Below are 62,801 nucleotides of genomic sequence, written 5' to 3' on the forward strand. Positions count from 1 at the left end.
TTGCCAAATATGAAGATTTTATCAAGAGATCATCTTCGCATGCAATACATCATATTACTGGACATTATTGGGAGGATGGTAACTAAAATCGAGTTCCATCAAAACACTCCTTTCGTGCTTTACATATTTGAATGAATTACACCCATCTCTCATGTTTTATCCTTAGGGCTCAAAAGCCCTTGATCAAATCACATCTTCATGTGTATTACTAACTTATATAGTTTATACTCTAGCACAAAGAGACACTAAAATATAAGGTATTAAAAAATAGGATCTTTCAAATTTATTAGCATCTATCACTTAATGTCCATACACTCCATACATATTCATAAAACAATTAGCCAAAATAATATAACCAAAGCATATTAAACATAAAATTAAAAGTTATTGAATCCTCTTTCCCTATATGACATTACCATGTAATGTGAGATAGATTTCATACCTCAAACCATGTATGGTTGTACCTAAGCTTTTCTAGATTCATTGTTTTTACTTGTTTGATAAGCTTTTGTGATCTTGGAAGAGCACGCAACTGATGGAGAATATATTGGTCATCGATTTCACATGTCACGAAGTGTCTATCTCTTCGGCACTTGGATTCTCCCTATCTCACACTGTGAAGAAATACTCTCCTTCATCCCATCATTTCAAATATCACAAATTTGATTCTCCCACTGATCTTAAGTGTTTCTTTGCTACCACCAAGTTTCTCTATGTATCCATTCATTTCGAAGAAACCAATATGCTTTTATAGGTATTGTGTTTCTTCTTCTTTCTGCTATTATCAGATCGAATACTCTTCATTTAGAGTATCATATCTCGCCAACTCTGTATTACAATCTCTCTGAAGTTTTACTATAATAAACCATACTCATGGCACACTATAATTTTTTTTTAAAATGAGCCCTAAAAAGGTCTCCATAATTAGGAATCTAAAGATGTGTCTTAGCATGCCATATCTTTTAATATACTGCAGAATAAAACGTGAGCATCCCATGAAAAAAAATATGATATCTCTCAACTCATAAAGAATTTATGAGCATCCCATGAAAAAAAATATGATATCTCTCAACTCATAAAGAATTTATCTTTTAATCCTTTTGAGTATCGAAATAAACTAAAAAATATAAAATAATGCTAAGTTCCATCCTTAAATCACACCATTTAGTGAATCTACGTTTTAGTGACATTTACGTCACAATACAATTTTTTCAGTAGAAAATTAGGTTGAGCGCATCTCAATAAAAAAATTGCTTCTCTCAATCCTTAAAGATTATCTTCTGAAAATATTTTTTGTTGAAAACTAGACTCAAAACCAAATCCTAACATCGTGGTGTGAATCCAAACTAGTATTTTTCCTTAGAGAAATGAATAAATGACATTCATAGCACAAAATAAATCATACTACAGAATTTCAGAATGAGTACTATCTAGTAAAATTATCTTTTCTCTCTACCGTCATGGAGTTTCCATTTTAAACTAATTTTGTTTGAAAGTAGACACAGAATTGTAACACATATATTTTCACAAGCTTCATATCAATTTGTTAAGTAGTCTTTGATAAATATAACTATTCATGTCTCAATAAAAAACACACCAAATTGCAGAAAATTCAAAGTGACCTCTCTTGAATTTAAAATTTTTATTCCTCTCTTCTCATGGATATTTCTTTCTCAAATAAATTTTATTAGAAACTAAACTCATAATGGAAGTCTAAAAACTTAGTGTGGGCTAAAAACTTTCTGTTAATAATGAAAATAAAATCATACTTCTAAGTCATTAAAATAGTTTTCGTTGTATAAAACAGCACTTGCATACCCTTTAATAAATAGAACATATCTTTCAAACCACGAGGAGTTTTTTGATAAATCTATTTTTGTTTTAAAGTAGACTAAATTTGATGAATTATAGTCAAATATCAGCTAAAAATAAAATCAGATGGTTCGTGGGAAAAATCATGGAACTTAATAAACAGATCTTGGATTTTACAGGGTCAAAACTGACACCCTTCATTTATGAGTCCATAACTCTGAATTCCCTTAGGATCTCTTATTGAAACATTGCAGGTAGATCCTACTCTAAAAAATACATAATATTACTAAAAAAATACATAATATTATAAAATACAAAAAATTCATTATCTTTTTCATATCACCGCTCCAAAATAACACATAATACCCCTTTTACAGAGTGTCTTTTTTGGTATTTGAATATTTCAATAATTTTTTAATCGGGGTGTATTTTTTGACTATCTCATTCTCAAGCTTGATCTAAATTCAATAAAGAGATGAGACAACTAATGACATCAAGTCTCAATAGCTTTGATACCAATGAAAGAATGACTAATATGATCTTGTCGGGAGATTTTTTTTTTTTTTTTCTTCTTTTCACATATTTTTCTTTTATTTTGGCAAATATCACTTACAAGTAGTCTTATTACAATAACTCTTGCTTCAAAGAAAATAAAACTAGCAAATTTAATATCATAAAAACCTTGATGTCACTACACCAATTTTTTATAAACAAGGAATATATATATAATCCTTATGCTTGAAAATATAAAGACAATATAATGAAATATTATAAGAAACAAAAAGAGAGTGTCGGAGATTACCTCAACCAGACTTGTTATACCCCACACTATGTCACCAACATCCAATGGCGTGGTATCAACAATCAACCTTCCATCTCAATCGGGAAAGCAAGTTTAGGCCAAACCCTCTAATGGAATTATGAACTCCTTTATCACAAATCTCAAACCCTTAAGTGAATCCCCTTACTAACCTAGTTTAAAAGAGATGTTTCTCTTTTCTACCACAACCTTATTACTTAAAACCCCAATAAGAGATAAGAGATCATGAGAGAGTCGAGAGAACTACCACGAGAGAGATATCAAAGATGAGAAAGTGGGACGTGCGCTTTTGGGTCTCTTGAGAGATAGAGAGAAACTTTTTTAAGAGAAAGAGAGAAAAAAACTCTCTTAAGAGAGAGAAAGAGATATTCTAAGTGGACGTGTCCCTTTGTGGGATATGAGAGGGAGAAGTGAGAGTTAGGTGTAATAGATAAGGTGTAGAGATTTGGATAGTGATAAATCTATTTTTTATAGTGCTTGAACAATATTAGGATTTCTTAGGGTTTTCTTTGGCTTGCATCTTCTTGTGAAATTGAATATGAATCATTGATCTTGGGTGACTTGTGGGGTGAGAGGTTTGAGCAATCTATTCCATAGATGGGCCATCAACATTATGGAAGGTGATAGAATATTTATCCCCCATACCTAAACCATTTTCTCATCAATAGAAATTAAATAAAATAATTCCATTCATAATATTGTGCTTATCAAAATTATATACAAGCCTTCTCATGCTTTCTAAAAAATCCATTCAAAGCTTCCTCAAGGCAAAGACTTTCCAAAACATCACAAACCTTTTTCTTCAAGCCAAAGCTGATCCAACAAAATTGGAAAACTCCTTAGAGTGGGGCGGGCCACCCTAGGTGACACTCATAGGCCCCACCTAGGGTGCGCCTATATGCTTATTGGGCCTCCCATGTAAAAATAAATTAATTAAAAATTATATGATTTTTAGAAATTCATAAAATCCAATATGAATAATTAAATCAATCTAAAATCAATATCATTGTTTTTATAAATATAAATTTGATAAATAAAATATACAGATATCTAGAAAAATTCAAATAATAATCATATATCATTAAAAACAAACATAATTAAATTTATTAGATATGAAAATGATCTAGGAATTAAATAAATAAACACTAGAGCACTCCACCTTCAACTGTGGACTAAGGTCTACATTAGCTTTATCAAACCGACCCAATGTTTTTCATCAGCCACAGTCAATGTAGGGGCTCATTTGTGGGTCACCAAAGAGCCAAGGGGTCGTAATCCCAGTGTTTGGATTTCAGGTTTTCTCTTAGGGACATACCAAGGCCATTTAGACCTGATGCGGCCACAACTCCTATGACGTGTAGTGGTATCTCTCGTACACGCAAAAACATTACCCTAAAAGGTGGTTCGCTTTCCCGAAACAACTATCATATATGCATGTCGTGTGATGGCTTGCAGGTGAGGCTTTGGCCCTCGTTTCTGAAGGCCACCATCACATACAAGGGTCACATCGTCCATTGACTCACTCATCCGGGCATACGCCGATATCATCAAGGGATGACCTAGTAGAACCCTTATTGAATAGGTTTTTATGCTCAGGTAACATAGGTTTTTCTCAACCAACTGGCCTAGCTCGTCCGATATTAGCAAACATCGTTTGCTTAGTATAATTCATAAGGAACCGCACTCCCACTGAGTTCATGTTCCATTATATCAAAATATTTTATTACAAGCACTCATAAAGCCTTTAATGACCACACTTACCCAACAATATAGCCCAAAAATTGGACCTAAGGCTTTCCCTATCCATATATAAATTTGTCAAGAATGTTAAGTATAGCATACTAAAACAACATTCTTGTCATCCATAAAATTCGCTCTAAATCATTATTTATCTCCCCATCACACCATTTTACAAGAGTAAGATCATATGTGCAATGAAGGGCACAAGGTTAGCTTGTAGCAGATATCTTTGAAGGCAGCAATCCTCTCATCAAGTACGACAGATTTCTACTTGTTGGAACTGGCCTTAACCACTGTTTGCCTTACAAAGAGAATGAACGGACCATCATTGACCCCACATAATGTTTGCCATAGAAGGATATGAATGGATTATCATTGACCCCACTTGTACCCTTGATTCCCATGGACCCATATGTTGGCAATGCCAGTCTCAAAGTTGAGTTGGGGTTCCCAAAGCTAGTCAAATCTCTTTCTTTAACAAAACCTCAATAAACAGCATTTTATGCTCTAATAAATTATGGTGAAATTTTTGATTTGTGTTATCACATGTATGAAGTGGGGAAGGGGACCTACATGCAACAAACATGGGTGACAATGGGTTTATGTAATGAGCAAAGACATAAATGGAGCGTGTATCTAATGTGGCTCCTAAAGGCTTTTAAGCCAACTTGGTTGTTTGGGTTGAATGATTTCCCATCCCTTTCCATGAGTGTGGAAATTTTTTAAAACCCTAACACCATGTCTTAGTTATGGATTTTTTTTAAAAAAATCCTTACACCATGTCTTAGTTATTTTTGAAGACATCATTGCCTTCGACAAACTGTAGGCAAAGTTCCCCTCAATAGTTAATGTCCTTGGTCGTTTATTGATAATTTTGACACAAGCCCTTTACATTTCAAATTGTAAGGGTATGATGAGATTGATGAAAAGTTCCGTGTTGAAACTAAGAAGGTAATATCCTCTGATTCCTTATCTATAGAGCTGTTTCCGCAACATGGGAAAGAGAGGTGGGCAAGGGCATCTGATTTTTATGCCAATCCAACAGAATGCCATACACCTTATACGACATTTCCAACAAATGGGCGAAAGTGACCCTCTCGAATGCACACATGTTGAGATGGCGTATTTGATAAGTGAGAGTTTTTGGAAATAGGAATTAAATATCTCACTTCCATATTTGATATTATTGTGTGGAAGCTACAAAATAGAAAAGCCGCCTTCCACACCTTCTATCAAAAGTGATGGAAGAGTAGTCTTCCATAATTTGTGAGAAAGTCCCTCCCAATACAAAAGACTCCAGGTATCAAACACTCCCTTAAGGAATTTGGCTTTGCAGGAAGAGAGAGAGAACATGTCTCTTAAGCAGTGATATAAAAAACGTCGGGTCAAAATGGAATCGCTAGGTCTGACTCAAGAATTGGTCACCCCGTTATGGTTTTACATATATATAGGAAAATTGTTGGTCTAACTCAAGAATTGGTTACCCCGTTCTGGACCGGTTTTTGCAATGCCTAATCAGAGTGACCAATCTATTTTTTAAATCATTGGTAAAACGGCGATCTGGACCCCCCGATTCACCAATTCGGACTGGTTTTTTGCCAGTTCACTGTTTTTTTGTCGGTTCACTGTTTTTTCCATACAATAAAATGGACATTCGGACTGCCGATTCATCAATCTGAATCGAATTTTGGGGTGCCCAATTCAGGTCACAGATCCGTTTTTTAAATCCTTGCTTAAAGAAGTTGGCCTTGGTAGAGAGAGAGAGCGAGGGAGAGAGAGAGAAAGAGAGAGAACGTCACTTATTAAGGAAGTTGCCTTTGCAACTTTAGTAAAAGGTTGATTCTTTCTCCAAGTAGTAATACGTTAGATTTATCGATTTCACCAAAATGAGAGCCATGCTTCGAAAGTTGCTCGATCTATATTTGTTGATTCGATGTTCCCCACATTGTTATCCTTTCTCATAAATTTGGAAACAAAACCGTTCATTATAAAAAACAGAAGAAAAAGTGGCAAGATTTCTTGCACAAGTTTGAGGAATGCGCCTGTAGAGCATGCTCTTGCAGGAGCATAATGTGCATGTATTCCCTATTATGAATATTTTTGAATATTTTTCCATTCGAAAGATTCGCTTTAGAAACTCCAATGGCTAATTTATAAATAAATAAATAAAATAGAAGTTCCTAAATGCTTAAATGTTAGATCTGATTATAAAAAAGAAGGTCCTCATATCTTATGTTATTTTAATTTCAGCTACATACAAACTGCCTCTGAAAATTTTCTTTTTCCAGGTCGGATGCAATATTGGAGAGGTTACATACCCAGAATGGGGGGCGGGGGTCTCTAATTATATAATAATTTTATACAAGGGAGTGAATAGATAATATGCTCCCGCAGGAGCATAATCTTTTCACCGGCCGCTTTTACATACGCCATTGGCATTTAGGGGTGGCAATGGGCCCCCCTTATTCCCATAAAGCCGCCGGCCCAATCTGTGGCCGAGCCAAGCAAGAAATAAACGAAGAAAACATATAATAAAAAGGGGGAGGGCCGGCACTAGCCCTAGACGAACCTTTGGATCACAATTTACGGCCCGTGGCCGTACTTCTAAGCAACGGGCCACCCGGCCCATTGCCTCACAAATGGCATTTTCGCATATGCAGGTGAAAACGTTGCGTTGTTACAGAGCACAAGATTAGAAGCTGAGTTGGCACGGGTGGAAGGCATCATCGCCATCCCCACGCACAAAAAGCAGTGGTCCCATCCAACGGTCACTCTACGTCCACATCGATCCAAAACATCTCAGGTTCCTGTCACAATCAGCGGCTAGGATGCCCCGCCCATACATCTCTCCACCTATAAAGGTGTACACGTGTCATCAATAGCATTGTTAATATCCCTCCCCACTTCCAGCCTTCACCGAATGTTTAACACCTTCACCACTCTCTCTCTACTAAATATATATCTCTCTCTCTCTCTAAAAAATCTCTCTTTCTCTCTCTAAAAAAAAAATCTCTCTCTCTAGGTCTCCTCCTCCTATCCAATGGTTTTTCTATACGAAAGCAGCCCTCCTGCAGTCCTATATATACAGCCCCTCGTCCGTGATATCCGGACCTTAAAGAAATTCAAATATTTCGTATAACTGCACAATTGTGTGTCGGACCGACTTTTATGTAGTTTTTACCTTTTGCTTTTCAGGCAGTTTCTCGGCCATGGAGAAGGGTCGCAATTCAAATTGCAGAGAGGATTGCGATGAGACACTGTCGTTTTCTTGCATGATGATCGGTTATCGGGAGAAATCCGGAAACTGCTCCCCGACTAACACTCTTGACTTCGAATTCAGCCCCTCGAATTCTATCGGCCACAATCAAAATTTCCCGGCAGATTTCCTTTTCAGCAATGGTCAGCTTTTGCCACATGTCTTTCCGGTGGGTGCCGACCCTCCGGGATCAAACTACTTGCCCACGACCAGTCGCAGCAGCAGCAGTAAGACCTCATCTTCAGGGAGCTCTGCGGTGTCTCTCAGCAACAGCAGCAGCAACAGCAGTAGCAGCGGCATAAATAGCAATAGCAATGTCATCAGCAATTCTCGACGACATAGCAGCATGAAGATTGCACAAGACTCCGAGAGATCACTAGCAAAAACTAGAGGAAGAAATGGAGGAGCATCTGGCCATGCACGATTTCATAGCTACCCTCCGGCGCCATGGCAGTTTATGGCACCGGTGCCGGGAAGAACCTCGTCTGCGAAGTCTGAGGATGCTTATGGTAAGTCCGAGATTCAGAAGATTTTGGTGGGTGTGAGAACTGGCGGGAAGGATAGTGGGAGGAGTCAGGAGTCAGGAGGGTCGTGGCTTGGCCGGAAAATTTTCCGACCGTTTGTTACTGCGTGTAAAGAATGCCATGCCCTCCAGCCGGTTGTAGTGCCAGAGGGTGGGTTTGTTGAGAAATAGCATTTTGTCTTTTTGTTTGTGCAAATTCATAGGGTTTGAAGTACGGGGAACCCTGTTCCAAATTTTTATTATTTTATTATTTTTTATTTGGAGATGGATAGCAGGTTTTTATTTATTTATGAATTATTGATTTTTTTTTTAAGAAAATTATAGTTACCCTCTAAAATGCTTGTATTCCACCCGTCAAAGCATCACATTTATAGCTTAGTTTTTCTTGCTTTTACCCCATAAAAAAAATTTTAATGTTTTAAAAACTAAACTACCATTCTCCTCTTTTAATCTACCAATTAAAAATCTCACTTCTCTCTCTACTCGCCCAATATCAGTCTCTTTATGCCTAAAATCAATCTCTCTCTCTCTCTCTTTGGCATTGAAAAATACATTTTTTGTGCTAGACCGGCTTCTGAAAATCTAGAAGCTTCGTGATCGGCCCGGTACACTTTTGTGACCTATCGAAAAAAAAAAAAAAAAAGCGGTTAGGCACAAAAGTGTGTTAGACCGGCTTCTAGCTTATGGAATTTCAGAAGCCGCGTGGCCTATCCGGCATACTTTTGTGTTGGACCTGTGCCGAACCGAAGCAAAAAAGTTAGGTTTGTCACAAAAGTGTGCCGGACCGGCAGCGAGCCTTCTATAATTTCAAAAGCCAGAAGCCGGTCTAGCACAAGAGTGTGCCTGACGAGTCATGAGGCTTATGGATTTCCAAAAGCTGTAAGCCGTTCAGGCACACTTTTGTGCTGGATCACATTTTTCAATGCGAGAGAGAGAGAGATTGATATTAGGCAGAGAGAGAGATTAATATTGAACAGAGAGAGAGTGAGAGAGAGGGCGGGTAGAGAGAGAAAGAGAGTCTTAACGGATAGGGTAAGGGAAGAGAATTGTAGTTTAATATTTAAAACATTAACCTTTTTTCCATTTATTGGCATGGTTAACATGAATATAGTGTTTTTGGTGTTAGAGAACTCTCCAATTGATCATCTCGACTTCAAAATATATGGATATTAAGAGAAAACAAAATTTTAAATCCAAAAAATAATACATCTTATAACACATTATTGGGATCATCTATTCTCAAGATTTTCAAGTGTTTGATGTGCTTGGTTTCTACTATTTTAGAGATTTTGATTTTTATAACTTGAGATTAAACTAGACTATTGAGTAATCATAAGGTTTATAACATTGAAACGATATCTCTAGGAAAATTTTAGAGGTGCATCTTACATGCAACCTTATACAAACATCGCCCAAACTTAAAAGAATAACTAGATTTCAATAGCTAAGAAATAAGCACAAGAGAAATGTGTATACTAGGATCCGGGGGAGCATATTGTATATTTACTACCTCAGGTAGAAGATCTACTTGGGAAGATTTGCTCGATATGAAATTTTGTGAAAGAATCACTACATGATTATTTTTAAAAGGAGATTTTTTTTTTTTTGAAATTTTGAAGTTTTATAAAACTTATATCTCATCCTCCAAAAATTTGACGGTCTCTATTCATTATTTATTTCAAGTTCATAGAGAGTGCAATTTCTAATTTTTTATTGATGTTGATGTCTATGTGTTAAAGAGATCATATCTCTAAAAATTGTTGTCCTAAAATTTATTTTAGTTTACCCAAGGGAATAAATAGGCATATATTCCTACAGAAGTATGAAATCTTTTGGCTATAGAGAAAGAAGTATGAAATCTTTTGGCTATAGAGAAAGAACAGCACGGGTAGAGATGGCTTGAAACTGGGCTGCAACCACTTTAACAACGCGTTCATTCGGATGGTGGTGATTTTGCACAGGGTCTAAAAATCATTCGGATGGTGGTGATTTTGCATAGGGTCTAAAAATAGAAACTGGGGCATCCTGGTTGCCCATCGCTTTTTAAAAAACAAAAAAATAAAATAAAATTTATTCCACTTGTCTCTCTCTCTCTTCCCTCAGTCTTCTCGCTCTATCCTCTCTTTAAACTTTTGGGATCATTTCTCACGCTAGCTCTAATGCTCTCCCTCAATCTTCTCTCTTTCAACCTTCTCTCTATAAACTTTTGTGTTCTTACCACCCTAGCTCTAATGCTCTCTATCAAACTTCTTTTTTCATTCAACTAACCATATAATTTATTATGATTTAAAGCTATTAAGATGGATGAAAAGACCTTCGCCCACCTCTAATGGAGCGCGTAGTCATAATAATGCACAATCGAGAGGAGGAGAATGAGCTCCTTCCTCCTCCTCTGTCGTTGTGGAGAAGTCTGCCTCTATTTTTCCTAGGAGAGAGTCGACTTTTAGAGAGGTGCCTAAACTGACAAATGAGCAGCAAAAGCTTGCCCTGGTATGATTTATCTTGTTGATGCACTCCTGAACCCGCCCCTAAAGTTTCTCTCTTCTTTTCCTTTTTCTTTGTTATTCTCTCTTTTTTGGTACCCTTTTCTTGCATATGGACTAATGTGAGGTGTTTTTACATATCTAGGATACTTGTAATGGGATTTATGGTCGGCCATCTGTTTTCATCATTATAGGAGTTGGATAAAACGAGTTGGGCATTGTTATATTCTTGAGTTTGTTGTTCTTGTATTGGGGTTAATGACGTGATAATTTATTGGGGGTTAATGACGTGTTGTTGTTTTTTTGATTTATTTAATAATTTGTTGCAACTGAATCAAATTGAGTTTTTACTTGTTCGTCGGATAGGATCTTTTTGTGTAGGGCTTAATAGAATTGATTTGATTCATGAGTGCATTCATGAATTTGAGGTGTCATGTTCCTTATTTGCCTAATGTCACTCCATTTTTTATTTGCATATGAATTAATTTGAACCGTTTATTCCTTGTGAGATAGGATCGTTTTATGTTGGATCGTATGAATATTCTGATTTATAATTGGATGAGATTATTCATTGGGGGATGGATGAATTAGAGTTTTTATTTTGTTTTCTTGATTCTTTTTTTTTTTTAATGATTTGTTGCTGCTGAGGCAAATGGAGTTTAATTGTTTATCGGATAGGATCTTTTTGTGTTGGGATTTATAGAATTGATGTGATTCATGAGTGCATTCATGAATTTGAGGTATCATGTTCCTTATTTGTCTGATGTCTCTCCATTTTTTTGTTGCATACAAATTAATTGGAACTTTTTATTCCTTGTGAGATAGGATCTTTTTATGTTGGATTGTATGAATTGTTTTGATTTATAAGTGGATGAATAAGTTGGGATGGGGTAAATATGTTGATGCCATGATTAATAGTTGTTTATTTTTTTGGCTTTGTTGATTTAAGTTGTTAGAATCCCCTTTATTCCCTTGTCTTTCCACTATTACTGCAGTTGAATCGAGTTGAGTTTCTCTTAGAGGTTGGACCTTCTTGTATTAGGCTGCAATTTTCCTGTAACTGTTGTAGCTAAACCAATGCAAGTTTTACTATAATTGATAGTATATAACGATTTAGATTTGGGTGACGGCATGGACATCATTAAAATTTATTCTTCTTTGGATTTGTTCCTAAAAAATATGTGGGTCATATAGTTTTTAAATGTCGGAATACTCGATGGTCTAGCAAATCTGGTTGTAATGAGTGAATCTACGTGTGCATGCGATAGTATGCCTTAACAGACGCTCGATCCTACCTGGTATATATGATTGATATCATTTTTGATATATACATACAAACCTCTCTTTATATATATTTGTCTTTGATATTCTAGTATGATGCGTGCTTATCTCCCTTATCACATTTTCATCATATGGTTAAGAAGTTGCAAAAAAGAAGGATCATTGAAACTTGCCACCCTTTTGGATTGTTACCTCGAACTCCTGGTTAGAAATTCCCATTCATGAGAAGTAATGGGTGGAGGAATGCACTTCTGATGTATTCCCTTTCAAAGCGACACACTCAGAATGGCTACTCTTCTTCAAGTTCCAATTTTAATTCATATGTTCTAAGCACAATACTTTTGGTTGAGACCTCCCATTCCCTTAACGAGCGGCTAAAGAGATCTTTTGGAGTGCACTATGCAATTGGAAAGGCTTTTTATATAATAAATGTGCTAGAAAGCCTTTGCAGTTAGTACTAATGACTAAATTTTTAGGAAAAGAGCTTCGACTTAATTGGTTAGTACTTGATGATTTGCAATGCTACGTCTTAGACTGGTAGGGGTCCTCTCCCCACTGACTCACCAAGAAAAAATGAGCCGTTTATGCAAGAAATTTAACAATGACTTGATAGTAATTTTGTATGAAAAATTATGAAATATAAATATCTCCATTTCTATCTTTGTTATTGCTATTGGGGGTATGTTGATTGAGTTATGAGTGGATTTTTCTTCTTGTTATTGCAAATTCAAATGGTTTTTATCGATGGATAGATGGATTGAATTTTAAGTGGATTTTTCTCCTTGTTATTGCTAATTCAAATGGTTTTTTGTCGATGTTACCTATACTGTGGGCAGGTTGATTGTCTCCTTGTTACTCTATGTTCTTGGAATCATAAGACAGTCAAATATACTATAAAACCATTTTGGTTTAATTTCTCCAAGGATGCATTTTATTTAATTTTGGAATCAAATAAAAATAACACACTTTTGTTCTTCTCAATTAACCAGATATTATGTGCATTGATATTGGAGATCCCCCTCTCTCTCTCTCTCTCTCTCTCTCTCTCTCTCTCTCTACTTGCTAATTACCATCGCAATTGGAAAAAAATCAAATCCCCAACATCTAACTAACTGAAGACCAACAAGATGGTTGAGATTTTGCTGGCGTAACTTGCCTTATTATATTTACACTGTCATTTTAAGCCATTTTCTCAAATCAAACATTAAACCCCTGCTGAAACATATGCATGACCAGAAAAAATGAGCAATTACAAACAACTGTTCAAGCATCTCAAAACCACAGCAATGAGCTCAACTCAAATTCAATGAACATAAAAATCCTACAACTAATACATGTATAAATCAAAATGACAACACATTCTTTAACAAAATGAAATCGTCTTTAAATTTACATAACTATCAATTGATAGCATAGTCTTTAACACGCACTTGTCATCACAAAAACAGTATTACATTCCCTTATCAATAATGTGGAGACCTTCAAATTAGTTGTCAAAGTTATTGACACAAAGAATATCAAACGATTGTGTTGCCACAACATTTTAGGCCAATCTATGCTGCTCCACAGTTATGTTGACATAGATGCTATACTTTCTAAAGGTCAATCTATACCGCTCCACATTTTAGCTCAATCTCTGTCTCCAAATGCAAGCAATAGCTCTCGAACACTCTAGAGCTCACTGTGACGCCAAAACCTAGCAACACTAATAGATGTAATAACCAAGCATAATATGTATGTCCGGCAACTCTTCCAAAACTTGTATCAATCAACATGTATTCGAGTTAACTACACAAACTCTAAATAGAGCCTGCGAGTCAAATTATTAATCAAACTAAGAAACATTACATATAGCTCATATGACTTGCAACACATGTTAGTAAGATCCTATATATGCTCATGTAAAAGTATGCAAACACTGAGAACAACATATGCACATTATGAGCAACATACAAGCATTGTAATCAATACACATTGTTAAAAGTGTGTACATGATGTTAGCAGTATATACACACTACTACTCATTGAACTCCATCTCGTTCCAACCAATCTTGTCTCAGGCGTTGAGTTTAGAATATTTTTGGCTCGTTCTGGTACCACAGTAGGAATATAGTTTGTTTTTGCCTATCCTTCGATGATGCATATAGCTCATATGCCTTACAATACATGTTAGTAACATCCTATGTATGCTCATATGAAAGTATGCAAATACTGGGATCAACATATACACATTATGAACAATATACAAGCTTTGAAATCAACACATACACAATGTTAAAAGTGTGTACAAGTTGTCAGTAGTATATACACATTGTTAGCAATGTGTTCACATTGTTAACATCGTTTACACCTGTGTCATAGCATGTGGACCTCAATAACAACATATACATGCTACGCAACAGTGCACATACATTGAAATCAACCTATACACACTACTACATAGTGTATGTACATCGGCCTAAGTTTTGTTCAAACAAAAGTAACACCTACTGAAACAGATACTCATCGCAATTGATTTGTTTCTACTAGTAGCGGCATTTAGTCCAAATTACACATGAAACACCTGTTGAAACTGATGGATAACTAGGAAAATAATTCTTCAAACATCTTAACATCACAACAATGAGTTCATCTCAAATTCAATGAACATAAAAATCCTACAACCAATACTTGCATGAATCAAAATGATAGCATATTCTTTAAAAAATTCAAATCATCTTTAAATTTACATAAATAAAAGCTGATAGCATAGCCCTTAACAAGCACTTCTGATCACAAAAGAAAAAATATTACATTTCTATATAAATAAAATGGGGACCCTCAAATTAGTTGCCAAATTTGTTGACACAAAGAAACTATGTATTTATATGCACCCAAGTGATCTTACAACATTCCAATTAGCATCCAAAACTCTCTTTACAAAAAAGACATATAATTTTTTGTTTTAAAATTGTTAACCTATGTGTAACCAGAAAGTACATAGAGTACAAAAAAATAGGCAGCCCCAAGCCAGAAGTGCTCAATACAAAACCCCCCAGCCAAAAAGATAAGGTAACTCAAAAAATACTATACATCTAAAAAACAAACTACATAATAGATACAAAAAGGATACAAGGAACCATAAGCTCAAAAAGGTGTAAAAGAGGTTTCTTGGTGTCAATTATGCTCCCTTGAAGATTACTTGTGCTGCCTTGAAGGTTACTTGTGCTCTAAATACTGCCCCCTATATATAAATATACAAGAAATAATAACTTTGTAATAGTAGAGCATTTGAGTAAGAAATTTTCATGACATTATTTTCCATAAACTATATTCCAAAAAGAACCATCTAGTAAACAACATTCCATAAGTTCTTTAAATATAAGCACGTATGCTTCCATTTAAAGCAAAGAACGGTGAGCCCAGATAATGGCATCTAAATAGTAAAGTAAGATCACAAGTAAGAAAGATGTCTAATCATACTATTTGCAATGCATAGATGAACAATTATGTTTGTCTGACCTATGACTCCACATTTAGTGCACTTTCTCTTACTCGTTCTTTGCTTATTCCTACGTTTGATTATCACATGAATTGGTTGTCCTTTTGGCTTTGCACAAATTGAAGCCTCAATAATTAGTCACAGTGAGGATGAGAACCCCACATAGGGTGGGGATTCCTGTGGATGTGGGGCTACCATAGGTTGAAGAAGCATGCTTTTAAGAAGCTTTCTCCATGTCAACCCTAGAAACAATCTTTACATGTACCTCATCTATAAGCATCTTTGCGTACTCATATACACTCAAATTCACTGCCCATTAGTTGATAGAATGTTGCACCTTTGCAATAGATCATTGTAGCATGTGGAATAAGTATGGGCTTGTATTTGAACTCTATAACCAACACGAGCAACCCCTTTGTCCATCACTTCATTATATAGTGTTGGGGTAACTCAAAGTATATTTTTAAATACAAATACCCTAAGCATATGGCTACATGGGATACCCATGCACTCATATATATGGTCGCTACATGTTGCTTTCTCCTCAATGATAGTGAATTCTACCACGTAGAATGGGCGACATGTCCCATATTCTTTCAAACTTAAAGTGCATAGAGCCCCCATCATCGTCTTGCACATCACAAATAAGATTAACGGCTCTCATTAACTCTGGCTGAAAGAAGTTTTAAAAGACAGTTGATATATAAATTTGAGCCATTTGCTTCTCTATGTGAGTGGCATTCTTCATAATTGGTGTCTCATTGTGAGATTTGAAGTCTGCAGAGTTTTCTTCATCAAATTTATTGTTAATTAATTCTTGTAATTAGCCAACAAATGTAGTCAAATTAGTATGAAAATTCACATAGGCCTTGATATGCTTATTCATGGCTTCAATTCTTATACTAGTCCTATTGCCAACAAAGAAGTAATCTTGCAGCTATACATCCACCTATTGATGCCAGATTTCTTTTAAAGACTTTCAATCATTCATTATTCATTCAATCATATATTTCTAATATTCTTGGCCATTCATCTTCAAATTGTGCAATGGTAGTACAATGGTCAATATATTTTTGTGTCCCTATGGAGTGATGGATGTTTGTGCACAACTTGTGCCATTTTTTGCTCAATCTTTTGTGTAATATGTCATCTACATAACCTGCATTGGGACTCTGGGAACACCTTTTTTTATTGCAGGTGCCATTGCCTTGTCTTGATCTTTGATGATTGACTTGGGTTTTGCACCCATTCATCACTTCATGCCACTTTGTGAACGATCATGTAAAAGACTCCTCGCTCTATGGAACAAAGCACATCCTAAAAAAAAACTCATTGTGTAGTGATATACTCCCAAATTGGGGCACATATTGCAAATGTTCTCGTCACTATCCTTATACATAATGCAAATGTTGGATATAATTCTTCCTCTACTCATCAATTTGTCAACAGTCAATGATTTCCCTTGAAATAAGACCTACAAGAATACCTTGGCTTTTTGTGGTATCTTCCATGTCCATATTCTCTTTAATGAGCATCTATTCCACCTTTCCTATCATAGAACAACAATTTATACACAGATTTTACTGAAATAAATTCCATCATTCTCAGCCTCCCATACCACCTCATCCTTAAAATCAGGAAAGAAGTTTACCTTCTCCAAGACATGTAACAACCCTGCCATCTGCACAATAAATTCATCAGAAGCTCTATTGTAAATATACCCAATGTCCCAAACTCCTCTTTCCCTTGAGAACATCTCCGTCACTTTTGCCATTGGATTAGAAGAAGCATTAAAAACAAGAGGAAAGGAATACCTTTGAGGAGCATCACCAACCTACTTACCATACCAAAAAGGAACCTTGGATCCATTACCCACCTCCCATCTAGAATAAATTGTCATGAATATTTTAGTTTGTAAAACCTTTCCAAACTATAGATTGCTTTCTCTGATTACCGTTACCACCCAACTATAGACTGTATCTGTCGTCACCGTATTTTACTTTCAAAATGTCGTTCTACAATGCAATCTCATCATCCATAGATCTCCACCACTATTTTCTTCTGATTTTTATATGTTTCATTCTTACATTTTAGCTCTACAAAAGGGAGACTCCTTGGACCTTCACCCTGTGTACTCAACACTTTCATTATCTTTGGGGTAGTTAACCCACATTAGTTATGCATACGAATCATCTCTCGTGTGTACTTCAGAATTTTACGATGTAACATAAGGAGATGGATTTTGGATTGTGAAGTTAAGTCATGAGTGTGATCTTTATTGCGATTTGCAATAAACCATATACCATATTCATCTTTCTTGATTCTTAACATGGCTCTGCACCCTATCCTTGTATAAGGCCGAGACTAATTTGCCTCATATATCTTGTGCCGCTTGCCTTGTTTTGAGCATACAAATTTACGAGTGATGAATGATCCATCTTTCCTTGTTCTACGAGTCGAAGAAAACATTGAATACTAAAACCAAATTTCTTAACATATTTATTATAAAAATCTAATCCAGCTTCATGGGACTCAAATCACATACCCTCTTGTGGGACCTCTATACTAAATTATATGGTTAGAGGCTCCACCATACGAGTCTCACTTGTATCTTGTCTTACATTAGAGTCATTGCTATCATCACCATCTATGTCAATAGCATTCTCTAATCCATGGTGACTATAAAAATCATCAACATCCAAAAGAATAATATCCTCCATTTTGTACTCCCAAGGAAGAGAACTTCATGCCTTCTTATTTATCTACGTCCCATTACCAATCGAATTACTCCCCATCTCCATGTCAACTGCAATCATCTCCAAGTTTGCATTCATCCTATTTTGCGTACCCATAAAGATGAAAAGATAATTTAGTTAGAACATTCAACAACTGAAAATTTAATCATCTAATAATTCAAGATACTCTAGAGCTAGCATTAAATGCTTTTCCTTATTATGACCATCAATATTGCCAATATTTTTACTCTATAGCAACATCATTTATCTTGAACAATACTAATACTGTTGAGGTAGCCATCTTCATAGGAAAAAAATTTAATCAAACCTATAAAGATAGATATTATAGAATATCATAAGTATGTTACATGACAATTCTAGCAACTTTAACTCCAATAGCTATACAGTTTTTCATAAACTAGCTATACAGTTTTTCATAAACTAGCTATAATAAAAATCAATGTTTATATGGGATTACTCAAAATTCATAAGCATCTCATGCCCATGCTAAACTAACTCTATGTTCATGAAACCAGAAGGACGTTACTTTATATTCTTAACTAGGAACTACTTCATATATTAGAAGCAAGCCACTAAAAAAATCAAAATCTTAATTTAAACTCCACTAAATTATCTAAAGACAGACAAATAAGTCAAGGTAATATCAAAGAAAACATCTTCGAGAGATATTTTCATTATACAAAAATGACAAAAAATAAAAACTGGTTTTGTTTAGATGCCATGGAATGCAAGAATTTAATAAAAAAAAGTGACCGAATCTTCTAAGAGAAGTGAGCAAGAGAAAGATGAGGATAGATAGAATCTAGAGGAAAGGCAAAACTAGGGCTTCTAGTTTAAATGAAATAAACAATTCTTACAGAGTTTGTAATTAGAGTTCAAGAAAATGAAGATTTTATGACTGATTTTTTTTTCGGATATGAGAATAATATATATGATTTTTCATCATTTTGGAAAAAATTAAGGCACCATAATTTACTTGAACATTAGTCAGTTGGTCATTAAATAGATTTTAAAATCACATTTCCATCATTCGAGAGAGTTTTGTAGTGGCACCAGTAGGCGATACAATGAGAGAGAGTAGACTTAAGTGGGCTGGGCATGTGTGGCATCGCCAAGTACAATACATGTTGAGAAATCATAGTTAGTTCGAGTAGAAGGCTTAAAAGAGCAAGGGGTAGGCTCAAAAGAACATCGTTGGAAATAGTCCAAAAAAACATGGTTGGAAGTAGTCCAAAAAGACACGGGACTTATGGTCTTACGGAGCGTATGACAATTAATAGAGCACAATAGAGGACTAGGATTTGTGCTGCTGGCCCTAATAAATTGGGAAAAGGTTAATGATGTTGATGATGATCAAATTCCTGTAGATAAATATAAATCTTTCCCGTAACCTCCAAAGTAGAGCTTGCTAATTATTCAATCAAGAAACGTACCAAAACTAAAGGGAGAGTTATGGAGAGAGGAGGAACAACAGCAACATAGACTAACTCAATTCATGGGAGAGTATACTTATATTTCTGTATAAAGTTTAACATATAACTTTGCAGCAATGATATCCCATACCTCTCATATTTCCATTTCATAAACGTTGATCAATCCTCACTTATGAAGGGGTGAGCAAGATTGGCAAGGGTTTAGATCATGCAACAAATGGTCGTATTTCAAAATCCAGCATAAATAAGCTACTTCAAAGAGGATACCCATTGAATATTTGCCAACAAAGCTGATGGCTGGAGCTTAAGGATCACAGAGAACTCGAGGCATGTGGATCTTGGGCCTCAAGAGATTGGCGCGTAACAAAGTGAGGGAGAAATGAAGACCTTCGTAAATCTTGATGCAGAGGGTGGAAATTGAGGGATTTTGAGAGAAGCTTCTGATGAGGATTGTGATTGTTGTGCTCATTGGCAAGAGAGAGAGAGGGAGAGAAAGAGAGGGAGAGAGAGAGAGAGAGAGAGAGAGGTAGATAGAGAGAGAATTTCGAGGGAAATGAAATGAAAGGGCCAAGAAAGGGGGAACGAGTTCTTTAGGTTTCCCAGTTTCACTTTCAAAATCCACTCTAATATCTTTATTGACAATTTTGTTAGATAGTGGATTAGTATGCAACCTTTACTGTAAGGTTTGGACTTCGGTCCTATATAAACTTTTTCTTTTTTTTATTCTCTCACATTTTGAAATAAATAAAAAATATAATGGGAAAAAGATGTTTATAATTTTAATTTCAAATAAGCCCCCAGGTTCATATGAAGCCCATAGACCTCCTTGAGGTTTTTTTCATTGTTTAAACTAAAATATTTTATCATTTTATTTTTTTAATGAACCATTATTCTAGTGGAATTTGGGGGACCACATTTAAGCTACTTGTGAGGTATTTGTAGAAGAGAGAAAGAAGGGGGTTCAATGGATGTTGAGAGAGAGAGTGAGAGGAGGGGCTCCACATGTGATGAAGAGAAATATAGCTATGGCCTGATTTCTCGTCGTCTTGGGTCGGCCCGATATGAGTGACCCAATTGGAGGAATCCTCTCTCGAACAACCATGGGGCCCACACGCATGTATGTACGTGTGTGTGACATGTGGATATGAACCAACAAATAGAGATATTTTAACTGGCAAAGAAGGGCTCGAGCATCTACCTTATTGTTTTGGGTTCGGGGGACACGTTTGGGTCATTTGCCCTCTTAGATCATTTCAAAAACCCTTCAGCTATCCTTGCATCGCGGTTTGAATTTAGTTCCCTCACTTCATTGCACAATACTCGGATCCACACACTAAAAATAGCTTTCAAGGTATACCTTTTGGGATCTCCTCCTATTGGTAGTTATATAGCAGATTGGGGGTCTTGTCTAAGAGTTGGAGGGGTTGGGAGTGGATAGAGAAGAAGTAGAGAAGAGAAAGGAGGTCACTTAAAAATTGGGCAGCCTTACGACGTCACCTCTCTAAAGAGGTATTACCGAAGACAAGAAAGATATTGGGCTTGGAGGCCACAGGTATCTCGGGGGATTCAAGAGAGTGTTGTCTGTAGTTCTAGTCTATCAAGGGCTCACTTTCGCAAAGGAAGTGCGGTCTGTAGATCTAGACTCTCGCGAGCTCACTTTTGTATAGGCCCCCTGATGAGTAACTAAGAAGAAGACGAATAGAGAAATAAGAGAAGCTGTGAGAAAGGAGTGAGAATATAAAAAAGAGGAGGCATCTCAAAAGTTAGATATCTTTCTGGCATCCCCTCTCTAAGAAGGTAATATGAAACAATGGAAAGGTCCCTAAACTTCGAGACCAAAGTCAAGAGCACTCCGGAGGAATCTAGAGAGTGAGATCTGTAGTTCTAGACTGTCGAGAAATCACTTCCAAAGCTGGAAAGTGAGGTCTGCAGTTCTCGACTATCGCGAAATCACTTTCGGAGAGCCCCGCGAGAGCTGTCCGAGTTTAAAAAGTTAGATAGAGTATTAAAAGTAGATTTATAAGAGATGAGAGAGAAATGGAATGGGAGAAAAGAAAGTAGAGAGTTACGAGAGAAGGAATAAGAAGATAAGAAGAAAGTATATAAGAAAGAAGAGAGTGAGAGAGTAAATGAGAAAGAACGACATAGATCCCTCACAACCCAAACATTATGTAAACCATTGGTTAGAGTAGTCCAAGGGTCAAAACTCTTAGGAAACTGTCTCAGGAGGACCCCAGTATGAGTGATCGAGCGTAGGAGAATTTGTATCTCTTACGATCCGAAACACTATATGAACTGATGGTTAGAGAAGTAACCCAAGAGTTAAGACCCTAAGAAACTATTTCAAGAGGACCTCAGCTCGAGTGCTCAAGGGTGAGAGAAAGGATGAGTGAAGAAAGAGAATGAAGAAATAATGAAAATAGGGTAGGTGAATGAGAGGTGAGAGAGAGTGAATGAAGATAGATAAATGAGGGATGAGAGTTAGAGAGAGCTGAGTTAGGGAGTGGGAGAGGAGAATTAGAGAGATGATGAGAGAGGATGGATCTGCCTATGACATGGGTATGTGTGTCTGGGAGGGAAGAGTCGAGAAATGATGAGAGAGAGATGAAAGGAGTGGACGGATCCACTTATGACATGGATCTATGAGGGAGAGGGTGAGAGAGGGTTGGAGAGGGCAAGAGAGGGGGTAGATGGACCTGCCCTATGGCGCAAGTCCATAGCTTTAGAAGAGAGAGAGAGAGAGAGAGAGAGAGAGAGAGAGGGAAAAAAGATGTGCCCACCCTAGGTGTGGGTCTATGACAATAGGAGAAAGAGAGTGAGCAAAGAGAGAGAAAGAGAGAAATAGAGGGGGAAGCTCGAACCTACCCTGGGTACAAGTGGAGTGTGAGAAAGAGAGAGCAAGAGAAGAGAAGAGGAAAGAGAGAGGGAGAAGAAAGGAAAATAAGAGAGAAGAAAGAGAAAAAGAAAAGAAAAGAAAGAAGAGAGAGAGAAATAAGAGGCCCAAGAATTCCACAGCCTTCCGGCGTAACCTCTCCTAAGAGGTATTACTGGAGACAAAGGAAGGTACTATGCTCGAAACCTTGATATCTAGAGGATTCGGGAAGCGAAGTCGTGGGCTTAGCCCATCGAAAAGTCACTAACCCAAAGAGCCTCCTTAAAATAACCCAAAGAGAGAGAAAGAAGAGAGAGAATAAAAGAAGAAAGAGAAGAAAGAAAAAGAAGAGAGAGAGTGGACCTAATCTAGCTTACGTGTATGTGCACCTTTGAGGGTTCCTTTTGAGCACTCCTTAGAGAGGTGTCTTGACCTTTGGGGTTAAGGTTGGGGTCTAGGTCTAAGATGAAAGGACCTAGGTGGGTTAGGGTAGTGTATGAGATAAGGTGTATGATGATTTAAGGTGAGGAGTATGGTGTAGCGTATAGGAAGTTGGGAAGGCTAGGGAGTAGGAAGTTTGAGGTTCTAAGTATTAGGGAGTTTGAGGTTCTAGGGAGTTGGGAGTTGGGGGGGTTTGGAAGTTGAAAATTGGGAGTAGGATGTTTGGAAGTTGGGAGTTAGAAGTGGGAGGTTTGGAAGTTGGGAGTTAGAAGTGGAGGGTTTTGAAGTTGGAAGTGGAGGGTTTAAGGGCAATTACCTAAAGTGGTAAAATATTCTCTCTCCTTTCTCATGAAGTTAGAAGCTATGGACAAGAAAATGCTTGAAGGGATAAAAACCCAAATTGTTTTATTATACTTTCAAACTTAGGTTTACAAACATTTTGTGAATTAGAATATTAATCCTATTGACTAAATGACCAAAATACCCCTAAGCACTTTTCAACTAATGACAAAACCATCCCTCCATGAGGGATCTACTGTCATTGCTAGACCTCGGGTGCTTTTTAGGATGCTTACGATGGTATTTCGGATGATCAATCATCATAGAATCGATGCTTGAACAATTGTGGATGTTTTGATATCCTTTGATGGTCTTGAAATGGATTTTTAAGGAAAAACAAAAAATCTGGCCAAGTCCATAAACTTTGGGATTTTCGACCGTCAATCAAGCATGATCTATGATGTTTCAAGTCTTCATTTTGATCACAAATTGAATAGGATACTACCGTGATCATTTTGTAATAAATTTCGTCCATTTTGGTCTCCATTTGAGCATGCTCCAATTTTAAGAAGTCGTCGAAAAATAGGATTTTGGCGACCGAAAAAATATGTCATCTTCGACCGCAAAATTCATGTCATCCGGCCTCCAATCATTCATAAAATTATATCAAACTGGAGCTCTTCGGAGCATGGTCGCAACGGACCCGTACTTGTGACGATTTGACATCGGGATCTTAAGGTTTGACCTCTCAAAGATTGGATGTTCTTCTTTTCAAAAATCTGAATTTTCATGTTTCGAGCCCATCTTCTCTCTATAAATTTTCTTATTTTGGGTCACGCAATGACGTGTGCCATATATCAAAATGATCGGGTACTGCATCACAATAGTGTAAAACCCACCCATTTATAGTAAGTTAGGCTCAAACTGATCCCAGAGGATTTGATTTAGCCGAAATTTGGTACCTGAGGGATTTTCGATATTCTGGATCTAATGGCGGTAGCCTGATACTATTTTGAGATCCAAAAAATGGGGCTATAATTATAGGATCTATTTTCAGCATGATAAGAACTGGATTTGAAAACTAAATTTTGTCTTGATCATATCAAAACTCGTCATAACGCGATAAAAATTTCCGGGTATCCTTAAGGTATAAAAAACAATGCTCTCATGGAATTTGAGGCCATTCTGACACTTCTTGAAAAGTTGCCCAATTTTAGGCTTATTGCAACAGTGTTCCCGTGGTCTGGCGGCATCTTGGACACCGACAGGACCAGGTTACTACCGGCTCTCTCCATATTCGCCTCAGGGATATAAGTACTTCAAAATTGACGTATAATACTATTCTAAGATTTGGATGACCGGGCTATTAGAAAATAGAAAAAAGACAAATATTGTAACTTAGAAAATAAAATATGCAAGGAAAGAGCTAACATCATGTTTTTTTAACTTTGAGGGGGTTTTATGGGCTTTCCATGGACCAAAAGGTTTTTCTAGAGTTAAATTCATAGAGAGGGGAGTATGCATCTTTTTTCCAAAAATAATATCTAGAACTAGCCAAATATGCTAAATTTACATGTTTCTCTCATTAAAATATTCAGCACCCTCAAAGTTTGAATGCAAAAATTTACACGTTTTCTCTCATTAAAATATTCAACACTTTCAAAGTTTGTGCGCAACACATGATTCTGAGATTAATTATTGAACGGATAGGAAAGAAAATAAAAAACATGGATTACAAATGACGTAAATGCATCTTAAAAATTCACCTTCATATATTTAAATACCTTGTATTTCATTATTTTTACTTTCACATTTACATTTCTATGAAGTTGATGCAGAACAAAATATTCTTAGTTTGAATTTTTATTCAATTTTAAATGATGTATAGTTTGATCTTAGTTTTGAGTTTTATTTTTAGAGGTTTTAAGCTTTTTAGGGATTCTCACTAGTTACTATTTCATAGGTATTCATGTGTACTATTCATGGGTTACTGTTCACGGGGGTAAAGTTATCATTGCAAATTTTATAAGCTAAGACTTTTTGGGTCATTGTATAGATATTTAATATCTTTGATTATTAAATTATAATATATAAGAGGTGGTAGGGCATTGAGTGGGTCATTCCCAAGCTTAGGCTTTTGGAACCCTAGCTTTGGATGAGGAGGAAACCTTAAGTTTTTTCTAGTTATTGCTTGTGTTTGACATATATTCCTACCGATTTTGTAGCTTTATCAAATTTCACTACATCAAAGTGGTATCAAAACTCCTATCTTTTTAATAACAAAGCCAGAAAACTATAGTCAAGCTAAGGGTTTGCTAATTTTGGGCCAATTTTTGCCAAATAGCCTAGATCTTGCTATTTTCAGGGAAATTTTGTTGCTTATCTGTCTAGGGTTTATAATTTTGGCGTGCCAAAAAGAAGTGATTATGGAAGGGTTTTTTTTACAGATCCACATTGTGATACCAGAGATGAAGAAATTGATGAGCTTAAACAACAAGTTCAACAACTGGAACAACAGTTTGCGAGCATCATTCATGGGCTTGACAGTGATGAGTACCACCATTTTCATCTTTGTGCTCCGTATGAAGAGTTGAGTAAAGAGGAAAGTGATAGAAGACCTAGATGTGGAGAACATCACTCTAGGGTTTTCGATTTGAAGGAAATTGTTGATTTGACACGGTTTGCATCGAAAATCAGCAGGGTACATTGGGATCCACCACCAATGTTTCATACATACATAGATAAAGAACAAGACCTCATAGGAGATCCAATATACTATGATGATCAAGATTTCGTGGTAACTTGCGCCTTGACAAAGAAAAATATGAAGATTTGAAGGATATCAAAGAAGTGGAGCATTCACGAGATTTATAGTATGGGAATCCAAATAGCGCAACAAAAGTGTGGTTGACTCATAAACAACAAATTGTAGCCCTGGATTCAAAGTTTAATTAAATAGATATCGGGAATGCCTATAAAGGTCAAAAAATTGACTTCTAAGTTTCCTACACAATTTTCAATGCGAGTTTAGGGATATCCAAATTTGATAAGTTTTTATCAAATCCTTACTACACGTGTCAAGATATATTTCTTCTTTACATGATAATATTTGAGTCAACAAAGAAGCAGGTCGAAGAAGGTGGGTTTGATGCTAAATTCATTTTAGCACTTTAAAAAATCAAGGACGAGTCTTCTCCAACCAAGGGATAATGATGCCGAACAAAGTTATTCTTATTTTTAATTTTATTTAATTTCAAAGTATGTATATTTTGTTATTAATTTTTGGTTTTTAAGGTTTCTAAGATTTTTAGGGATTATGGGATTACTGCTCATTGGGGTAAAATTGTCAATTACAAATTTTATGTTTAAGATTGGATATTTTTAATCATTTTATATATTGTATGGACATATAAATATCTTTGAATATTAAATTATAATATATAAGAGATGGTCGGGCTTTGAGGGGGTCATTCCATGTGATTTTGAAAATAGAAATAAAAAGAAAAACTTAAGCTTTTGGAACCTAGCTTGGGGTGAAGAAAAAACTGTAGGTTTATCCAAATTATTGCTTGTATTAGACGTATTATTTCATTGCTTGCTCAAATTTCCTTACATCAAAAGTACACGACAGTTGAAATTTTCCAATTGAGGGATGAAAATATGGACGTGGCCGTATGAAATTACTTCACTTGAATGTCTGTCATATCTATTTCTCTTTTTTCTTTATCTCTCTTTTTTCTCAAAAGCTCTCTACAACACACATTTGCTCTTGACCAAGTCAACTGTCCCTTTTTATATTTCTCATCGTTAATGAGCTCCATTTTTTTTATAAGGAGAAATTACGTATGGACCGAAATATATATTTGGTGCCATATTTTGAGGTAACTTATACTCAAGTGCACCCCTCGTGCTAACTTTTGTTTTCCAACTTTGCCTCGCGATATCATGTTTCTAAGACTGGTTTTTTCACTTTTATTATTTTTTTATTTTTTCTTAAATGCATGCTACAACATTGTATCGACATAATGGTCTGATTTATGGAGCATCAGAGCCTTGTTTGTGGCACTTAGGGGCATGCCAGGAGGTATGATGATGCAGACATCGGATAACCACTTGACTTAAGCGGTCTAATGTCTGATGTCTACAACATCAGACTGCTTAGTTGTGGCGATGCCACTAAGAAAATCTTAGTCTGCTGACCTAAACATCGGACTGCATTTTGATAGTATGTCCTCTGCAATATTGGACCGGCCTCTAAGTTATCCGACACAATGCCATAGCCTTCCATTTGAAAAAAAAAACAAAAAAGAAAGAAAAATAAATAAGAATAAAAATAAAAATGGCTCAATGTTAGAAACATCACAATGGTTCAAGCTAGTAAGAAAAAACAGGGGGGGTGGGGGGGGGGGGGTGTGTGGGTTGATTTGGACCTTTGAGCGTCACGGTTGATTTGGACCTTTGAGCGTCACGTACCGCAAAATAGCGTCACGTACCTCTAAATATGGATCTTTATGTAGTACAGGAAATACTTTCCGGTCCATATGTAAATTTTCCTTCTTATAATATCAACCTCTCTTATATTTCTTTAATCGTTTTCTCATAATATACATTTTTTTTTCTCTCTCATCTCTCCTTTTTCTCACAACTCTTTGAAACATGCATTCGCCATTAACCAGGCAAGCTCTCCCCATACATATTTATCATGGTTTCTCAGCTTCACGTTTCTCATGATTTCCAGATATTGTTTTCTCATCTTTTTGCTGGATATCTATTTTTGAGAACCATTGAAGCATATGGTATTATGCTAAAACCTCTCTTAAAGATACATGAGGATAGTAAGGCGATAGAGAGATTTCAATTCCACCTAAAGCCCAATGGCGACAGTGAGTCACTAAGGTGTTTCAGAGCCCGCGACGCCCTGCATTCTAAAGAACAATTCCAAACCAACCTCGATTTGAGGTATAAGCTCAAGTCAAATTCTATTTGGAGCCTGTTTGATGGGTTTGGTTCCAGGGTCGACACACATCTCTTGATACATCCAGGCAACGACGTCCCCATTTTCTTTTAAGAAGTGCATATATTCTTCTTTTTCGTCAGGAGAGAGGTTTACGCTAACAAACACGGGTTTGGGGTCGGGGTTTGGGGTCGAGGTTTGGCTCTCTGCTTGAAGGGTCATCCTATTCTGAGAAGGAGTCACCATTTTGCTCAAGCAAGGTTTTGTAATTTTATTTTTGGGATGTAATCCTATGGTTAACTTGAACCCACCCACCTTGAGTTGTCCTTAACCTTTTAGCTACATGACCCCATAGGTTGTTGGGGATAGCTAAGATTTAGCTCAGTATTCTAAACTTGGTTTAGGTACTTTCTTCATCTCAGGCCATAAGTAGAACTCCCAATCACCCATAGGAACCCTCTAGTGCACCCACATAATGCCGGCACAACCATTACTAACATCCTAAAACTTTCCATAGGATTCACCCTCAGAATATTCACTAGTTTACATCCCAACTATCCCATGACTTTGGGGGGAATTGAGAGAGCTCTCTGATAGTTTAAGAATCACTCAATTTCAATATACAGTTTGAGAGTTATTGAAAAAAATACTAAACAATATTCAACACGACCGTATGTTTCTCTGAGAAAAACAACTTAACCCAATTCAAGATCACTCCATTACAAGTTTTTTTATTATAATTCTATACGGGTTTAGAATCTTAATCCCAGATCTTTTAATTCCTAAGATGCTTAGTCTCCAAACTCTATAAATAGGATTCCCTCTACCATTAGAGCATCTAGAAGCTCTCATAAATTCAGAGAACTTTGAGTGATCACTAAGAAAACATTTGGGGGCTCTATATAGAGAGCACCGAGAACTCTAAGAGGTCCCCAGAATCTTTGAGAAGAAGAGAAAAATCCTAGATAGCTTAGCCTTAAGAGAAAAACCCTAGACACCCTAGCCTTAGGACCAAAAACCGTAGATATCATCGCCTTAGGTGAAACCCTAGATCAGCCTTAAGTCCAAAATCAACCTTGAGTCAGCCCTAAGCCCTACATCAATCCTTGGTCAGTCCTAATCCCTATATTAATATCCAAACACAGATATAACCCGAGGAAGATCTAGAAAACCTAGATATTGCATTCAATAGCCCTAGATCGGTCAATTCTCATATCTATTAGTCTGAATCCTCTCTAACAACTTCGATTTCAAAGATATTCCCACCACACTATTGATGATAGACATTTATTTAGATCTAATTCATCAATCTTCACCCTGGGTGTTTTCTTTCATTTTTTACTTTTCTTTTATTTTTCTTAATTCTCTCCTTTTATTGAATTCCTATGATTTTCTCACTTTGCTTCTTATTTGAGACCCCTTTTAGTTAAGTATTTTAGAAAATATCACCTCTTAGGTGGTGTTAAGGGTACCAGTATGCTAGCTACGATTTTTTCCCTTTGCTTCTTAAAAAATATCACCTCCTAGGTGGTATTAGGGTACCAGTACCCTAACCTACTTTTGGTAGGACTGTTTTCTTTACCTTTTGAGTCCTTGTATTCTCATTTTTCTTCTTCCTCAATTTCTCTTTTCTTTCTTCAAAAGAGGTAACCCTTCTCTCCCACGATTCCTACGGTTGAGAACTGGTGGGGCAAAATGCCCAGGTTATACAATTTGGTGCCAACAGTGGGCCCATTTTTCAAAAACTTTAATCAGTACTCGGTGATGAGACGTGCATGCTACATGCGTGCATGCAGGTCCGATTGACTGACTGTGCCTAGTTTTCGTAAAAATGACAGGCTGCAATTTCGCCATGTCTCATTTGATTCCGATGTAGGACTATTCCATACAGGGTCAAGACCTATGCAATGAGGTCAGAAGTGGGCCACAGCTAGGTCAAGCGCACACGCAATCTAACCACGGCCACACACATCAAATGCTGGGTTTTTATGGCAACTAAAAGGCGCCTTATGAGAGCATATAACCAATTTTATTATAGTGGAACAAATGAACACTAGTGGGAGTATGGTCTAGAGGTACCAAAGTTGGCAATATTGATGTCGAGACTCAAACTAGGTTTGACGAGCTATGCTAATGGAGTTCTAAAAAGTTAAGATACTTGGGTCTATAGCATAATCCAGAAAGATTCGCAAGGTTATCCCTTGATGAGGTCGAAAATGCCCAGGGTAGTTTGCCAAGGGACTGTGTGACCGTTGTGTATGATTGGTATGTTTAAAAGGACAAGGGCCAAATCCTCATCATAGATCATCACATGACATGTACACACGAGACTCATAGCAAAGCACCATTGAGGGTGTTGCATATACATGTGCAAGAGATAACCCCCATGCACCAAATTGCGATGTGTGAGCACATGTCTATGAGACCCAGGCTTGTCCCTAGGGTGAACCTGTAATTCATAGACTTGGATTATATTCTCATCACTTATTGACTGACTTTAGTAGCCCAATTATAAACACCTTTGATGAATTGCATATCATGGGAACTACTGGGTTAGTTTGAGGAAATGAGTGTAGTTCATGGTCTCTAATAGAAAATGAAGTGCCTTAGTATTTTCACATTTTCCTTAATGAAATTGGATCCGAATCCCATCATATTAATTTAGAATTGATTATAAATTAACTATTATAATAAGTTTTTAGAAGTATTTGGATATTTTATTTTCTCAAAACAATTTATAAATAGGCTTAAACTGAATTTTGAGATATTTAATTATTCAGAGAAAAATAAAATATTAAATGATTTCTAAAATCATATTGTTAATTTTAAAATAACTAAGACACATGGGAGCCCATTATTCTCTATGGGCCCCACCAATTTAGAACTGTGGGGAAGTATGTGGGGCCCACTAAAGCTCTAATGGGTGGCGCGTCCCACATTGTGCATTACTTACTTCTCCTTTTGTTTGGTAATTCAGTGGGGAAGACGGGCCCCTACCACCACAACTCAGCCCCTTTCGTACTTTTGTTATGGCATCCAAGATGCCATTTAATTGAGTGATTTGAAAAAGGGATTTTTTAAAATAAAAGACAAATTGACTTTACAAAGAAGCATGTGTAGAGATTTGAAGAAAATAAAGGGAAAGTGAATTGAATTTTGGGAAAATTTCGTATAGAACTCTAATTCTTCATATTATTTCAAGGTAGACTCTCTTTCAAGTTTTCTTTCAAGCGGTATAAGGAAACCTCTAAAGATTTCACTGTATCCCTTCATCTCTTATCTCCCTCTTTTATTGACTTTTGACCTTAAAAAATTAGCCTCAATAAATCTTTTTCTATCATTTCAATCCAAAAATGTTTTTAATGGGTGGAAACCAGAAAAGATGGTTAAAAAAGTTTTTGGGTTGAAATGGTATAAAAACATTTGTTAGAGCTAATTTTTATTGTCAAAAGTCAGAGAGAGATAAGAGATGAGGGGGTGCGGTGAAATCTTTAGAGGTTTTTTTATGCCGCTAAAAAAAAAAAAAGAATGAGGGACCATACTAGTTCACCATGTCCAACTTTCAGCAAAGTCAACACCACACGTGACCTGACCTTGAGCAGGATTGTGCTTGACCGGACCATGGGCGAGCCTAATCTTGATTACTTATGATCTGGGATTAGCCATGCGCACCCTTGTTGTGGACTTCACGACGTTCTTTGGGTCATGCACACCATGTTTCAGGCTGAGTGTGACCAGTTGTACGCCACAACAGCCCAGTTCTAGGGTGTGTGCGGCCACCGTATTACCCCGTGCACACCACATTCAAGTCACATGCAGAGACTTCTAGGCCCATCTTCAACTGATTGGTAGAAACCCAAAAGTTTAGATCATCTAAAAAGCAAACATTTTGCCCCATTTTTTTTCAATGGACAAGTTACTTATGGTTATTTTGGGGACATATATATGGTTTGCCTTTCGAAACTCGAAAAGCAAAATCTCCTCATATTAATGGATTATTGAATTAATTGACCAGAGGCCATTCTGTCACAGCATTCATTTTGGGCCACATTTCAAAATGAAATAACCATATTGAGTTAATATGAGGAGGTTTGCCTCAAGTTCCATGCAAAATCTCCTCATATTAATGGATTATTGAGTTAATTGACCAGAGGCCATTTTGTCACAGTATTCATTTTGGGCCACATTTCAATCTTGTAAATAACCACACACAATAAATTCATTGATGTTTTAGGAATTGAGTGAGGAGCTTATTAACAAACTTTCATTTCCAAATATAAGGAAATGAAATTGATTGAAAGGTGGGTGGAGGTCATGCGGCCTGCAACCAGCTATGACCCATTTGATCCCCTACTTTGATTATCAATTTGGTACTAGTCCAAGAAAATAATGCCATTAACATGTATACAGATGGAAAGAGCACTGAGTGAGGAACAATTCTCGAAATTTCAACTCGTTTCACCTTGGAGTTTGAGAGATATGGCCCAAAAGGTTGCGAAAGGTCATCTTGGGAGGTGCCTATTTGGTCCTTTCAATAGGATTGCTACTTTATGTTTGTGGGCCTTGACAGTGTCCAAGAAGCCACCCACATTGTACTTTCAAGGAACTCTTCAAAAATGCTATCAGATTGAGCTAAAATTTAGACCTGCATGGGTTTAAGGGCTAACCATTTATTCTACCAAGTTTTGGTTTCATCGGACACTACAGATCGTTTTGTGAACTGACCCGCTTTTTTGGTCCAAATAGTGCCCATCAGTACATCTAACTTTAGTCCCAAATCTCCAGCATATGGTGTTGGAATGTCATGATTTTCTAAGGGTATTTTGAGCACCTCTTGGATTTGTATTTTGACAACTTTCTGAGTCGATCTAGTGGGCGTTTAACTAACCTCCCTTATTGACCATCCTTGTGATACTTTAGTGTCACAATGGTCTCCTAAACTCATGATTTTTTACAGCAAGATCCTATTTCACATATTATGTGGATCCTCAATCTTGACCTTGATTTGAGACCATTTTGATGGTCTCCTGCAGGTTTCCATAGTTCCTGTATATGTGATACCTTGTGTCAGTCTGATCAATCAACCTTGTGCATCTACAATAGGCAGTTTTCCATTGCCCGGATACCATTGCATTCCCTACCTTTTAACTGTTTGTTTTAGTAATGGGGGGGTCCCAAGGTCCATCTGTGGCTTTAAAACCCATGTTGAAGGGATAGGATGACCGCAGTGTAATCCAGTCCCATACTCCATAGTTGACCAGGCTGGTTTGATGTCATGTTGGGTTCTCTTACACCAAACAACACTTGACGGATTAGAACTAGTTTAGAAATAAAATCAAGAGAAAAATCAAGGTTGCTGCAGAGTGATCATTGGTCAATGATCGATTCATAGCTCCATGCCTATGAGTACTTAATGGATAAGATTTTCGTCTAATCGTTCATGATTCACTCCTCATCAAATTATAGAACAATTTCGGCCCAAAGAACTTCCCCTGAAATTAAAAAATAGCAAAAAATCCCCAATACCACCCCAAGTCTATAAATACTCCATGCCTTGGCCATTTGAAGGGGGTTAGACTCTTGTTTGGTTAGACCCTTTGTTATACAATTGTGTTAAAGAGAGAGTGACAGCCTAAAGTGTGCATGCTGACAGACACAAGCCCTTGAATTGTATCGAAAAAAGCGTTACACATTTGATTTTCATCATTGCCCATCATCACCATCATTTGAGCTTTATCCCGACTATTTTGGGTTGGCTATATAAATTATGTTTCACCATTTTGCTTTATCAGGATTAATGATAGGGATGTGGCAAAAACTTTTCACTGGCTGCCAACCTATCTCAACCCTCCTCATTTCTCAATTGGACTCAGTCCTGGGAAAGTTGGATTTGGATTTGGTATTCTAACCTAAGGGGTAAAATTTAGTGTTCAAAGTGACAAGGAGCAGGGTTTGACAAAGTTTTAAGGCCAAAGGGGATCAAATCCCTAATTGTGATCAAACTTTACACTGCTCTCCCCAAGCCCAACAACCAAAAAAAAAAAAAGAACAGAAGAAAAAAATAAAAAGACAACCATAGGTGAAAATTGAGGCAGAGAGGCACAAGCTTGCAGGAATATTTTTAGTGTTCCTCTTCTTTTTTTTAAATCTTTACTGCTTGTTGTACTAATTACATGTATTTCCCTTATTGTACTGATTATATGTATTTCCCTTACCAAAGCACAATGTAATGGAAATCAACAGGTTGCCTATAAATATCTAGAGTTAGTCCATGGTAAAACCCCTGGATCTGTTGTTAAAGACTCATAAAATCAGTGATAAAAAACAATCTATAAGCTCACTACAATTCCAACCGAAATCACCATGATCTTACCAAACTTTCCATATTCAGTTGTGATCGTGAGTCAATTCGTGCAAGAGCCGAGGCAACTCACATAGATGCAGTAGTGAATATTGAGGTATTTAAAGACACCCATTGATATAGATCTGTTTTATGGGCACCAAATTCCTACCAAGCTACTAGGTTAATATGATGTGGACTCAAGTAAGTCAACTAAGCAATCATTGGTAATAGTTTCAGTATGGGATTTGGACGTGTATCATGGGCAAGCAAGAAGCAACCAATTGTAAGATCATCAACAGAAACTGAATATAGAGCTGCAATGAAACCCCAGGGCAAAGTATATGGTTGACCCAAATGCTTTAGGAGAATCGATGGATTAGAATGTCCGAAATCACATCGACAACATCTGTTCAATAATTTTGCCATGAAATCAAACTTTCGTGCACGTACGACGCAGATTGAAGTGCACTATCACAATGTTCGTGAGAATTTGTTCACCGAAGAAGTTGATATATATACCAACAAACAAACAAATGGTTAATAGCTTCACTAAAGTACCGAATCGAGAGAAAATAGCAAAAAGTAAACCACAAATGCTAGATCAACTTTGTAATAAAGGATGATGTTTAAATGTGACATTACTAGATTCAGTATGATAAGTTCAAGGATTAGATTAAGCTGTTATCAAGTTAGATAAGAAATTCCTTGAATTTGAAAATATGGTGAAGAACATGGAATCCCATCAGATTAGGTTAGAGGTTCTGCTGTTTTGATGGGTCAAAAGTCCTCTAGGGTTCATCTCTATGTTAGAGTTATCTTTCCATAGGTTTCAATAAAAAGGTGATGCGAGTGGGAAGGGATTGATGAGAAGTATTCTGTGAGAAGAAGAGTTGGAGCCTCTTAGGAAAATAGTTCAGAGATAGAAAATAGGAAAAGCCACGGTGCTCCAAAGTGGCCTGTGAAAGATGCCACCGCGCCTAGGGAGACCGTCTAGAGCGAAAGAAAGCTTGTTAAGAGAAGCCGTGGCTAAGATTTGATATCCCCTCCCCTCTAAGCATGGCCACAGTTCATCATAAATAAAATCACATTTTCATTAAAAGTAAAACAACATTGCCGTACGAGAGATTCTATGGCGATGACAGACTACATTCAATAAATACAATCTTTTGTTTGAATTTTTGTACTATGATTACATCAACACCCCCATGAGGTGAAACAACCAGGCCGCAACACACTTGCAAGAGTAGCCTTTCTTGAAACTGGAACAGAAATATACACACAATGCAGAGCAAAAGGTCAGAGGAAACGCACGACGACACATGAGATATCGTCTTTGCTTTTTCTGTTCAAAGCTGCCTCTGTGAGATGCTTAGCTGCAGCCTGCGCATCCTTCACAGATCGAATTGAATCTACTGCTTCCTGGTTTGTCATAACCTTAATATAGCAAAAAACACAAGCCGTGGACATGAGAGAGAGATAACAGGATAGCCCAAAGAATCATCACCTCCTTGTTTACATGGTGCCTGAGACGTGTACTACAGAAGTAGAGAAATATGATCCATGGAACGAAATAGATAATGCCTCTGAAAACACCATAGTTGGATCACTTTCATGGATCACGACTCCCAACTTTGGGGATGCAATTGGCTCAACTAGCAACCAAATTATAAACAAAATTGGGTACTATGATCTAACTCCGGAACTGTCTAGGAAAGTCTAAAAAGGTTGATGCCCTTGGATTGAACGGGAACTGTGTTTTTTGGAGGGGTACATATCTAGGTGTAACTCAAAAAGTCTTTTTTTTTTTTCATGTTGAAATTAGTCATCAGGTGATTCCTAACATTGGTCATCTAACGAATCCTCCTATGGGGTGCTTTGCCAAAGTGAGCAAGTGCAAGTGCACAGTTAACTTGCTTTTGTAGAACGCTACCTGATCTTGGTAACACACATAGGGGTGCATGCGTGCGTACACACACGTTTGTGAGTTAGAGAGAGAGAGTTTCTCCAACCTTCCATAGATATATATAGGGCAGTGATTTCATGCAATGGTTGTATCATAGTATAACGCAACCACATTTCTAGAAAATTATATTTGAGGTATTTGTATGACCCAAAATTTTACTCACTCACTCTCTTCATCCCCAATAATCAATCTAAAAAAAAAAAACTAATTTGCACCCTATATATGGTCGAAATGAATCCCCTCCAACAATGAATCTAGACCGTCAATTTGATGAATTTCAAAATCTAGGCCTTTATGAATTCAAAATCATTTTTTTCTTTTTTAATATTGTTAATCTAATGAAAATAAAGCTATCCAAAAAATTTTTTTTTTAAAAAAAGATCATTCTATGGCCTCAATCTAAACATCTCACCAAAATGGGCGGCCTATGTTAATTGGGCTAAATAAACACTTTCTAGGTTGCATTTTCGAATTTTTCTTTTTTGTGATTGTTCGTTAGAATGAAAAGAGTATATGTTTCAAAATTAGGATAAAAAAAATATCCGTAACATGATTTTTGAAGGTTGTTGCATCATAGTACTATACAACCGTTGTATGAAATCATTGCCCATATATATATATATATATATATATATGTGAGAGAGAGAGAGAGTTTTCTTTCCAACCAACCTTCCATAGACCATCACTTGCCAAGATGAGAAACTCCGTATCAGGCTCAATGATCTCCACCACAACATGTGGTTCAGAACTGACATGAGCTTTCAAGCTTCTGTCCCCAAATGCCCTGGCTACCGCCAACTGCCCATCAACACGAGGAACATCACCTGTCCCAAGCAATATGAAGACCATTAACTCAATAAGAGCTTTGTAATTATAAACTAAAGAAAGATGACATAAGGAAGAGTCAAGGAAAATGTTTTGAAAATGTTTTGGGCATCTTTAATTCAAAACTTCCTAACCACAAGGCAAAATACAATTCAAAAGATCATGACCAAATTGTATAACCAGAAGAGGCGATCCCAGAATAAGAAGCTTGCAGTACCTGGGAGGTTTGATACAAAGCCACCTTTCTTCTCAATGGCCTCACGCTCTTTGTTTGGTTCATGGTCAACAGATAGCTGTTTAGCCACACCATTTCTGCTAACAACTGCCCGTGAATCACCGACATTCGCTATGACTAGCTTCTCACAATTCATTAGTATGGCAGTGACAGCAGTTGAACCTCCACTTCCCAAATCGACCACTTTCTCCAATATCTTATCATCAGTTATTTCGTACGCTTTCTTTATTGCATTCTCTGTGTGTGTCCAAAAGTCTTGCTGCTTGCAAAAGATGTGCAAGTTACATTCATGTCCTGAGAACCTTTCTAGAAATTCACACGTTTTGATGACATAATCATAGCAGAAATTTTTCTTGTTCTCGTTGGGTGTCTAATTTTGCGTCAAACTTTTACTTTTTCTTTTCTTTGGTTTCGGCTTTTTCCAAATGGAGAATTAAATCCTTGAGACCACGAGTTAATTGGCCTATCCAAACATTATGGATAAAGAGTCACCCAAACAGTAATTGCCTGTATTTGTTTTTAGCATTTTTACAACTTCTCACATCTTGTCATATATGCCCAGAACCTGCAAACGTGGATTTCATATGAATGGCTTTCCTTGTCAAGAAAAGTTTAGGATGTCCTAAAACTTCAGTGACAATTATCTCAGATAAATTGAAATCATCTTTATCTTATCGTGATACCATGAGAGATGAACTATTTAAATTTCTACCCAATTGCAACTATTTCAACACAAGATCATGATCTTGTGTTTTTGGTATTGAAAAAATTGAATCAAAAGATACGGGTAAGGTAATTAATGTTCATCTCTCATGTGTCATTTGATAAATTTCCCTTTTACTAATCTGAAATATTCTTCATTTTTTATTAGTTCTTCCTATAAAGGGTATCGACACCCCATTTGTAAACTAAAAATAAAAATAAAAATAAAAACGACGATGAATTTTAGCCCTCTTCAATCTGAGCTGTTGAAAGTTGCTTGAGCACCCTTCGAGCGTCCACATGGTGTGGAACGTAGACCACACCCATCTTAAAATATCTCATTATTATCATGATAAAAACCTTGATTCATTATAACATACATTTACTCTGAAAGAAAATCTAGCAATTGAATTTGAGAAAAAGCATTTCATTTACCTAAAAATGGCTCAAAAAAATACCAATGGGGCAAATGAGAAACAATTTGCAAAAAACAGTTAATCGGCATGTAAGTCAAAGCTACTAAGATAGATGAACATTAAAGGAAGCTACTAATCAAGTCCAATTTTAGGTGAAGCATGAGACTGAAGTGAAAAGGTTTTCCTCTGAGCTCATGAGCATATCATTTTGTGTTCTCATTTATTTGGAGTCACTGACTCATATATAGGGGCTTCACTTATATTCTGTCTTTGCATGTCATTTCTAAAGAATATAAACAAATAAATAATGGAAATAAGTCAAAACATTGTACCTGCTTCAGAATGTTATCAAACAAGTTGGACTGCAAGTAATTTGGCACATCATGACCCAAATGGCCATCGAAAATTGCAAATAAGCCCAACTCAGTATCCTTTACTTTACGGAATTGGGCCACCACATAATCCTCCATGGCATGCCTAGCCTTGCCCTTAACCAAGTGAAATCCATGAGTGACATGCCTACACAGCTTGCTCTTCCCCTTTCCTGTGTCTGATGTTGATGGGCAGAAACCTGCTGCTGCCTAAAAAGATCACAAAACCCCATATTCAGTAATGTCATGATCAGGTATGATAGTTCAATCAAATTAAAATCTAAAAGGAAACATTCCCAAAAAAAATGAGAACTTCTAAATTTTGTAATGGAAACATATAATATGATTCATTTGAATAATGAAATTATAAAACTTCAGCTCATCCGTGCTATCACCATGCAATGGAAGATGAAGGGTGACATGATGGATCCAGTCATGGCATACACAATCTCTCTATCAATGCCCATTTCATTGAGCTTGTTAATATCCCAATGGACTACAGTTTACATAGTCCACACTACGATTTACATAGTCCAATGGGAAATAGCATACTTCTGCAGTGGTAATCTCAAATGTTTTTCATGACAGAATAGGAAGACAAAGGTACCGTCACACCAGTTCTGTAGTTATTTCCCTGTTATTTACAGTTGGTGAAACAGGTTGATCATCACTCCTCTTTGAGATGATAATAAATCATTATATCTTCTGTTGAATTTCCAGCAGATCTTGATCACTCTTTATTTAGTCTCAATAGTTTCCAGGCTTTCATCTTTAATGGTTTTCCAACCGGCAGAGCCATTTACCAACCAGAGGGAGATCAATTACCCTCAGTAACTACCCATTGTATGAGTAGCAGAAATGCCGAAGTCCATGGACCAACTATCTATCACATAAGTGATCGAATACTAGCAGTCATGTTGTCTGCTCAAGAAGAATCCAAGTAGCTAGTAGGTGATCGACCAGCAATCAAGTTTAGAGCTTCACTAGTTTTGCATGTCATCCCAGGAATAATCAGAAAAGGAAAATGTCATTGTTTTTTTATCAAAGAAACTAAGTTAACTACCTGCACTCCCGAATATTGGCTTCGTCCCTTAAAAAGAAACCTGCCTGAATTCCCTTCCTGTGGACCTGCCTGAATTCCCCTCCCGTGGACCCAGCCCAAATAAATTAGTTTCTAATCAGGAATGAAAAAGTACATGTGAATAATATATACCACTCATTTGGAGCACACATTCATTGGGGCACCCTCTATCAATTCTCAAGATGGGCAGAGGAGATGAACTGCAGTCCATGGTGACAGTCTGGAAAAGAAACTAGGACTCGTCATCACCATCCCTCTTGAAAACACACAGCAGATTCCAGATGATTATAACATAGCATGCATAGGACCATTAGGTATTATTTCCCATAAGGAATTCTCTCTATGTATGGTCTAAGAAGAGATGGTAGCCATGAAAGTCCTAATGGATATGTGTCCACCATATGGCCCAATAGTTCGGTATTAATTGCAATGTTTCATTGACCACCATTCCCCAAAGATGCGAAGTTTGCAAACATGTTATCGAGAGGTTTTCAGACCCATTGGGGTTGTGACCATTCAAGAGAAAAATGAAGCTTAGTTCATGAAAGCACTATACGCATATAGATCTCTGAAATTTCTCCGAAGAAAGCAAGTAAAACAAATCTTACGCCAAGCAATCATGTGCCGAAAAGAAAAAATAGCACAGGGATGGAGAACTAATCTAAGAACAAGCCAAGAGAAAACAAATGGAAGATGGGGCATCTGTCAAAATGAATATGTATCATGGGAAGCGCAAGTCAAGGAAACAACTAATCACTCTTTTCGGGAATGAAACTCAGATTATTCGAAGCAACAGAGTGTACATGCCAATACAATCATGGTCCCAAATGTAAAAGCCTCCCTCAGCATGTGAGTTAGCTATACTACTCTTCCAATTTACCACTACTCATCTATTTTACTAATTAGTTACTACTCAAATTTACTAATCAAGTTCCCTTATTGACTAATTAGGCAGGAAAATTCACCAGTCCACCACGTGTTTTAAAGTTTAACTTCACAGCTTTCTCCATTCTTGGGCATGTAAGAGCCAGTAATCTCGCCATGAATGTGTCTAGACACCTGTTCATCCCTATGATGGATTTCGGATCCAAAGTTTTACAGGTCGACTATATTTTGGATGTTCACATGCGACATGGTGAGAGTGGAACAACTATAAACCACATTCTTGAATGTTCACATGCAACATGGTGAGAGTCTTTTCTTGTCAATGATCTCAACAATAACGATCATGAATCTGAAAAAACTATGAACTTCAAAAGCAGGGTATTTTGGAACTCTAATTGCGCCGCCCATTTTATTCCTTCAAACCATTATATCTGCACTATTTTTTAGTGCTGCAAATGGAGAGACCTAAGGCCAAATGCATTTCTGGTAGTTTAAAATATGTTTCACGTTCTAAATCCATAAAAAACCACAGCAGACTCCTGCATCCGAAGGCGCCAAAATTTGTAATAAACTTAAATCACATGCCAAGAGTTAGAAAGGGACGCTCCAATAAAAATGTAACTCTTCTATGAACACCAATTCATGTTTATTTTTGCTAATCATCACTAGACATTAATATCTATTTCTAGCATCAATGTCCATCGGTACTCACTAACTGTCAATTTAAAAACCAACGGAACACATTTGTCAGGTTATGGTAATCACTTCTAAGCCCTGACAGGTAAGAAGTAGCAGTGTACTACGAGCATGGGGTTTGTTCCCCAATACCAAACAAGGGTTTATCTAAGCAGATGCGCTGAAAGTCCATTAGAGATACACAAATGCCACGAACGGCGAGTTCAGCTTATGATCACAACTGATCAGATCACTACCTTTATGTTGCGGAGAAATGATCAGATCATTCCCTTTATTTTCAGAAGAAAATACACCATGAGCAGGCACAAAACCAACTCATTCCACAGAGAATTTGTGGGAAGCAACTCTATCTAATGACAATTCCGGGACATACATAATTGAATTTCATGAGAGACGCCAACACAATATAATCAAACGCAGTACATAAAAGAAGAGGAAGTGATCCAATTCTCATGATTCCGGTCACCCATTTTCTCTGTTACTATGAAATTGAAATTTACCAAAGATTTACAACAATACCGAACAGAGGGACATAAGAAAGACTAAAACGTTCAAATTATTAGAGTGAGAAAAAACACAGAATTTCAAGAGAGAAAGGATAAAGGAAAACCAGATAGCGCAAGTAACCAAATAAAGAGGCGAGAGAGAGAGAGAGGACCTTCATCTTGTGCAAGATTTCTCTTCCAGTCATGATCACCTGGCGCTTTTAGACACCCAAACACAAAATAAGAAGAAACACAGAGACAGGCGGAGGGCTCTCGGTTTTGTAAGTGTTGTACCGCCGACTCGTTCAAGGCACGGACCGTGCCATGGTGGGCGTCACGCGTTCACGGTTCCTTTTTACGCACGTGAGATATCCTCTTTTTCTATGCGTAATTCAGCGGTTACAACCCGTTCTCTCTTTCTCACTGCTCAGGTGCTACAGGCGCCTCCTATTTGGTCGCACTTGGGAACAGGGACCCGGGACCCGAGACCCGACCCTGTTTTGGGTACGGTCACATGTTGGGTCTGGGTATAGTAGATTAGACCTGATTTGTGTTTGGGTCGGTGTTGGATCTAGATGGGAGTTTGGGTCTAAGTTCAGGTCCAAGTAGTTTCTCTTTTTGTTTTTTGAATTAAATATATCTTTTTAAGTCTAGGTTTGGGGACTTTGGACCTGATTGGGTTTGGGTTTGGGTCTGGGTCTGAATCCCGGTCCAGGTACTATAGTTTATTTTTGGGTCCAGCTGAACCTGAACCTGACCCAACCTATTGCTACCCTTACTATCCTCTCCTCATAAGTTTCTTTTTCTCTCTCCTATCATGGCAATGGGCAGGGTGGTTCAGGCCTGATTAGCTCCACCCTAAAACATTAGGGCTAGGGCTGCAAGATCTGGCCGTAGGTGCCATGGCCATAACGGGCCAGTATTTTTCTTTGCAATTTTTTTTTTAAAAAAAATTCTTTAGCCTGGATAATTAGGGCAGGGCCTCTTTTAGTGGTCCAAGCTGGCAGGGCTGGGCAGGGCACTGTAAGTATTCTTACTACCGTTTTTTTTTTTTTTTGTTTTTTTTTTTTTTTGGATAATTCAATACGGAAGATAGTCCCTTACCTATTTTTTTTAAAAAATATTACCTCGATGGTGTAAGTAAAAATGAAAACCTGGTGAGTAAGGGGGGTGGGGGGGTGGGGGTGTGTTTCTACAGTCCGTTTCCCAATCTACGACTTTAAAAGGATGGAAGTTTAATTTTTTCTACGTTTAGTTTTCCATGAAATGAATTGACCATTTCATTTAAGACCCGTGGGCCGTTGATAAATAACTTTCACTTTTGGATTGTATGAGGACCTTGTTTATGTACACATGACTTTGTCTTGGTCAGCAACACACTTTAACACCAATGTATGACGTGTCGGTTTTGTTGGAGAACAAAAATAGTATAAATGGAGATGAGTGTTTTATTTTCTATCTTGTATTTTCTTTTCTTTTTTAAATCTTTTTGGATAAGAAAAATACTCTTATAGCGATTCCTATTTCTAGGATACTATTTTTGGTTACATAATTAGCATGAAAAAGGCCTTTTAGAATTTCTTAATGAATTTCTTTTTGAGAAAGTATAAAATGAGACTAGTTACCTTTGATACAATTTGATCACATTAGTCATGACCATTGGATGTGCAATTGAGTGGTTACAATTATTCCATTGACCAAACTCAAACTTCAAAAAAAAAAAATTGAACTTTGTGATACATCCAAGCTATCAAATTTGACATCAAATAGTTGTAAGAAATTGTGACTACTTTGTATCAAAAGTAAATGGTTTCATTGTATACAATCCATTTTCTTTTCATCCTAATTCATATCTCTTCTCCATGATAAATTATTTATTTCAATCAATATTTTGATCGACATAGAAGGGGTTTTCAACAATATTTTGTTTGGCAACTTTATCATTGGGATATATAACAAACTAAGGACATATGCAAGTAAAGAGATTTTAGATGTGCATTTAGAAATATATAAAAAAAAGGGATTAGGCAAATTGAATTGAAAAATAAGAATGTTGAGAAATTTAAAATTCACTCTCTTATTACCATTAAATTTATCATATTTAATTTTATAACTTTTAATTAAACTATTTTCATAATAATAGGTGCCGTTTGTTTAAACTATTTTCTAGTGAAATTTTTGAGGTAGGCTCAAATTTGATTGCTTAGAGCCTCGGCTCTATATAAACTTTTCTCTAATATTATTTACCTATTTCGTTGCTATATTGTTGAAATGGGCATTCTTACACAAGAGGATTTCCTATTTTAACTCGAATAGGGCACTGTTCTTCGTATTTTGGTGGGAAGTATTGTCTTTATATTTAACAAATAATTTATATTTAAGGAATTTTTTTGAGGAATTACTAATTTCAAATGGAGCTGTGAAATTATTATTATTTTTGTAGAAATTACTTTTTTTTGTTCTGCACAGGCATTCCTATTTAAGGAAAAAGAAACGAAAACTAAAGGAAAACAAATTGAGTCAACATAAATGGTCAAAATTCACCTCCCTCTTTTTATCCTTTTGTACTATAATTTCAAAAAACTATCTTACCAAATTTTTTTTATTGAAGGAGAATTATCAAAATACCTATAAGATCACATATTAAACAATACCCTTTCGGAACTATCCAACTCAAGACTATTTGTTATTTATGGGTATTTTGAAATTAAATAAAAAAAATATGACAAATGTTGAAATTGTCAACCTCTTATAGGTAATCCGATAATTTCGTCTCTATTGAAAGTAACATATGACAAGTTGATGGGCATAAATTTGTAATTTTTTTTGGGATTTTATGCAATGAGACTATTTACTTTGATACAAAGTGGTTACAAATCCTTACAACCATTTGATATATGAAATTTGATAGCTTGGATGCGTCACGAAATTCAAAAAAAATTGTTTTGAAGGTTGAACTTGGTCAATGGATATTTTTTTTTATTACCAATATCCGAATTTTTTATTAATAGAAAAGGCTACCCAAATGGGATTACATCATTTGAGATAGATAGAGAGGGTAAAGACACACCCCCTTTGACAAAGGAATCAGCTAAATAGTTTGTTTCCCTAAAAACATGTAGAAAAGAAGCATAATGCCCTAACAAGAAGTCGAGAATTTGAAGCCAATGAGATTTAAGTTCCCAAGGAACCCTAATCTCTGTTTTGCACCATTTAAGTGCATTATGCAAATCTCCCTATATAATACATGGTCTTCCCCCAAATTAGCTCCAAAAAATTTTAAACTTTGTATAAGAGCTGTCATTGCAGCAAAATTAGCCGTGACTTCACCAATCGGACCTACATATGTGAGAAAGATAAGATCATTGGAGTCACAAATCACTCCTCTTACACCTGCCAGCCCAAGATTACCGTGTGAACTACTATCAAAGTTTAACTTAAGCATAGAAAGAGGAGGTGGACCCCAAACACTTCTTGATCTATTTCGAGCTGGACCCAACGAGATTAAGTTGTGAAGCTGAATCACAACATCCACCTCTGATATGCCCCACCCTTGCACTCAACTAGCACCATAAGGAGTGCTTGATTTTGAAAAGGACCTTGGGCAATCTTTCTCAACATTTGGCAACCTAGGTATGAAAATACTTGTTACAATACCTAACACATTTTGAGGTTAAAGGCATATTAATATCCAATTTCACATCCAATGGTCAATATTATTGTGATCACCTTGTATCAAAAGTATATCGTCTCATTCTATACTTTTTCCTTTTTTTTTTGTTCAATGTAATTTGTACTTAACTATGAAAAAAAAAAAAATGAAAAAAAAATTTAATTTTGCATTTTAAGTGGTCAAATTGCTTATGCAAGTTGCATCTCAAGTTGCACACTTTTGAATTCAAAGAAAATCTCTCTCTCTATCTCTCTCTCTCTCTCTCTCTCTAAAAGATTGTAGTTATCCGCTCAAGCCATAACGATCCTTCAGTGCCGTAATCAACATTTTATACCCCGCCACCACCTATCCCTGATTTGGTAATAATGCAATCCGCCGCCACCACTGATCCCGCTCAACCTTTCTTTTACTTGTCTTTTTTAATAAAGTTAACTTTGCATTAATAATACAAGGAGAAAGTTTATATAAAGGCGTTAATTTTATAGCGCAGAGGAATGGTATGCCATGAATATTAATAAAAGGGTGCACTTGGCATACGCAAGCATCCGTAGGTGTAGAGGTAATGTGCACTTTCAAATTTTATGATGGTATATAATTTTGATGTAAAATGTTCTTAGGATCATCTCGAATCTATTTTTATATTTAATTATGAAATTTTAAATTTAAAAAATGGTTAAAATCAAGTAGATCTATAAACATATGAAAATCTTGAAAATTGACGGTATAGATAATATATTGTAAAATGCACTATTTCTGATACTTTAAATCTTTTTATTTTTCATGGTCATACATCTCGATGTGATCAATTAAAGGGTTTTTTAACATTAAAACGACCTTTTTTTATGGATTTTTTAGGTGCATTTGTAATTCTACACTACCAAGTTGCATCCTTTTACAAACTTTTTCCCTAATAAAAAAAAAAGAAATTATTTCACGCTGGCTAGACCGCATTCCTACATATGTGGTCTAGAAAGTGTAAAGCATCCATCTTAAAGATGGATGCAAGCATGTGTTCCATCTAAAAATAATGGAAACTAACGAGCAAAATGCTTTTTCACATAAATTATTATTTATAGTTTTTAATTTTTTTTTATATTTATGATATCTATATTAGAGATTACATGTCCTTAAAAATTAAGTCTTATAATCCATCTCAAAATTAGATTTATTAAGAGATATGCATTTCTACATAAGCGGGCTTGGCTGCATTGAAACCGGGTCCATAAAAAAAATGAATATTCTGATTTGGAAAAGCATTCCAATTGATCATCTCAAGATGTACTTATATGAAAAAGTAGAGAATTTCAAGGCCTAAAAAGGCACATCTTATAATAAATCATCTAGACCATCAATTTTTCAAGATTTTCAAGTATTTGTAGATCTGCTTGATTTGTAACATTTACGAAGTTTTAAACTTTATAATCATGCGTGAAATAGATTTTCAGATCATTATTAAAGTTTTTTACACCAAAATTATATCGTTCAACAAGGTTTGGAGGTGAGTCTTACTTTGAGTGCTTAAAGTTAAGTTTTGCAGTCCCATAAGGTCTAGGCTTTATGAAAACAAAATAAAGCCCCACTTCAAATCCTCGTCCTAAAAGCATTTTTGGCAACGGAAATCTTCGTGATGGTTCTAAAATCAACTTTCAATACTAACAATGAAATTCACAACTTAAAAAATGGTACAGATCTTACGGATCTGCAAACACTTATTTTCATGTGAAATAGACAATCTAGATAATTTGTTATAATATATATTAATTTTAGAACTTGAAATACATTAATTTTTTTTTTTTATACAACTACAATTTTCAAACCAAAATGATTGATGTAAAAGTTTCAAATGCTTCAATTCTAATTTTAGATGAATTATGAGGTGAGGCTTCACTTATTTTGATAGGGTTGCAGCCCTATCAAATCATTTTCTACTTAATAATTGCCCCAAAAGCGATGTGCCCGTAGAAAAAGTAATTGTCCTACTACTAATGTGTGAAAGATGCAAGTGATGGAACACCATATTTTCGTAGTGCACTCCAAATTGGAGATAAGATTTCATGCTTACGTATGTGAAAAGATTTCATGTTTCCACGGTAGTAGACTGTCAGTGTGCTCCCTTGGGCAAAACTCAAGCGTGGGGGTATTTTTTGGATCCCAAATTTAAGGTTGTAGTAACTAGAATCCAGCGACTAACTAACAAAAAAAAAAAAAAGGGCTTGCATTCTTTATGTGCAAGCTCGCACTCTTTATGTGCCTAAAAATTGACGTCCTAATATTGTACCAAGCTCGCACTCTTTATGTGCCTAAAAATTGACGTCCTAATATTGTACCATAACCTTTTTAAAGAAAAGATCCAGGTATCTCAAAACTCAAAATCCAAAATCTTTATTTTAAAGAGAATTGATACGTGGACACAAAACTTTCTTATAAAATATAGAACTCACAAGTGGCAATGTTTTTTGTGGGAGTTTTCATACAATTTACTCCCACGGGTGCATGCTATACGCACTCATTACCCAATCCTCACAATCTACGCATACTCCATTGGGGGAGGATTATTTTTCCATATGAAAGTGCGTAATCCACTTTAAAATATCCGGATCAAGATTCTGACAGCTTTAAATAAGATGTTGAGCTTCTAAACTATTAGATCTAAGCGTTTAAAAATGGGACAATCTCCATCAATTTTTGTATGCCGTATTTAGGAAAAGAGTCTAGGCTTAATTGGTTAGCGTTTGACAATTTGCAATGCTATGTCTTCACACTGACCGACCCAAAAAAAAAAAAGTATGATGATTTCTTTTAGTTTTCTTCCTTGTTATTTGTTTTTTTTATTTGAGGGTAGTCACATGAGGAGGTTCCCTCTCCAAAATTTCGAGTTCTAGAGTTTATTCCGAAAAGGAGTTTATCAGTGAGAATGAATGGTTGATATGCTTACATTGGAGCATGTAATATTTGGGCTTTCAATTCTCTCTTCAGAGTGCTTTGGTGGGTCCCACTCTTTCCAATACCGTTGTCGTTGCTAGGAAAGGTAATAAGCCATTGCATTGTGAACTTTGTTGATTTAAGATTAGGGATGGTCTACAAAGAGATAATTTATTTTTGTATATAAAGGTCACAATCACTCTTGTCATTTAAATTTTAAATTGGGTGATAGTTAGAATGTCATTGAATAGACACAAAATTCTTTTTTTTTTTTTTTCGAACTTCGTTACTTACCCTAATCCATCTAATTTGACATATAATGAATGGGAATGATTGTGACATTTATCTGCAAAAGATAAAGCGTGTAGTTTGTACAGAACTTAGGCTCTAAACAATTAAATTAGAGCTTCTAAATAGTGCTGAGAAATGTAGTTTCAATATTGAAAATCTTTGTTATAGCCTTAAAATATATTTTCATCTTTATTTATAAAGTTTAAAGCTTAAAAAATAATGTAGATTGAGCAGATCTATGAAAACTTAAATTGATGGTCCAAAAATATATTACAAAATACACTATTTTCAAAATTTGAAATCCATTTTTTTCTCATGCCCATGCATCGTGATGTCGAGATGATCAATTTGAAACTATTTGGGCATCAAAACAACCTTTTCTAGTGAAATTTTTGAGGTAGACTCTAATTTGATTGTTTAGAGCATCGTCTCTATGTAAACTTGTCTCAAAGATAAATGGTCTCTTTATAGACAATCCTTTAAGGCCTCATTTGGTTCCTTATATTTTTCAATCTTGTAGAAAGTTATCTTGGAATTGGTATTTCCTGGAATTGAAATTTCTTTAAATATGGTATATGTTGTTTGGATTTCATTCGGTATAAACCGGAAAAATGCAAATTCATTATTTGGATTGCCTGAACTATGTATCTTCCTCCTTTATAAACACCAAGTCAGCTGCACATCCCTCTCTCTCTAGAATAACACCAACAAAAGTAACTAGAGAATCTCTCTCTCCCTCTCCACAAATATTTGCAGATGACCATCGACTCTAGAAACACTTCCCTTCTAAGACAAATCTCCACTAATGTAAGAGAGAGAAACATGTACCCAACGAGAAAAGAAAAGTGAAATAAATGATGTGAGACAAGTTTCCCTCTAGCAAAGAGAAAAAAAGTTGTAGAGAGAGAAAACAATGCATGAACCAAAACACCCAATTTCAATTCATTACAATATAATTACCTTTAGCAAAGAGAGCAAAAATTGTTATGACCCGTTTGGATAGGAGGAAATTAGAAATTTTGGATATTTGAAATCCAAAAAAATCTATGGATTTTCAATATCAAGGATTCTTGTCATGGATTCTTCAAATCTCTTGTTTGGATATACAGTACAAAATTCATTGATTCTTTATAATCATTTTCAGTCCATTTTTTATAACAATGTTATTCTTTCTCTCTCTAAAAGTCAAATTTTGGGATAGTCTCTATCTCTTTCTAAATTTTGAGGTAGTTTCTCTCTCTAAAATTTGATATGTTTTTCTCTAAAATTTTAATACATTTTCTTTCAAAAACTTAAAATTTGAAAAATTTTCTCTCTCTAAAAATTTTGAGATAAGTTTTTCTTTCTAAAAAATTGATATAGTTTCTCTCTAGAATTTTAAGATACTTTCACTATCTAAAACTTAAAAATTATGATAATTTCTCTCGATAAAATTTTTTGGAGATAGTTTCTCTCTTTAAAAAATTTCAGGTAGTTTATCTCTCTAAAATATGATATAGTTGATCCCTCTAAAATTTTAAGGTACTTTCTCTATCTAAAATTTAAAATTTGAGATAATTTCTTTCTAAAAATTTTGAGATAGTTTTTCACTCAAAATTTTTTCGAGTGGTTTCATTATCTAAAATTTGATATGGTTTCTATATCTAAAATTTTAATAAACTCTCTATCCAAAACTTAAAATTTGATATAGTTTCTCTATCTAAAAGTTTTAAGATATTTTTCACTAAATATTTTTAAGTAGCTCCTCTTTAAAATTTAATGTAATTTCTTCTATAAATTTTTAAGATACTCTCTCTCTCAAAAACTTAATATTTGAGATACTTTCTTTTTCTATAATTTTAAGATGTTGTCTTGAAAACTTTAAATTTGAGATAGTTTCTCTCTCTAAAATTTCAGATAGTTCTCTCTAAAAAATTTCACGTATTTTCTCTCTCTAAAAATTCTTATGTACTTTCTCTCACTAAAATTTGATAAAGTTTCCCTCTCTAAATTTTAATATGTTTTCTCTCTCTAAAATTCGATATAGTCTCCCTTTCTAAAATTTTAATATGTTTTCATTCTTCAAGAGCAGATGGCAGAGGTTCTCAGTGCCGCTAGGGTTTCGTTTTCATTCACAAATGAAAGGTCCTCAGTATCTAGGGTCGGAGAAGCCTATAGACTCCGAAAAAATTTATTCAATCTAACTTACCATAAGGCAGTGACGGGTTCGTGAAAAAATGGGTCGTTTCTACAAAATGTCAATTCAACCTATCTTGGTGGAATTGAGATTTCCAAAATTTGGACTTAAAATGAGCATTCAGGAATCCCACATAAATCTCAATTCTAATAGAAATATTAATACTAAGTGAACCAATTGGTTAACCTTTTTCAGGAAAAATAACTTCAAAAAATCTGAATCCAAGTAACCAAACGTATCCTATTATAGTAGATTTCCATTATTTCAATTCTCTGTTCTCTATCGCTCAAAACCATGTGGAGTATGAAATGTGTCCTCGACACTAACTACTTTGAATATTGGGGACCGTGTTGGATTCTATTTATATGGACTAATGAAAATTGTGCTTCAAACATTCCACTACAAGGCAAGTAGGGATTTGCTCAAGCCTTTATGATCCAGGGTGAATCCTTTTACCATTTTGATGGAGATAGCTTTTGGAAATTCAGCTGGGGCATCACTAGTAAAGCGGTCGTATAAGAAAAAGCGGTCGTCATCCGGCCTGTTTACCCGGAGTCGCCCACTAGGCAAGCTAGTTTTAGCTGTTCAATAGCTTGAACACATGCTCGATCGCTTGAACTCACGACCGTTGGCTTGAACTCACGATCGATAGCTTGAACTCATGACTAATGGCTTGAACTCACAGTTGATAGCTTGAACTCACGACCGATGGCTTGAACTCACGGTCAATAGCTTGAACTAATGACTGATGGATTGAACTTATGCTCAATAAATCTGACTGCCGCCTCATAAGTGGAACTCACGCTTGATAAGCCTTGCACTAACAATCATCTTGTGAAATATTCGGCAGTACCTCCCTTAGATCGTGATAAAGCTTGGATTGTACTAAAATGCTCCTAGTACTACTCAGACTCTCGTAGGAGTCGGAATCTGGATTCGAAGGTTATATTTGGAAAAATAAAACACTCTTAGTACCAGTTAAACTCCCATAGGAGTCGGAATTGGGATTCGAAGGTTATACAAGGTGGCAACAAAGATCAGGATTTGGAAGTACGAGAGGAGCTTGCTTTTTTCTTAGTATTGATCACCCCCTACTCGGTACAAAACCGCGATGCAATAAGGTATCTGGTGGAAACACCCCCAAGATATAGCTAGATCATAAACAATCAGAGTTTCCGAGTTGTATGCTCAGAAAATCTCTAAAAATCCAACTAATTTGATCTTACTTAAAGGAAAAAGGAATATCAAGAAGAAATTCTATAAGTTCAAGAAAATACCTCAAATCCCTCTTCAAAATGTTGTTGGAAATTTCCATTGACTTCACTCCTCTCACTCTTCTAAATTTATACATTGTCATATGCTTTTCTCTTGCCCAAGGCTTATATAGTAGAGAAATAATATGATATAGGGAGGGTAGAGAAGTGGCAACTAAAGAGAGAGAGAGAGAGAAAGAATGTGTAATACCAAGTGCATGGACACTTGTCCCCCATGAGGGCAAGGAGGTGAGGTCATCATTACCAAGCAACAATTAAAAAACAATTAAGACATAATAAAAAGGTGGGAGGAAAAAGTGGTAGTACATGCACACCAAAAGAGCATGATGGACCATCATCAATATTAACATTAAAAAGGATTTTGAAACTCTAAAAATTTTTAAATAAAAATTAACAATTCCTCATTAGTTTCAAAAACCTACCGGACAGGAAGAAAAGAAGTAAGATTAGGAAACAAAATACATAAGTGAAGGTGTCATTCAACTTGAACCTCTACATTGTGTTATACAAATCACTTGAATTATGTCCATAAAAGATAAGCCTCCCATATACCATATATTTCCTTTCAAAAGCTGTGATTTTCTAAAAGGCTTGCGCATTAAAGGCCCTACACTCTACTTGGTTTTCATGAGCGCTTTTGGAAATGCCCAGTTCCCATAGGAAGCGGCATCCACTTCCACACTCATATAGGTGTGTCCATGGAAGATGTTTTGCATTGCAACATCTCAGCCTAAGCTTTTCATCATCTAGGCAAATAGAATCGTTAAGAGCAAAGCTCAACCTCTTGATTCATTGCAATAAATGTACCACACAGCTAGGGATGGGGTAGACATTTATAAATTTCTATAATTATACAAATTTTGTGGTACCCTCAACCATCAAACATCATACAAGCGACTTGTTTTTCGCTTGAACATTAGACTTGGGATCTCCTTATCCTAGGTAGGGTTACCATTGCCCTGTGGAAAAAATTTATTTGGGCTCAATCTCATCCCTCTACCTTTCTTCCAGACTTGGTGCCTTGCAAGGTTTTTCTCAAAATTCTACCAAGTGCTAGGTATCGCTAATATAGAGTAAAACTATGACTCCATTTCAAGCATAAGTCTCAACTGGCTTTGCCTCAAGCGAACATAACTGGATTTCTCAAAGTAAATCCCTAACCATTCGCTTGGTCTACAAAACGTCACAATCACACAGTATGAGACTGCAAGCCTGGGACTTGAACATGTGGTGTGTCTACCAACAAGTTCCTTGGCCACTTAGCCTACACACAATGGAATCCAAGGCAATTTTTTCCAATCATTTGGAGATTCAAATCTACCTCTTGGAATCCCAAAAACAAACCCCTACCACAAGGGGAGATGCATAAGAAAGATATAGATTCATAAGAATGCTGAAAACATCACTGTACTTATAAAACATTAAAACACTCGCGTTATGTAGGTCATGGTTTATGGTTCCTTTCAAATATCTTAAGACCCTAAAGACTGCATCCAATGCTCTTAACATGGGTACAAGTATTTCTACTCAATTTACCCACATCAAAGGCTATATTTGGTATAGTGCATGACATTGTATACATTATACATTCAATGACTCTGACATAGTCCAATTAGGAAACAAGACCTTCACGGTTCATTCTGAGTTTAATGTGAGCATCACAAGGGGTTGAAACTGGCTTGGAATTTAAAAGACAATAACTTCTTTGTGGCCTTAATGCATGCAGTATTGCTGCCACCATTGACATATTATCTACATATAGGCAAATTACAACTACTGCATTGTCACAAACTCTAGCAAAAACACGTATCAAAATCACTGATCTGAAATCCATGTGAATAATAATACGATTTAATTTTTCATGCCATTGCATGAGTGCTTGCTTCAAACCATATCTGGATTTTACAAGTTCACAACTTTGTACTCTTGTCCCTTAAGGACAAATCCTTGTGGTTGCTCAACATAAATTTCTTCATCCAATTAACCATGGAGAAAAGTTATTTTGACATCCATGTGATGAATCTCTAGATGGTGTATTGAGGCCAACGTTATGAGAACTCGAATAGTAGCTATACGAGCAACTGATTCATAGGTATCAAAGAAATCAATACCTTCATTTTGTTTAAATCATTTCGCAACTAGTCTTGCTTTATATTTTTCAATGGTACCATCCTTCTTTATTTATTTTTTTAAAATCCATTTGCATCCTAATGGCTTAACACCAGGAGGTAAATCAGCCAATATCCAAGTATCATTCTTCAGTATTGATGTCATTTCATTGTTGACTGCCTCCCTTCAAAAAGGAGTGTCACGTGAGGGCACGGCTTCTTTAAAAGTTTAGGATTTTCTTCCAAAATATACATTTGGAAGTCAGGACCAAAGTCAGTTGGTTTCCTGATTCTCTTACTTCTCCTGGGTTCTCAGTTCTCAAGGTTTTCGTGTTCACCAATTTTATGTTTACAATGTCGAGCTTCATATTCATTATCCCGCTCACCAATGATGTGTGTTAAAACATTCTGCATCCTTGGACCCTACGATAATATTAGACTCCAGGTCCAGAAATCTATAGGCTTTGCTATGATCAACATAGCCCACAAAAACACACTTTATCGATCTAGGTCCAAGTTTGGACCTCTTAAGGTTAGGGAGCCTTACCAAGGCTGCACATCTCCAAACCTTGAGAAAATCTTGATGAGGTTTCCTACCTTTTCTATTGTCATATGGTGAAGCACTAGAATTTGAATATGGTATATGGTTTAAAATGAAACCAGCAGACATAAGGGCTTCTCCCCAAATATTAGCAGGAAGGTTTGAATTGATGAGCATGGCATTGACCATATCCATAAGAGTGCGATTTTTCCTTTCAACTAAGTATTTCTGTTGTGGTGCGTATGGAGCAGTAACTTGGTGAATAATTATATTTTCTTCACAATAGTTAGTGAAATCAGCAGAACAATATTCACCACCTCTATCACTTCTAAGAACCTTAATTTTAGAATTTAGTTGGTTCTCAACTTCTGTCATGTAAACCTTGAATTTCCCATATACTTCATCTTTGTTTCTTATAAAATAAACATAGGTGTATCTTGAGAAATCATCTATAAAAGTGACAAAATATTTCTGCCCACCACGAGTTTGTATACCTCTCCGAACAGAGATATCACTATGAATTAATTCTAGTAATTTGGAACTTCTTTTCGCCTTAGGAAACGGGTTTTCTTGTGATCTTAGACCGTACATAGACTCCACACAGAGTATTCTCTAAAGTCGCACACTTAAGAATTAGGTCTACACTACTCATTTTCCTTAATGCATGATAGTTAACATGTCCTAATCTACCAGGCCATAAGGAAAAAGAATCAAGCATATACACAGAAGAAGATGTACCTATTTCATTATGAAGGTTGAGCTTGAATATGGTTTCTGAGGCATAGCCCATTCCTACAAAGCCATCATTCTTCGACAAGATGAACTTGTCGAACTCAAAGACAAGTTTGAAATCCCTCTTGTTCAAAAAATATGCAGATACCAGGTTTCTCCGGATTTCAGGGACATGGACACACATCCAAAAGGATAAAGACTTTACTGGACGTGAATTTTAGTTCAATAATCCCTTTGTCAACAATCTTAGAGGAAGAAGAATTACCCATATATAAGACAATGTCTCCTCTCCCACCCTTCCACCATTTCGTAAGTCCTAAACATGTTCTTGTTATTATAGACTTGTCTGGTGGCACACAAGTCCACCCACCAGTCTGCAGTGCCCCCTATTGCATTGACTTCAGAGATCATGGTAACAAATTTTTCTTCGGTTACATTAGCTTGAGCTTGCAGCTTCTTTCTAATTATGCAGAATTTCTGTACATGGACAGTTTTGCCACAGAAGAAGCATACTTAAGATTTCGTTCCTTTATCCCAGGTTGTTTTTGGGTTTACATATTTGGTGCCTTTCCTTGCTTCTTTCTTTCATTTCATCTTGATTCCTTTTTGAGTTCTTGATTTCTTTTATCTTGGACCTTCATCTGTGTGAGCTCTGGCGACCATATGAGATTTGTATTCTTTGACATCTCGGAGTCTGGTCTCTTCTTCAATTCTCATATGGGTCAATAACTGTTTGAGGCTAAAGTCTTCAGACTTATGCATCAATGTATTTATGTAATCTTTCCATGACGAAGGCAATTTGTCAATTATTGGCCTGACATGGAATGTAACATCAAGTTTAATACCATTCGATGCAAGTTCATTTGTTACGATATGAAAATCATGAATTTGAGCCAAGATCGGGTTTTCTTGTGTAATTTTAAAGTTTAAGTATCTACTAAGGAGATACTTCTTTTTGCTAGAATCTTCTTTCCTATATTTAATTTTTAGAACTGCGCATAGTTCCTTTGCAGTTGGCATTCTTGACTATAGATCAAACAACATATCACTCAGAGCATTCAAGACATGCCATTTGCAAATATAATCATTTTCGTCCCAAGCTGCAATTTCTCCGTAATCCGATCTGCAAAAGTGTGATCACTAGTAGGTATCAAGGAGGTACTTCGAGCAATAGGACATGGTTCTCTTAGCACATATTCCACTTTTAAAGTCTTAAGTAAGAATAGTACTTTCGACTGCCATTGTCAGAAATTAAGTCCATCAAAACAATCTAATCTGACAAAATCCTAGGTCATAGCTTTAAGTGAGCTTGCAGCAGCCATTACGTTGGATCAACACTTCGAAATTGTTAGCTTTGGGGTATTGGTGATGGCTGAAGCACAGTAGAAAACTTTTTAGAAAACCTTACAGATTGTCAATAGCTTGAACATACACTCGATAGCTTGAACTCACGGCTGATGGCTTGAACTCACGGTTGATAGCTTAAACTCACAACCAATGGCTTGTACTCATGGTCGATAGCTTAAACTCATGATCGATGGCTTGAAATTTCACTTAATAAATCTGACTGCCACCTCATAAGTGGAACTTACACTCGATAAGCCTTGCACTAACTCTTATCTTGGGAAAAATTTGGCAGCACCTCCCCTAGACCGTGATGAAGGTTGAATTGTACTAGAACCCTCCTAGTACTAGTCGGACTCCCATAGGAGTCGGAATCTAGATTTGGAGGTCATATCTAGAAAAATGAAACACTTCTAGTACCAGTCGGACTCCCGTAGGAATCAGAATTTGGAGACGAAAGTTATACAAAGTGGAAACAAAGATCAGGATCTAGAGGCACGAGATGAGCTCGTTTTCTCTGAAGCATTGATCACCCTTTACTCGGTACAAAACTGAGATCTCGGTACAAAACTGAGATACAATAAGATATTTGGTGAGCACACCCTCAAGATACAGCTAGATAAAAAATAATCAGAGTTTCTGAGTTGCATGCTCAAAAAACTCTCTAAAAACAAACCAACTAAGCTGATCTTAGTTAAAGGGAAAAAAAACATCAAGAAAAAATTTTATGATTTCGTTTTTTTTAAAAAAATACCTCAAAACCGTCTTGAAAATGTTGCTGACAATTCTATTGACTTTACTCCCTTCCCTCTCCCAAATTCAAACATCTCTAAATGTTTTCTCTTTCTTGCCCAAGGTTTATATAGTAGAGAAATAATATAATGTAGGAACGGTAGAGACGTGGCAACTAGAGAGAGAGATATATAGAGAGATCGATAATGGGTAATGGGACGTACATGGACAGGGACACTTGTCCCACATGAGGGCAAGGAGGTGAGTTCATCATTACCAAGCAAAAAGGTGAGAGAAAAAAGTGGTAGTCCATATATATTAAAAAAGCATGATGGACCATCACCAATATTAACATCACAAATGATTTTGAAACTCTAAAAATTTTTAAATAAAAATTAACACTAACTGCCAGGGGTTGGACCCCCTACTTGACCTGCCCCAGTAAGCCTTCTACTCGGGCTTTCAATCTACCACCCGCCAGAGTTTCGTTTAATCCAGCAGGTTTTTGGGTCCTACCTGGCTGGGTAGCTCGGTAGCATCCCGAGTTCGGTGGTCAAGCTCGGGATCTTAAACAAAATTTTAAAGAAATTATTAAAAACCAAAAATAAAAAATGTATTTGTAATATTTGTTTTTATATTTTCTATAGTTTTGGCAAATATTGAAAACTGTTTTGGCCACAAATCCTTATTTTTATCTCTCGGTTACAAATTGATTTTTCGAAATCCATTTTCTCACTATTTTTTAACCTCATTTAGATGTTTTTTATTTAATTTTTATTAAACATTTTTTGATTTTTTATATTTTTATATTTTTTAAACACTTTTTGGCCACCTGGTTAGGGCCTGGTTTCTCAGACCCGATCCGGGTTACTCGGCCATGCGCCGGGTTCCATCCCCATTTAGTGCTTTCCTATACTGACTTTAGTTTTAAGCCTTCTACACTACTGGAAATGGGGCATCACGGTGCTTGTTTTCCCTGAGACCTCCTCACCAAAGGTAAGTAAACTGAACAACGGTCACCAGGCCAACGTCAGACCGTTATATAAGGGTAAAAAATGGGCTATAAAACGAAAATTTTAGGGGAAAAGGCAAACGAGGAAAAAAAGAACATATAAGTAACTGAGTCGTGGATTTTAAATATTACCCAGTTATATTGCTGCTTATAATGCAATAGTTTGCAAATAAGAGGCACACAAACGGCTGTTATTTAGATGTAACTTTAGTGTTCCTCATTTCACCATTTTTATCTAAATGACTCAATTGTGCTATAGTGTTGACAACAGCGTTATGTAGCAGTGGTTTTCCCTAAAATGTCTGTTATTTTTTTAATAACATACATTTTGCTCCATGGCACTGCTGCTGTCAAATCACTTAGGGCTCGTTTAGTTCCAATGAAAACTTACATCATGAAACAATTGTCATATAAAACATACAGTTACATGCGTTTGGTTCGTGGGTAAAGCCGATGAAAAATTGTCCCATAGGAAAAGGTTTTACTATCACAAGGAGCAAATGGTGTGAAAAGAAATCCAGCCCCCACAAGGTGGGAAGGAAATTCCCGGGAATCCATTACTCGCTTTGCGGATAAAAAAAAAAAAGGGAAATTATCATTAATATATTTTAATTTTAAGATAATTGTAAAAAAACCCAACTTCCCAAAACCTCGCCCAAACTGTTTTTTTCAATTTTTGAGATTTTTTGAACGAAAATACCATTTACGGTATTCTTTCTTCCGTAATACATTTTGAATATATTACGGTAGAAAGACTACCGTAATAGTGTGAAGATACATTACGGTACTTTGAGTATCGTAATGAACATTATGGTAATTTAATTATCGTAAAGAACATTACGGTACTTTAATTACCATAATACATAAACATATTCTTCACGACATTCTTAATACCGTAATGCTTTGAAAAGCTTCAAACCTAAGCTAATATTAGTGCTACCCCTCTCCTCCCGCACTCTGCGAAATAAAAAACCAAGGGATACATTTTTTTTGCAAAATCCCAAAAATTTGTCTTTAATATTTCATTTTCGAATAAATACAGAGCAAAATTAGAACAAATTCATTTTTCTTTTTTCTTAATGTATATACTGTATACAAATTACCCATCACCATGTGGGTATTTTACAGAGAAAAAAATAGTTCTATAAATTCCTAGAGAGAGAAAGAGACTTTGTTCTACAAAGACCTATCTAGTTACCCGTTCTTTTCTTTTTGTACACTTTTAATGATGTTTTCCATACTATGCCCATTAAATTCTAATATTGTGAGATGCATACAACATGTGGTTTCTAATGTGCATTCCTTATCTTTTTGCTATCTACATAACAGATAAAGAATTGCATAAGTGCCAAGACATGCTCGTAAATGTCAGATCGAAAGCCAATCAGATAGTGTTTACTCTGAATATGTTCTTTTTCTAACATATTACAACCATGGAATGATGTGAAAGTAGATACACCTTTATAACAAATTATCATATTGTCATTGATGATGTTCATATTAACATTATGATTTTTAGTATTTTCATCATTCAGTATGGTCAGATTTAACCTGCTAGCATAATTCACTTTCTCTATAATTTTGGTTTATGTAATTGAGTTTTGAAGTACATGAAAAAATAAGAAGTCGCCTATGGTTATGATTTCATACATGACTTGCCTGTGCGAGATGGTAAACCTGTTTCTGAGATAAACCCAATTGGCTTGGATAATTATGGCCTTGTTGGCCTACAAAAGCATATTATGAGAGGTCACTTTCTCTCTTTAGGAAAGAATCATGTAGGAGACAACCACTGGCTTGGATAACTATGGTCATGTTGACCCAACAAAAAATTACGTAGGAGACCAGAGTCTCTTTTTTTCTTTAGGAATTTGTAGAACCATTTTTTTCTCTGGCAAAATTTCTCACATGGTGGTGGGTAATATGTATACGGTATATACATTAAGAAAAAAAAAAAAACTCGAATTTATTCCTATTTTGCTATGTATTTATTCGAAAATAAAATATTAGAGAGATTTTTGGGATTTTGCAAACAAAATGTGTTAATTGGCTTTGATTTCGCAGAGTGCGGAAGGATGGGGGCAACACTAATATTAGCTTCGGTTTGAAGCTTTTCAAAACATTACGGTACTAAAAATACCGTGAATAATATATTTATGTATTACGGTAATTAAAGTATCGTAATGCTATATAAGGTATTTAAATTACCGTAATGTTCATTACGGTACTCAAAGTACCGTAATGTATCCTCACACTATTACGGTAATCTTTCTACCGTAATACACTCAAAATGTGTTACGGTAGAAAGACTACCGCAAATGGTATTTTCGTCCAAAAAATCTCAAAAATTGGGAAAAAGGGTGCGGGGGAGGTTTTGAGAAGTTGGGTTTTCTTTTTTGCGATTTTCTTAAAATTAAAGTATATTAGCGATAATTTTCCAAAAAAATATTTTATTCCCATTTACAGCAAAAGGCTGAAACCAAAAAAAAAAAAATTTCTCTCTTCCATCGACCATCTCTCTCTATTCTGGAGCTGGTTTTTAGAGAGAGTGAGTTTTTAAATAGAAAGAGATATTGGATTTCTAGAGAGAAAATCGATTTTAAGAGAGAAAAAGAGAGATTGGGTTAGAGAGAGGCAGGTTTTTAGAGGGAGAAAGATTGGTTTCTAATGCGATAATGGGTTTTAGAGAGAAAGAGAGATTGAGTTTTTAGAGAGAGATCGGATTTTTAGAGAGAGAGATTGAGTTTTATAAAGAGAAAGAGAGATTGGGTTTCTAGAGAGGGAATGAGGTTTAGAGAGAAAGAGATATTGGGTTTCTAAAAAGAAAATGGGTTTTTAGAGAGAGAACGATTGGGTTTCTAGAGAGAAAAAATTGGTGTTTAAATAGAGGAAAAGAGATCGGGCTTCTAGAGAGAGAAAATGGGATTTTAGAGAGAAAGAGAGATCGGGTTTTAGAAAGAGAAATAGAGTTTGGGTTTTTTAGAGAAAGAAAGAGAGATTGGATTTTTAGAGAAAGAAAAAGGGTTTTAGAGAGAGAAAGAGATATTGGATTTTTAGAAAGAATGAGTTTTTAGAGAGAAAAAAAAACTGAGTTTCTAGATAGAGAGATTGGATTTTCAAAAAGAGAGATTAAGTTTTTAGAGAGAGAAAATAGGTTTTAGAGAGGGAATGAGAGATTGGGTTTCTATAGAGAAAAATGGGTTTTTAGAAAGCGAATGAGTTTTTAGAGAGAAAAAAGAGATTGGGCTTTTTGAGAGAGAAAGAGAGATTTAGTTTCTACATATAGAGAGAGAATGGGTTTTTAGAGAGAGAAAGAGAGATTGGGTTTTTTGAGTGGGAAAATTGGTTTTTAGCGAGAGAAAGAGAGAGTAGGTTTCTAGGGGGAAAATAGGGTTTTAGAGTGAGAAATAGAGATTGAGTTTCTAGATAAAAAGAGTGATTAGGTTTTAGAGAGAGAAAGAGAGATTGTGTTTCTAGATAGAAAGAGCCATTAGGTTTTAGAGAGAGAAAGAGAGATTGAGTTTCTAAAGAGATACAGAAATATTGGGTTTTTAGAAAGAGAAAATGGGTATTTAGAGAGAAAGATAGATTGGGATAGTTTACCAATGAGTTACTAAATATTAAATAACTGGGTACAAAGGAATTTTAATATTGTTGAACGAAACATGAAAAACAAACATGATTGAAAAACTATTGCACAGGAACTGTTTAGATTTGAAAATTGTTTTACATTTGCAAACTGTTATGCATAAACCAAACGAGCCCTTACACTGACAGGCTTTGTATTTACACTGGTAGGCTCTGTCGTGATTTCGGTGTTTGTACTTGAATAATGTCTATTATTTTGGACCATGGTTAACTCA

General features: G+C 36.0%; 2 protein-coding genes and 1 long non-coding RNA gene across 5 annotated transcripts; 1 reads left to right on the forward strand and 2 right to left on the reverse strand.

Annotated features, from left to right (window-relative positions):
* The first annotated feature begins 7,571 nt into the window (after nt 1-7,571).
* On the forward strand, nt 7,572-8,469 carry LOC18445051 (uncharacterized). The gene has a single exon (XM_006855198.3). The coding sequence runs from the start codon at nt 7,582-7,584 to the stop codon at nt 8,320-8,322; it is 741 nt and encodes a 246-aa protein (XP_006855260.1). The 5' UTR covers nt 7,572-7,581; the 3' UTR covers nt 8,323-8,469.
* Nucleotides 8,470-13,277: 4,808 nt separating this feature from the next.
* Nucleotides 13,278-20,279, reverse strand: LOC110008187 (uncharacterized). Of its 2 annotated transcripts, none has more exons than XR_002282799.2 (2): nt 19,716-20,279; nt 13,278-15,138 (listed from the first exon to the last, which is right to left on the reverse strand). It is a non-coding gene; the product is annotated as an uncharacterized LOC110008187 (long non-coding RNA). The 2 variants fall into 2 exon arrangements; XR_016049285.1 differs by having other exon boundaries at nt 13,278-13,611; nt 19,716-20,260.
* A 15,265-nt stretch (nt 20,280-35,544) lies between these two features.
* Nucleotides 35,545-42,382, reverse strand: LOC18445050 (Protein phosphatase 2C family protein). 2 transcript variants are annotated; one of them, XM_006855197.4, is made up of 5 exons: nt 42,307-42,382; nt 38,948-39,196; nt 37,480-37,756; nt 37,107-37,261; nt 35,545-35,908 (listed from the first exon to the last, which is right to left on the reverse strand). In XM_006855197.4, the coding sequence occupies exons 1-5, from the start codon at nt 42,337-42,339 to the stop codon at nt 35,771-35,773; spliced, it is 852 nt and encodes a 283-aa protein (XP_006855259.1). In that variant the 5' UTR covers nt 42,340-42,382; the 3' UTR covers nt 35,545-35,770. The 2 variants fall into 2 exon arrangements, with proteins under 2 accessions (XP_006855259.1, XP_011627353.1); XM_011629051.3 differs by having other exon boundaries at nt 35,545-36,057.
* Nucleotides 42,383-62,801: the final 20,419 nt, after the last annotated feature.

Source organism: Amborella trichopoda, chromosome 2 (genome assembly GCF_054954075.1).
Source record: "Amborella trichopoda isolate Santa Cruz 75 chromosome 2, AtrichopodaSantaCruz75HAP2 v2.0, whole genome shotgun sequence".
Classification (NCBI taxonomy): domain Eukaryota; kingdom Viridiplantae; phylum Streptophyta; class Magnoliopsida; order Amborellales; family Amborellaceae; genus Amborella; species Amborella trichopoda.

Excerpts from the sequence above, each read along its gene's own strand:
- LOC18445051 (XM_006855198.3), top strand. The coding sequence starts at position 7,582 with ATGGAGAAGGGTCGCAATTCAAATTGCAGAGAGGATTGCGATGAGACA.
- LOC18445050 (XM_006855197.4), bottom strand. The coding sequence starts at position 42,339 with ATGACTGGAAGAGAAATCTTGCACAAGATGAAG. Across the intron at positions 39,197-42,306 it reads AAATCTTGCACAAGATGAAG|GCAGCAGCAGGTTTCTGCCC; the intron begins GTCCTCTCTCTC and ends TGATCTTTTTAG. Across the intron at positions 35,909-37,106 it reads CAAGTGATGGTCTATGGAAG|GTTATGACAAACCAGGAAGC; the intron begins GTTGGTTGGAAA and ends TGCTATATTAAG.